The following is a 58548-nucleotide window of genomic DNA, read 5'->3' as shown; positions in this document are numbered from 1 at the left end:
TTAAGTTATTTTGTGCCAAGTTTTTGAACTATTATATTAAACTTATATGAATTTTTTGTAAAAAATTATAAATAAATAAAAAGTAACTGGCATAACAAAAAATACATGTATATAAATAAATAAGTATAATTATTTTCTAATCCACACGCACACAATTTTCATTTACATATTTTTATTTATTTATTGTTATTGATGACAATCATTAGTGAGTCACTCTCCCAAGAATACCAAACTCAATATCACTTGAACCAATAATTTTGTTGAAATTTAACTTTGAGGTGAAATTTCAGTGGATAAAAATGAAAAAAAATAATTAATATCATATTATAAGTGAGAAGAAAAATGAAACCACATAAACCTAACTCTTAAAATTTTTTTTGTTCAAATATAGTGTCAAATACTAAAATTTAGGTGTAGATAAAGAGGTAAAACAGTTGACAACTGCTTTATCCAGAGAGTCCAGACACATTGAATCTTAACCAGTGACCCGGTGACATAAACTAAGTGCTTTGAAAGTTGAAAGGTATGTATCATCCCATCTTTTTCATTCAGAACGCAAAGGTTACGATCCCTTTACAAATACATAGGTGTACATCTTCCGAGCATACTAAATAACCATCTTGACCCTGATACATTAACATTAAATGTCCAATGACCTAATGTAAAAATTATATGATCGGTGAACAGAATTTTAAATCTTTTTGAAGCAACCCAGTCCCCAGGTCTCTTAAGAGGGGGGAGAAAAGAACTTATACAAAGCAATCTGTCAAAAATAAAAAGCATTGGAAACTAGAATCCTGGTTAGTGGATCATCAATATGTAGTGCTTGGTGAAAGCATTAGCTAGCTAATGACTATATTTTGTGTTTCTTTTTCCCCTCTCCATGTCTTGACCTCCTAGGTGCCTCGTCCTCACTTTCACTATCATCAGGATGATCATCCTGGTTCCCTTTGTATCCTTGCTGATACTGCGGGTCATCGTCAGGTCCGCCACTTTGACTGAGCATGTCTTGACTCTTACCCTGCTCAGATCCTGAACCAAACCTATCATTCCAATCAGCAGTTCTTTGATCTCTTTTGGCAGCACGGTTTGCATTCTGAGGTAGTGGTGGAGGTGGTGGAAACATTGGAGGCATATTAACTGGCCTACCACCTCTTGGTGGATTTGCACCTCCAACCCCAATCCCACCCATGAAAGGACCGCGTCCAGGATTCAACATCATTCCAAACCCACCACCTGGAAACATCCCGGGTTGAGAGGGTCGCCCACGAAACATCATGGCTGCTGGGGGACCTCCAAAATCACCAGAGAACCTAGGACCATATGGAGCAAAACCACGGGGTCCCACACCGAAAAGATCTGGCATACCAAAGCCATCAGGGCCAACAGGCCCATACGATAACCCATCACCCATCATTACAGGGTTAAAGCCCTGCATTCCAGGCATGGGCCGGGCTCCACGCCCGAGAGGCATATGAGGCGGCCACATCATACCTCGTCCCCTACCTCTGCCTTGGCCAGCTGGCCCAACACCATGACCAAAGCTCTCCTCCTCTTCATCGCTCTCTTCCTCTTCCTCTTCTTCATTGTCTTCAAATGGTACAATATCTGGATTTTCTCCTCCATTATCTGGATTCACTCCCTTTGCTTTCTCTTCTTCACGTTTCGACTCTGCTGCAACCGAGATAGCCTGCCAATACAAGAGAGCTGGGATTAATCCAATTCTTAAAACTTTAATACTGCAGTTTATGTTTCGCACATCCATCCACTAAAATAGCTAACTATTGATAGATAAGTAATTGCTTAGTAAATAACAAAATATTAAGCAGTTGATTTTAGCATGTTTGAACCAGGCTTAATGAGCCTGCTAGAGAGAATTAAGTGATGGTGTTATCACGAGTCTTCTCAGGGACTTTTAACTCAAGTTTGTTGACACCAACCAATAATCATGTCTAAAAATTTCTTAGCAAGAAAGTTCCATTTTATATCAAGTAAAAATATCATACCAATCCAGATTCCAGAGTCACTCAATTTCTAACTAATAACAAAGCATTTTGCTTTTCTCCCATTTGTACATCATGATTATTGCCTATCAGTTTCTATTCACAAAAACAAGACGATGACTCAGGAGAATATACCATAAGTTCACTATCCGGCTCAAGATAAAGCAAGGATGCCAGCTGCTCTCCAATAGAGGGTTCCAGCTCCTGACAATCTCTACTTATCTGCAATTTCATACACAAGCAGAATATTTAGTACTTGTCACAAACAAACTCTCAACAAACTTAAGCCGCTAGGTGAAAGCTCATAAAGTGAATTAGAGGTACAATTTGGTGAATAAACATAACAAAGAACAAGAAAAATAACCAATACATCTATAGTGCTAAAATATTTGGGCACACATGTCTCAATGATTTAAAAATATATCTCATTTTCACAATACATAACATGCGACATCTACACATAAATAAAACTTCAAATAGCCTTGAGCAGCCATAAGACCTGTCAAAAATGGTTTTTCTTGGTCTTGTTACATATCATTACCACTTTCTGTAATACAGCACCATAAAAATCTAACCTAAAGATTAATACCTAATTTTAGTTTCCACAATCAGCATGCATCCAGTGTAGCAAGAAATAGACATTGTGTCTCATCATTAGGAAGCTGATTGATGTTGCTGACGGACAGCTGTGGTCAGATATAAATCAACCCTCATTTGTTAAGTGCCAAGCAGTTAATAATGATATCCTAAAATGGTCAAAAGTGACATAAGACTGCACCTATTTATATATTGGGGCAATTTGTTTAAACTTATTTGTTAAATAAGCGCTTATTTTAATAAAATAAGCAGCTTCTTTTTTTAGTGTGTTTGCCTAAAATGTTTCTGCTTATTTTAAGAAGCAAATCCTATCTGCTTATTTAAAAAAACCTTTTTTTTAAAAAAAGAACTTATTTTGAAGTTGCTTTTTTTAAGTTTAAACAAACTCACCCATTATGTTTGGTAGATCTAGGATTCCCTAGTAAGTGTTGATGTAGAATGGCTAATAAAAAGAACCAAGGTAGCAAATAAAAAAATTAATCAAGAAAATAAGGTAAAATTCAAAGTATAGCTAAGGGAGAGGTGGACCAACTAACATTTTCATAAAGGATCACATCAACAGCCAGATGGATTCAATCCTTGACATATTCAAGAAAGAAGTGATTTCAAAACACAACTTTTTTTATATAAGAACCACTCGAAAAATAATTGAGCAGAAAATCAAGAGCAAAGAAAGAAAACAACTATCATTGAGCTTTAATACCTTCACTGGTAAGTTCTCATTGTATGGATTCCTTAAATGGCGAGTTTTGTGGAATGACAGTTCACATAACTGCAAATAAGAAATGTAATTAGACAGATTATTTAATGTTCAGAAGATTTCCTTATATCATTATGCAGTTTTAAATGCTATTTCATGTATACAAATTTCTACCAGTAGCTGAAGCTAGGACACAAAACCATTAACAAAGGAAACTCTAGCAAACAATGAAAAAGAAAATTAGTCTTGCAAATGTTAGTCCTGCATAATCAAGCCACCCATTATTAGGTTGTTATCAGACCACCCGCATATGTCAAGTCTTGCAAACTTCATGCTAAAATGTTCAATCCTAGTCTAAAGGGGTGTGTTGGAAATCCCACTACTAATGATATGCCCAAAATAGTGTAAATAAGTGGGGGGCAACACCTCTTGAACAAACGTTTGGGTTTAAGTTAGGCCCTAAGCCCAAATTCTAAAAGTAATATTGTTTAAATCTTTTATTAATTTCCTTAGTTGACTCCAATCCCTATAAGTTTAGGGATAATTCAAAATTCAAATAGTGTAAATATGAAACATTCATTTATTCTTTGCTAGGTTCCTACGTTCTAGTTTCCTTAATTTGTTGATTCAAATCCAATTAGGAATTGATTCTGTTATTGATCCCATTCTCGTGTGTATGTGTATTCATATTATTCATCTTGCATCAATAAAAATATTCAGGTTCAAGTAAGTTCTTGAATTCCATTCCAACATAGATGCCATTGCTCCACACAATCTAACATCTTGCACCCTTAACTTCAAAGAGTCATCAGAAGTCTCTCCAAACTATACGGGCAACTGCTCACCATAAAGGACAAACGGACCGCCCCAAATATTATAAAGTGTATTGTAACTAAAAACACAAAAAGGTAATAAGTTTCACCAACATTTTTAATTTTAGTTTCCCTTTAGCTATGGTCCTATTTAAGTATGCTTCCAGGGTGTTTGGTTTCACCTCTGACACTACTGCTATCCCTCAGATCATGGAAGTTGTTGGAAGAGATTTTATACCTTCAACCATTTAACAGAGAAATTCCGTCCATAATGTGCAGTTCCATGAGCATATTTCCAATTCCCCCCAGCAACAGAACCACCAATTTTGGATGTCATCTTTGCACAACCCTGCCAAAACATAGATAGCTTCAAGTTGAGGGGCTTGGCCATAGCCACAGAAAAGCCATTTAAGGGTTCTTTTTCATTTTATAATAAATAAAAAAAGTTAAGTTCTGCCAGGCAGCATTTGATTATGTTACTGAATTCAAGTAACCTATTGGGTAAACATAATGCAAATTTGAAAATTATATGAATATCCCTCTTGTAGAATTAAATTATCAACAGGAAAACCAGTTAACAAGCAATCGACAATATAAAATGAGTTGGGCTAATGCATTTCTTCATGCCTAAAATATCAAATTTAAACATCACAACAAAATCAAAAGAAGCATCAATTATCTCTCCATTTCTCCCACTAATCTAGTACGATTAACTTATCCCAGGGATTTAAAGACAACTTTAGCAAGATACTTTGGATTCTTATACAGATTACAGAACTGTTATGGGAAGTTTCCATTAAAAAATAAACAAATACATAAATAAACAAGAAAAACTTTCTACACAAACATTGTGGTTGATTAAATGTCAAAAGAAACTACTAAAAACAAAATTGTTAGATAGAGCAAGAGCTGTAATTTTTATTGTTGGTTTGTAGGCTAAATAAAATACTCGTGATTTATATAGAAAATATTATAAGTGATCGCAGCTTCTAAAATCAATCATTGATTTACTTCTAGAAGTCTCCAAATCAAAAAGGCAATACTTTTTTATACATTGCATGTGATAGCAGCAGAGAACTTGATGTGCCATTGAAAATTTAGAGATAAAAAGGCCAAAAGCAGTGTACAATATCCAATATTAAACTACCTGTGATTAACATCAAAGTTTTTAAGTTTCTAATCATTAAAAGCAGTACCAACAACACTTTCATGGAAGTATCTTACATTAAGAGGCTGGGTTGAAGATTTAAAACATGGGTGCCAGAAAGGTAGCACAGTTCAATCACCATATTAAATATGAAATCTTCTCAGATTATTTTTTAGTTACTAACATTGACAAGGGATTCCTCAGCCAAAAATTAAGCCAGTAGTAAGCTTGTAAAGCTGAATATTTTCATTTCCACAGTCGATTGGATAATGAAGAGATCTAGGCCTAAATCCATAAAATTTAAAATCTAGCCAAGTGGGGGGCTTGATACAAAACATACCTGGAAATGTCTAGTACGGTTGACTGAGAAAATTAATATTACATTTTCCACAGAGTCAAATGCTTCATTTAGTTTGGATTCATTGCTCCTTTGAGTTGCCCAAACTCCTTGTTGTACAGATAACTCCAAATTTTCACGATTGCAACTTTTAACAATAAAATACCTAATGTTTTTGGTGGAGAAGTATATTAGAGCAATTCATACAGGTGAGAAAATAGAGATTCAACTGAAGCAATACTTTATAGATTATAGGTTTGTTTAAATACTCAAAATTTGAACGCAAACCCCTCGTGAAGACTTATCGATCTTTTAACTTATGGACCAGTACATATGTATTAATCTCGTTTTTAGTAATGGGCACTTGATTAAAATCATGCAGCAGGTAATACTAGTTTACACTAAAAAAAACAGAGGATCAATACCATAACTATTTATGTCAGAAATAGACACGACTCAATAACAAGTAAAAAAACAGAGAGCTCTGACAAATTTTCCTTTTTATATATAAAAAAAACTTCCTTCTCACCTTCAAGTTGTCACAACTAAAAATCTGGACAGTATTAAACTAAAATGAATGAAGTTAAGCTCCTTAGAACAGAAAATTTCTCTGCAAACACAAAATCAACGGTAGAAAAAGCAACCTATCCCAAACTTTGCTGAAACCAGTCTGAGTTTTGAATGTCCAGTCCTTGACATGAGCAGAGATGTTGGAGATCCCGCATTCACTAGTAATATAGCCAAAATAGTGTATATTAAGCCCAAACCCAAACCTAAACCTGTTTGTTTCCCTGTACAATCCCTTTACCTCCTCGTGTCTTTGGGTGAACATGTTTTGTCCATAATTTTAGTCCTAGTCCTGGTAAACTTTCTATTCGTTCTCACAAGTATGTCTTCCTTGGTTACTTAGTCTCAAAAGGGTTATAAATGTTATTCTCCTTCACTTGGTTGTCACCTAGTCTCAACGAAAGCTACCTTACTTGAGTCTATTCCTTTTCTTGGTTGCACCTTGGAGTCTGAGTATATTTCTGTCTTCCTTCCTCCTTCTCTTGTTTCAGTAACCTATACACAATGTTGTAAAAATCGTGAGTAAACTCACTAACTCATACAATACTACGAGTTTTGGAGGTTTGTCATGCTAACTCACATGAGGGATCGTTCCTTGTGCAGATCGTTTGTGGATCGCAAGTTTACACGAAAAATTGTTTGATTGACGATGAGTTTTGAGTCTGGCAAAGTGGACGGCTTCTCTTGTCTAGTTAATGTAGACCCAGTGTTATCAATGGTGGAACATGGCGGAAGGCTGAAATTCCGCCATATCAACACGCCATTGCACCAATCTGAGAAATATCTAATTTCATTCATTCAGTCAACTCTCTAAAGAGAGTGGTTACAGATATTTAAAGCTAACTGCCTTAGGGACAGTTGTGACAGCTAATGCTTAGTTGTCCTTATTACGGGATAAGACTAACTACCTAATTGAATACATCAGTTGAATAATATACTCACACAACCTAGCTTGAAAAAGAAAAAAACACACATCAAGTTCGATGAAATCGCGAAATAAACACTTGTGCTTTCCTCTCCGGCCTCCGCTGTGACAAATCCATCCTCTCTATTGTTTGCCCTCGACACTACCATTGCCATTGGTCACCACTGATGCCGTCATTAGTTGCTGTCCATGCTCACACCAACAGACTTGGACTTTATTTTGTTTCACATTGAGGTGCTTGGAGCTATTTGGACTTTAGTGTGTGGTGGGTGTTGGCTGGGGTGTGGCAGGTGTTTGGTGTGTGTTGTCCTATTGGCTCTTCTTCTATTTGGGCCTATTTTCTATGTTGTGCTCTTAATCTTTAGGACTTATATTACAAGTTGAGTTATTTTTTTATTTGTTACTTTTTATGTGTGTATATGTATATAAATATAATTTTTCATTTTAGAGAGGATCTTACGATCTAAGTTACAATCCTAGAGAGTTGTGATCTTTTTACGCCCCCCGCCCCTCCTTCCAATCTCAAGTTTGACAACATTGCCTATACCCCACCAGATATGTTTATTGGGCCACCTAACCTGCAAGAGAATCCACCTCCATTACAGGTGTATTACCATCAGCTCCGCCCTCCTTTGGTGGCACCACTATTGGAAACACTTCTAACTCACCTTTAATCCCAACTTATTTGTCTCCTTCGGCCCTCTCATCACATGCATGGATTCAGTCATGTCTCTTGCTTTCTCTTCTCAACATAGAACCAAAGAGAAAGGTGCAAAAAAGAAAGAAAGATAGGAATACTAGGGCACATTCATCCAATTAAGTTTAAATGGTTCAAAGTCAATTAGTGGTAAAAGAAAATAGAAAATGAAAGAAATAAACTAAAACATGTGTGTAACCAGCCAACATTGTACAGCATGAAATGCATGTGTTAACTGCCAAGTAGCAGTAATACTGAAAGAAACTAGCAACATAAGGCAAATAATGGTATAATGTCCCAAACAAAAGATACATAAATATGTACCTTGCTTATAGTATTTATGTAACTGTAAGCATACTTAACAGATTTTACATAGCTCAATTGAAAAACACAGGACCCTGAACACACCTAGATATTCCTTGAGGTAAAGGGGTTGCAGTTCTATTTGCTTGATTAGGCTGGCCATTAGCAACATTTTGCATTTGGCTCTGGTTGACCTGCTGCTGAGACTGCTGAACTTGTTGCTGTGGCTGGGCATTTCCTAACTCTGCTGGTAATGGGTTTCCAGTCACCCCTTGGTTTGTAGAATTATTTCCTTGAGGAAGCAGGGGTTTTTCAGCTTGTTGATTATAACTAGCACCTCTTTGTTGGAAAAACTTGTTGGATGAGTTATAATTGTAGGAATATAAATGTTGGATCTTTTGAAGGACCTCCTCAACAGGAGGTGGAGGTCCAGGAGATTTTGCATGCCTATATCGACAATCAGGCCCATTAGGACAAAACCCCAACTTGTACCTGCAGATGCAAAAGTTTTAAAAAATAAGCATACAATTTGACAATCTTATCATGAGTAAATAAGTTAAAGTCAGACACAATAGAAATAATCAGAATTAAAACATTTTCTTTGATAAAAGAGGGGGGTTAATAACACAAATGAAACAACCAAAGAATAGCAAATCCTCCCAGACAACACTGAAAGCCAAAATAGAGAGGACTGCCCACATAATCCAAGCACAACAAACAAATAAATCCTTCCATGTAAAACTTATCAGAACATCACAATGATGCCAAGAAGTAATTAGTAATGCATAACAAATAAGGTGGAAACTTCTTTGAAAAAACTCATTTCCCTCCAGTGAAATACACCAAAGTCCAAATTATCACAAACACTTACACAACTCCACGGAATCTCACCCATCTTTCTTCCCTCACAGCCCCTGAAACGAAATCACAAAGCCCCTTCAACAATTATGGGCCAGTCAACCCACCGCTCAGAAGACAAGCCAAAGTCATCATGCCAAACGGTCCAGCAGTTAGAATGCAATGCATAATTGAAGTACAAACTAAAAGTTAAAATGTTCAATCAAAGAAAGAAGAACAAAAGTACATAACATTTTATCTCTTAGCACATTCACCACTTTCCAATACTCCATCAAATCAGTCTAAAAACATATATCAACATATCATTCAACTCAACTCAGCTAATCAAACTTTCCTAGTGTATAGTACACACAAAAGAAGTTTTTAAACCAAACAACTTAAGAGTAAAAAACCATTTACACCAAAACTCACCACCAAACAAGAAACAACTCAAACACACAGTATTCAATCACACACAATCAAAATTCAAAAACCGAAAAAACTTGAGTATCAATTATCACAACCTAAATAAGAACGAACACACACATATATATAGACAGATACACTTACATGTTACACTCCTTGATGTCTTCATTGGTGTGTTTATAGACGCAATCCTGTTCCCGGCATTCTCCGTAGAGCCTGAAGAAGCGGCACACCGGCATCCTTGCCTTGTCGTACTGATGCAGGAACCCGCACGCGTCACCCTTCATGCACAGGCTGCGCAGCCAGTGCCGGCACACCGTCTGCCGGAAGCTCCGCCGCCCGGGGACGTTGCCGCCGCCCACGGGGTCCACCGCGGACGGGGCGGGAGCGGCGGGGCCTCCGTTAGACACCGCGGAGGAGGCCGCGGAGGAGTCGTGCGGGATGAGGGGGCCGGAGGGGGCGGCGGCGGCGGAGGAGGGGGCGGCGTCGAGGCCGCCCTCGAAATCGAAGCTGAGGACTCCCTCGGAATCCTCCATTGGAATTGGAGTGTGGATTTGAAGCGGATTAGGGATTTGAAGGGGAAATATGAATATGATGCATTCGAAGTGTAGGGGAAGAATCAAGAAACGCAACTTGCAAACATGGACTCGCTTGCTTGTTCCTGCTTTTGTAGGAGACACTTGGGTTTTTCTTTCTTTTGTCTTTAGGTTTAAATATACAAGACTTTAATTTATTTTTTTATCGGTTAAAATTAAACACAGAAAAATCAATCTCTTTTAGTAAATATAAGAGTTTAAGTTTAATTTACAGACGCAGTGAGTCAGTAAATATTTTTTTACACGATCAAATCACACATTTTATTTAATTACTTATTTATTTTTTATAATTTATAAATTTATCTCTTTTAATCTTTATAATTAATAAGTAAATTTTATAATTCTAAAAAGTTATATTTTAATTTTTAAAAGATTTGTATCGTTAAAATTTTATAACTAATGGAATTAAAAAAAAATTAATGACAATTTTTTTATTTTAAATTTAAAATATAAACTTTATTGATTAAAAAATCTAACTAAAAAATTTACTTATAATTATAAGCACCATATGATACTTAAACCTTTTAAATTTTACACTTTAAATCATGAGACTAGTCTTCTTTTCACTCTTTTGACGTAAACACCATTAGAATATTAAATTCTTATTATAATGTCCAAAGAATCCTGTCATATAATAGCATATATTTTAGCACGCTTTTTAGCATATATTTTTGGGTATAATGTGAAAAGTGTTTGTACCTTATATTTTAGCACACTTTTTGTTATTATTAGTAGCATATATTTTAGCACACCTTTTGTTATTAGTAAAAGAAATATTACAATAAAAAATTTGAAATTATGAATTCACCTTGTGGTATAAGAAATGAAACTTATAAAAGTTTGTGAACAAGGTGTGAATATAAGTTTAAGATTTTAATTTATGTTTATTCTCATTACATCAATTAAGGTGAATATAAGTTTGGGTAAATAGTCATTTTTATCCTTTAATATGTAATTTACTGACAAATACATACATTAAATATAAAAATACAAAAGTTAGTCCCAAAAGTATAAAAAATATGACAAATATATATAAATGTTAATAATGAATTATATATAAGAGAAATTAGAAAAAAATGGATTAAAAAAACAGTCAAATACAGCTTAAGATTTGAACTCTTATACTTTGATTATTTATCTATTTATCCATCTATCAAATTGTTAATTAGTTTTTTAATTAATCAATATAACTATTTATTTTCCAAAATAAAATAAATTTCTTTAGTTTTATGATAAAAAAATTGAGTTACCATTTAAAAAAATGAAAGTCTTTTATTTCTTGAAATTTTTTGTTTCTTCAATTAATTATTAATCTTTATTAATCAGCGAGAGATACAACTTTACGTCCCAAAAACAAAGAATAAACTTTGTATTATTTTTTTTTTGAAGTTAATCTCTATATTAGTTTGAACATTATTATATTTTTTATTTACATTTATTTGGGTTGTTTATTTGTTAATAAATGTTTTCATTTCATTCATATTATGTATAATAAGTGTTGTCCCGAGTGGAAACAATTAAGATTTATCCAAGGGATTCTTTCATATTCGAGGTATATATATACATTTTATTGATTAAGAAAAAAAAACTTATAATTCCACTTTAGCTTTATCTAGTTTAAATTTTGAGAGACTTTTTTTTTTCAAAAAAAATAGTTGGTTAAATTCTTTTTAAAATAAATAAATAAATAAATTTAATTTTGTGGCTGGTTGTGTTTTTTCTACTCAAAACTCTCGACATATTATTTTCAATCTAAATATAAGAGTACTTAAGTTGGAATTGGGATATTGAATAATTTTAAAGGTTAAAAGTGAAAATTTTGATAGAATTATAAGATATAAGATAAAGTTTTTTTAAACAACAAATATTAAGGTTTGAGAAGGAAATCAAAATAATAAAAATACATATATTAAAAGGTAATTTAAAAAATATATTACATAAGTACTAAACAAATAGGAGCAGTAAATTACAAACACATAATAATAATAATAGTAATAATAATAATAACAATTAGTCACAATTATTATTAATGTCTGAATATATTTATTGCACTTTTTATACTAAATTTTGCATTTTTATCTTTCAGGGACGCATTTATCAGCGGAGTGAGGAGACGAAAAGTAAAAAAAAAATTATGACAAATATGTCCCTATGCTGACAATTAGAGATGACCACATTGATAATCATTTGAGTGACAAATGTGTTCATCCGTGCCACATAGGCTATTTTATTAATGGTAACAGATGAAAGTTAATAGCCGAATATATTTGTCACTTTTTATATTTTCAAGTATTAAAATTTGTATTTTCATCTTTCAATGATATATTTATGAGTGAATTATTCATTAAGAGACAAAGTTATTATTTAGCCTATAAATTTTTATAAGGGGGTAACTTTCTAACAAGACACAATTAAAGTGATAGAAGGGGAGGATGGAACATTGGAACTTTCTAAAAGAAATTATTATCCCATCATCATTCATCATTGCAATTGCAATTAGTACTTTTTTTCTTCTATTGTGCATTGAAGTAGGCTTGTCAAATGGTTTATAGTCATACTATAAGTTGTTGACCTTAATCAAGAATAAACATAATCTTATTATCCTTAGGAATAGATGTCTGAGATGTTGAGTTTCAACCACCAAAGAGGCCCATTTCGAAACAAATCCATTTTTTTAACACAAACCTGAAGTATTTAACAACTCTATTATATTCTTTTAAAGACACTCGGTAAGATTGATTGAAATTTATTAAAATCACATTTTTGTGATTTCACTTCTCATTTAATGCGTCTTTTGTTAATTTTGTAATTTTTAATAAATTATAACTGATAATGGAGTGTATTAAAAAAGTATGTTGATAGCACTCTTAATATTTTTATTTACTTTAATTAAAGAAAACGTCATATTATCAATTGAACCCGTCAAGGCTTCCCGCATAGAATGCACCAAATTGATATGGACGCCCAAAATTGTATTTCAGGTCTGTAATATGTAATCCTCCAAAGACTGCAAGAAAATCTTACTCTTAAGTCTTAACCCATCATTACCATTCAGTAACACATTGCACGTAGCATCTCAATAGCCTGTAAATTAGCACTGACATCTATTGCAATATAAACAAATGAATACTTAGTAATCATAAATACATTAATTATGTCATATAATTTAATAATAGCAAATTATATTGTACAATCTGAAATACTCCACAATCCAAGGTTCACCAATCTATTCCCAAGTCCCTAGAAACAAAGAGTTTGTCAATGTATTGGATTAGAGGCGCGGAAGCAGTGACATAACTTTGCATGTGGCCTTTTGCGGACGCCTCTGAAGCAAAGATGCCAACAACAAATAAAAAAGATAAGAAAAATGAACATCATAATCACATGAACTTCAATTTACGATACAAGTTTGAATAAAATAATCTCTTACAATAACTTTCCCTTTTCCTATTCTTCTACACTGTCTTGGTTTACCTTTGAGAAAAATGGTAAAAAGAATAATAGCAAGAAACAATATGATTAAACATAATAGATTTGATTTTCTCTCTCTATTTGAACAGTGTGCAAAGGACACACAGACAAGGAATTTCATATCATGTGGGTTTTAGTGTTTTATGCTTCTACGAGCTGTTAAGGACATAGATTCAAATATGGGTAGCAGATTAAGATTACTATGCCCCAAACTTCAAGGTTAAACCAGAGATGCAACTGCTAACTTAGAAAAGTAAGGAAAAAATGATAAAGTATTAACCATTCCACATTCATCATAAATAGGTTTCACATATATCATCTCTCTCCCTGTCTGCCACCCCTGCTCAAGCTCTAGAACCAACTAGACTTTCAAGTAATCTTTTTTCAGGACTTAAAGTTCAATAAAAAGTTCAAGCAAACTTAATCCTGCACTTACCATCCTCATTAAGTTTCTTCAGAAGCTGTTCCTTTGTAGGAAGGACATACATTCCCACGGAAACAGCCTTCCTGATTGCCCAACCATGGTGAGGTGCAAACACCTGTTCGTAAGCTTTGGAAGCTGGATTCCTAAGGGAATTGCCCCTGCCAAAAAGACGTACGGTAACTCAGCTTATTTACTATCAGATCTAACACCATGTGTTTCTTACACAGATGTATTTGCTGTGATGATCACTTAATATAACAAACAAACCATTGTTGATTTAAATATTTATCAATAATGCAACCCACCTCAGCACAATAAGGCTGTGGACATAAACAAAAATTAAAGGGGGAATATTCTCCAATTATCAATTCCAACTATTTTTTCTGTTTCATGAAACTGATCAGAAGATTGAACCTGAACCAATTGGTTGATGAGAGTACTGGAGTATGCTACTATGCTTACAGTTACTGGTCACTAGTTGCTAGTTATAAAGGTAACAAAGAAGGAAAGATAATTGGAGCAGTTACCAACCATAACAGATTGTTGATTGTTCATATTTTTTATGGAATGAACATCAACAATGACACGGTATGAAGAACAACCACAAATGAACATATTGTTAAACTATATTATTTTTAAAGCGAAAAACACATTCTACAATAACAATAAAGCAGTATGCCAACAAGCTTGTAGCTCAATTGGCACCAACACCAGCCTTTAAGATTGTGACAAAGTTGAAGGTTTGGCTCACCACTAGGCATACACCCTACTTTCCTCCCTTATCCCATTGTTCGTGAACACAAACTAAATAAACAAAAATAAGTAGTAAAGGTGGAATTCTTATTCCCTATGGCTTCATTCATATAAATCAAACGGGGAAGACCTCAATTGTCACTCTTCGTTTTTCCCATGGACAAAAGGCAGAAGCTCTCCCATCGGTTTCACGCTGTCATTGCACTTTATTTCCATTTTCCACTCTTTGGCAGGGTTTCAAAAAATGGTCCACGACTGCAATTGTGAGGGTAACACCAAGGTTTTAGAGGTCTGAGCAACCGCATAACAACTGCAATTGCAGCCACAATTTTCGATAATATCGGCAACCTGGCTCTTTGGCATCTTAGTTAAATTGCTCAAATCATAAAGTAGCAACATTTGGATAAAAAGAACTTACTTAGCACAAAAAAGCAAAACATAAATCAGTGAGTGATACACATACTCTGTAACAAGAATCTGCTCAAAGAGCACTCTGACCATGTCAAGTCCGCGCTTCACTCTGAGCAGATTCCGCGTATGGCTACCTCCCTTCCTAACAGTGTTAGCTTGCACATCCAGTTCAATCAGAGACTGCAAATTCTGAACACACTTAGACGCCTCTACCAGATCATTAACCTAGAATTTTCCAAATCATCAAAACAAGTTTAAAACAAGGAAGGATTCTCACTTTCTCAGTATTTCTATCACTGAATTATAACGGAATAAATAAAAGCTCCAAAGATTAGAGTTTTTTGTTTTTATTTGATCGGCAAATGTAAAATGTTAGTTTGTCAGTGGAATACCTTTGCGACGTAATCCATTTCGGCGAACTTGAAGGCAACGCCCAAGCAACCAAAGAGAGGGGAAACGAGAGAGCAGGCATGTGAGAAGGGGGAAACCTTAACCTCTGCGCTCTGAGAATCGGTGACAACGTTTGCAAGGTCCTTGAATGCTTCTGCGATCTTTCGCAGAGTTTTGTCACCGTTCCCTTCTGCCATCGAGAACGAGCTTTCTTGAGCACTCTTCCTCTACGCTGCGGCTGCGTTTGCTTCTTCGGGTTGTCTTATTAAGTCTTAACGACAACCTTGAAGCATCTTTGCTTGCGCTTCCAAGGGAATAATAATAACAAGGGGTCGGTGAAAATTTATTTTAGTTCTAAGAGAGGGGATGTATTTTATTAGAATTTCAAAGAAATGACTTTTTTTATATAAAAAAAAAAGTGTTAGTGATATTTCATCTTAAATCTTTTAATAGAATAAGTCGTGTGATATTTAATTAAGATTCTTTAAGAAATATAACAAAATTTATTATTTTAATTAAGATTTTCTATAACTTAAAACAAATATTTAAATATATAAAAATATAAATTTTGATGGATTATTTTTTAATATGAATTTCATTTGATTTTAGAATATGAATTAAGCCCAAATTCACATTTTAAGATGATAGTATATTCAAGATCAATCCAAAGGATTACCCACTATTGTTATCTACATATAAGGTCCAGGAAATGCGGGGTATGGGGAGGTATATTGGAAAAAATCTAAATCTTACATATCAGCTAAAAATAAAGTCAAGTTAAAGTATATAACTATTTTTTGAAGTTGAGTTAGGTCTAAACTCACTTTCTAATAATTAACTTCTTAGCATAAAATATTTATCAAACAATTTAACCCAAACTCTTGAGATTTTGCTAAACTATTTTCTTTATTTTTCTATTAGTTATCATATTTTCTTTTATTTCATCACACATACTCTCTTTTCTCTCTAATATTCAACACAAACATAAGATCTACTCAATAAAAAAGAGGTATCGATGCCAAAAAATAATATTATTCAAGATGTGTCATATATGTTTCTCTTATTCTTTTGAAAAAAATGTCAAATATATTCTTTCCATTAGTACTTTTTTATTTGTTTTCTAAATTAAATTAATATTTGTCTTATGTGTCAAGACTAACCATGTTTTCATTATATTTACTATATTCATCACTTGCCCAATGAAATGTTTCATGACTGTCCTCTTTAAGTTTGTTCATAACTCAATAACTCTTTTACAATTTTTTTACCATCATCACTCTATTCTAGTATATGTTTATTATTGCACATTATTTAACACATGTCATTCAATTTATCATTAAATAATTGTAGTAATTGAAAAAAAAAATGTATGATTTTAAATCTATTGTTCAAATCTAAAAAACAAGAATGAGAAGATGTTATTGCAAGACAGGTTAGTATAAGAGGATCTAAAACTATAATCAATTTAACTATTAAAAGATTAAAAAAATTATATTGGTTGTACTTTTTTTATCCAAGCCACAACATTTCTTATCACTTTTTTCACCAACTCTTGTAATTTTGAATGTATTTTTAAAAATTCACATAATTCTTTTAAATCTTAAAAATTTATAAAGTCATTTGAAATCCTTTAAAATTTTATGATATAAATTCATTAAAATCCAAATAATCATAAAAGTCTTGTAAAGAAATTTCTTAAATCATAACATTCGTAAGTAATCTTTAAAAATTACATGACTTTTTTATGTTAAAATAATATTTTTAAATCATACTTCAATACATCCCTCTTTAGTTTTGGGTTCTTGATTACTTTTTGTGGGTTTCATGATACCACATAAGATGCAATAACTTCTTTTTTTGTTCTATTGGTAGAATCCAATTTAGGTTGTTGGATTTTACTTGCAGAAAAAAGCTTTTCTTTTTTTCTCAAATCACATTAAAAATTAATATTTCTTTTGAAAAAATGGAATTTTAAGGGTTCTTCACTTGGAACCCAACTTCTAACATGGAAAACTCTTGAACAATAATAGTAATAGATTAGGTGAATATGAGTTTTTGAGATCAATAACTCCTATTAAAGATGCTCTTATATATTACTCCATGCGTCTCAAAATAATAGCAGTTTTATGTTGTTTTACACAAATAAAAAAACAATGAATAGATTAAAAAGAATAGTAATTTTACAAAATTAACCTTATATTATTATTAATTAATTTATAAGTTTTGTTGTCCACCATTAATATTATAAGAGATATAAGTAAAAAAAATAAATTAATGTCACATTAAAAAACTTAATAACAATTATTTTGAGATAATTTTTCTTCTCTTACACGATAATTATAATAGAACAGAATGAATAATATAAAAAATAAAAATAAAATTTTAGTTTTTGTATTTTTAAGGCTAAAATATCATTTTAACTCATTATGTTTTAGTAATTTTTATTTTTATATTTAGTGTTTTTAAGTTTAAAAAATGAGTCAAATTTATCCTTCCTAGTTAGTTTCACACTAAAATCATTAATATCTTACATTTCCAACAATTCATTTCAACAATGATAGTTAAACATCGTCACAATGTGATCTAGAACAAATGATATATTGGAAACATTTCAATAAACATAAATGTAGGTATTCATGTTTTGACGAATATTTCGCATCAGTGAAAAAAAAAACACAAACATAAGAATTTGTATTTGGTAATGATATTTTAAATATGTTATGAAAGTGGTATTATAGACACCAAACACCTATTTCGTAAACAAGATATAAAAAATAGTTACATAATTGATATTCTAGCACACCTTACATATACCTGTCTTTTTGAATACCTATTGAGTAACCAAAATATGATACTTTCATAATGCTTAACCTGTAATACATTAAAAAAATAATTACACAAGATATATTCTGCACACCTTGTGACATATGTTTTCTGTTTTCATAACACCTATCTTGTAAGCAAGATATCATACTTCTGAAATACTCATTCTATAATATATTCAAAAGCAATTATGGAACATATAATCCAGAACAAACTATGAGAGAGGTATCTTGGGAGTCGCACATAAATATTAAGTAGAAGAGGATATAGGTTAATTGCTACAAGGGTGTAAGAAGAAAAGGCCTATTTGTATTCATTGGCCCAAAGGGTGATTCCCACGTTGGGCTAACATCCACACAATTTGCAGATCCAACTCCCTGCCTTAGTATACTATGTCACGTTCATGAGGAAAGTAAAATATGGATTGAATACGTGACTTGGGCCATGGAATGGAAAAACAACTCCAATTCAATCTTGGGAGATATTTTTTTATTAGGAATCTAGGAGATTGAGAATAAGTCAATTTATCATGTACAATAACATCTAAAGAATAAATAGCAAGTTTAAAAAAAGGCTTTTGTTCCTTATAATTTTAACATTTTTTTTTATTTTTGTCCTTGTAAAAAATAATTTTATTCTTTACAATGTTTCTTTTATTTTTCGTCCTTAAAATATTTTAGATAACTTTAAATATTAAAAAAATGATTTGAACAGAAAAAAATATCATCTAAAATACTTTAAAGACAACAATAAAACAAACACATTTGGTAAGGATTAAGCTGAAAAAAATACAAGAATAAAAATTAAAAAAATATTAAATTACAAAGGACAAAAAATATATTTAAGTCTGAAAAAAAAAACTCAATAACATAACAACATTTAAGATAGAGATGTAATTAAGATTACAATTACTTTAAAAAATAAATGGGCTTACAATTTCAATATAAAATCAAATTGGATTATTTTTTATACATGATATTAGTATGAATTATCTTTTTCACTGGTTAATCTCCTCAACATAATTTGGATGACCATCTCACCCATTTTTTTTCATTAACTATTCATTAAACATATCTTATAATGGAAAATTTAAATTCCTAGAATTAAAGTTTCAAAATGGATTAAATTAACACTAACTTAATTTTAAATGATTAAATTTAAAAATTTTCACTCTCTAAACATAACTTTATTCATTTATTTATCTTTCTTCCACACTAAAGTTGTTACTAAAGAAAATTTATAATATTTAGAGAATATAATTTTGGTTTCTTGCTGGAAATAAAAATATATTAATAATTATGAGAGAAAACAATTATAATCAGTGCCGTGACAATGGTAAGGCCAATTAGGCCATTGCCTTAGGCCTCCCACCAAGACCTTAATTTTATATGTATTTATAAAAAATTAATTTAAATTTAAATTATTAGGTAATATATTTTATTTTATTATTTATTACTATTCTGTTAATAAAATTATAAAATTTTAATATATGTACATAGATAGATATATTATAAATCACTTGAGAAGTTTATAATTCATTTGAAAATTATAGAAAAATTAGTTTCCATTTACTTTAAATTAAAAAAAATCATATTAAAATTAATATAGTGATTAAATTTTATGAAAAGAATATGATGTATATTTTGATGGAAATGAGAGTGATGAGAATACACATTTTTCTTATTGTAAAATATAAAATTACTTTGTACTTTTTATTTGAATCATAATAATTGAGAATTGTAAAAGAAAATAAATTGAAAAAAAAATATTTATCTTCAACTAAATTTAAGTTTTAATGAGATATTATTAATCTTAACTTTTCTCCCTAATTTGATGATATTAAAAGAAATACTAACACAAAATTAATGTCTTATTAAAGTATATTAAAAAAATAATCCTTTTTATATGCATCTAATGTTTATAAAATATAATTAATAATAGTTGTTATTGTTGTCATTGTCAAAAAAATATTTAAAATTAATTTTTTCTAGATTTAAGTTGAGATCATTTATATTGTAAAATATAGTAGAATAAATTACTATTGAATCAAATGTGAAAATATTGCTTGAACATTAAATTTTAATTAACAATTTTTACACAAAAAGTGAAAAAATAAAATAAAAATAGATAATTAAGATTCACAGTACAAAATTTGCCTTTTGCCTAAGGCAAAAAACATATAGACACGGCCCCTGATTATAATTATACTAAAAAGTATAAAAGAAATATGTTAATTAATATTATATTTAAGATTATCTTCTATTTTTTGCTCTAAAATGATATCATACTTAATAACAGTTTAATCATTTGATCACATAGATTCTTTAATATTAACTTGATACTTGACTCATTTTCTTAAGTTTGACCACCTTATTTAACATTACATAGCATTTAATTTCTGAAATCACATGACCTACATTAACACAAACATGCATTATGTACACTTAATGTAATTCATAATTGATCTCCTCACTAGACATGAGAAGAGGATGATGTTAAACCACCAAACACCTATCCCATTCCTATAAATATCTCCATCGTTACCTTTACTAGGCATGCTTGATTATACTCATAATATCGTTATTATGCCAAACTAACTTGAGCGACAAAACTTGTGCAAATGCATCCCCACAACACCCACAATGAATCAATGACCCTTTCAACATTGATAGACTCCACCGACCAAAAGAGTTCTAGTGGCACTTGCAAACCCACCATGTACTATAATGCATTCAAATTGTGCAAAGAAGGGTTGATTTATTTAATTAGTTAAGTTAAATGTAAATAATTTTAATAAAATTATTTTTGAATTATTGAATATAATTAGATGTATGTTGAAATTAATTTCAGTCGTAATTTTACATTAAAACGCATATTTTTTTATTAAAAAGATATGAATATTGGTTTTTGTCCCGTACCAATGGTGGTCCTGTACGAAAAATCTAGGGAAAAATCTTTTCGTAAATTTCAAGCATTCATTTTTTTTTCTTTGTATAACAGCATACTCAACTTTGGTGCTTAGTGACCACTTGTTTTCAAAATACTAGAGCCTTCTTTGGAATACATTCCCTACACAAAACGTCAATACATTGCCATGCGCACTTATTAATCGTGCTATGATATTCATGCCTGCAAGTCTGCAACTAAAATAGTTTCGAATGAGTTAATAATTTATATCTTTAAATTGGTATAATAAACAGCTTCGTTTCATTTCAACTCTGATTTCAATTCTACTTCTAATTCTTTGTTCCCATTGCAAAGAATTTAAACGTGCAAACGATCCAAAACAGCTATGAAGTGTATCAATTTCCAGAATTAGTGTTCTGCATTCAGTCACAACACTATTTAACTATGATGTTCTTACCGAACAGTACAATTCTCTCTCACAAATCAAGCACAGCTCTAACCTTAATAAAAAATCATGCCGTGACAATAACCTTATACACAAATCACTATCATTACATACATGTAATATATACCAAAAAAAACTAAAGAAAAATAAAAAAATAAAAAAATATAATGTAAGTAGTAATAGTAGTAGTAGTACTTAAGGATTCGGCTCTGCACAGCTCAGTCTCAATTTGGTCCCAAGCGGCAGCTACCCCAACACCACAAACTTAAAAAAAAAAAACTCGCATAAAAATTCAAACCCCACAATGAAAAATCTAACTTTGGATCTCCCTTGTTTGCTTCTTGTTTTAACTAGTCGAAGACAAAGTGGACAAGGTAGTGGCAGAGGAAGTTCTGCTGGGGGAAGGTGAGGCATTGTTGTTCTTCAACACCACCGTTGGTAAAATGCTGGTTTTTCTTCTCTCTTGTTCCTTAATTAACTCTCCCCCAAACAACTCCAACTTGTCCATGTTGGTGTTCTCCGCCACCTTCTTCCCCTTGAACAAAAGGGACTCAACGTTCTTCTGTGCCAACATCTCCTCCGAAATAGATAACAAATCCGACGCCGTTTTGCAGGACTTGGCTTGTGTGCCCTTGTTTGCCATGATTCCGTTTGACTGAATTCTCACATAATTGCTCATCCGACACTCACCAAATGCCATCGATACGGCTTGATCAACCTGCATTATTTTATTTTCATTCCCATTAGAATCAATATCTAAACCAATAATTAAAGTAAACCAACTCATACAATTTCTTTTTTATTGTGAAACATGTCGCATGTGTTTGTTAGGTAGTTAACACATTTATTACTCTCACCCTACCTACCATTGTAGCATATAATGTTATCTTTAATCATAAATAAAAACATTGAAATTTAACTTAAAAACAAATTATAAATTGTAATGTGTCATGTATAATATAATTAAAAATGCACAAACCTCAAATTATGCATTTTAATTTATAAAATAAGAATGCACATAAAAAGAGGAGAATAACTGAATTTGGTAATTCTTTTTGGTTTCTTACCATATCGGAAGCTCCTTCGCCAGCGATCCTTACGAAGCCAGAGGGTGACTTAACGGCGTTAAAGTCTGACTCTCCGTTACCGAGGGAGAGTACGAGGAGGTCGGAAACGCCGTTACAGAACGGGAACTCGTGTTTGTTATTGAGCACGTGCGTGATGGCGGCAGCCGTTGGATTGTTCATGGCGACGCCTCCATCGACGGCGACGATCCTGGTCCTGCCGTCGACGGACAGCATCTCGGTGGGGCCCGCAGAGGAGGGGTCCGCTGACGTGGCGGCGCACACGTCGCGCATCTTGAAATCGAAGCCGTCCACTTCCAGCGCGTCGGCGCGCGAGAAAACGAACGGTGCGCGCGTGACGAGGTCGTAGCACGGGATCAGCACGGGCTTCACCGTGTCCTTCAGCGTGCACTCTCCAAACGTCTTGCGGAAGAGCTTCTCCGCCGGCCGGAGAACACGACGGAGAATCCCCGACCGCCGCGAGATCCTGCGGCGGTTGTCGGTGAGGAACCGCAGCGCCTCCTCGGCGGTGCACAGCGGCCGGCCGTCCTTGCCGCGCGTGAAGAGCAGTGCGGCGAGGACGCCGCCAATGCCGGAGCCAGCAGCGGCGTCGAAGAAGTCGGCGACACGAGCGTTCGCTTCGCCGGACTTGCGGCGGAGGCAAGCCTCGAGGTGCGCGAGGGACTTCGCGGCGAGGATGCCGTCGGTGGCGCCGGCGCCGTCAATGCAGAGGATGCGGACCTTGCCGGCGGCGTGTTTCACCGGTTTCGCGTCTTTCAGCGGAAAATTAACCAAATTGGTGCGATTTTCGGTGTGGCCGTAGCCGAAAAGGAAATTGTTCTCCAAAATGGAAAAGATTTCGTAGGTGAGCTTGTCGACTTCGAAGTTAGAGTCAATCATGTTAAGGTTCATTGAAGATGCGGACATTGTTGCCATTTCCTGCAATTCGAGTGAAGAAGCTTTTTGTTTTTGCTTTTGAAGGGGATTTTGTGTTTGTGTTTGTGTTGTTGACGAAGAAAGGAGTGGAAGGGTGGGTTTATATAGTGAGGAAAGAGAGTGAGTGAATGAAGAACATTCCTATGGTGGGCGATTAATTGCCACGCGATTTGTTTTTTTTTTTTTTTGAGTTTAATATTGGGAAGGAGTGAGGGAGGGAATTGTTTTTGAGATGGATGAAACTGATGGTACTTTAATAAGAGATTAAAAAAGTAAACTAACAATTTCATGTTTGTTTTAAAGATTTTAATAATTAAATTTGTGGTTGAATGACATTTACTCATTGTTCAGTTACTTGTGATATTACTTTCAAATAAGAATCAAAGTATTACTTCCATAGTATAGGATTTTTTGCACAGTTCATTTTTGAAGTGGATGAATCTACATCATTAAGAATAGATTTTATACATTAAACTATAAAATAAAATGTAAGTTGAAAAAAATTAAACCGTTTGACTTAAAACTGCATGACTGTACAGCTTTCTTTTTAATTTGTAGGTGATCTTCATCCGACTTGGGTAAGTTATATTAATTGTTAATACAAATTTGCATTACCCAAATTACCAACACTCTAATTCTAGTTAAAGAGGACAAAAAAAATTACAAGAATTCCCAATATTGAGAGTTTTAAAAGATGGAAGGAGTGTTCCATAAAAAAAGAGATTGAAGGAGTGATGGAGGGAATTGTATTTGAGATGGGTGAAACTAATCGATGGTGAAGATCCGTTGAAAGGAAAGTAAAATTACGAGACCACAAACAAAGTTGCAATTCAACGACTTTATAGTATGAATGAATTTAAAATTTTGCTGGTGGGCACAGTCTTTCTCTTTCGTTAGTCTCTCCTTCTTTTTGTGTTGCACCCTTTTCTTCCGTGCTGTTGTTTTCAATTCAGATTATAAATTTTAAAACTTAGTGGGGGGAATGTCATGGTGTTACGGAACTCTGTTCTTCTTATTCTAATGTTTGATAACTATCATATTGTGATTACCGTTATTTAAATAAAAGTGTTTTTTTCGGGTGAGGGGGATCAGAGGGATAAGAAGATGTTGAAGTTAAAACTATTAGCTTTTAAACATCACATTTGAAACATGAAAAATCACATTCAAAATGTAAAACCAAACACACTATAAATTGTGTTTGTGGGTTTAATGTTGTAAATCTTCTACTCTAATCAAACATTCATCACCTACTAACAATCCCGTTCCTAAAAGAAGTCCTTTTAAGATTCCAAAATCTTATTTAGTGTCAAGTAAACATGAATTTGAGTAAATATTCATGAATCTAACCAATTTACACATATTTTATTCTAATGAGTTGCTTTTGCATTAAAAATGTGTATATATCAATAATTTTATGACAAAACGTCAATCATTTTTATGAAAAATAGATTAAAATGACCCATAAGCTATTTCTTTAATGACATTATTAGATTTATTAATTTAGACATATGTAGGATGGTTTATATAATTTTTCGGCGAGTACTTATAATTAAAAAAAATAATAAGAAGAAAAAATATATTGAGTTTCTTCATCGATTAAAATCAACTTGAACACTTCATTTCTTTTTAGAAGCTCTTTTCATTTAACTTTTTTAGAAGTTAAGGTGTATAAGTTGTTTTAGTTCATTACAATTATATATATTTCTCTCTTATAAGTACCTATAATAAAAGGTTATCCAAATTGACCATAAACATTACACAAAATCTCTTATGTTGTGTTTGGTGGTAAAGAGATGACAAAAAATAGAAGGAAGGGGGCACATAGATAGAATGGAGGAAAAAAACTGAGTTTGTTTAATATAATACGTATTAAGGTAGAAATTAAAAAAAACAGTAATGGTTCCACTCGAATTATTATCATGCAAAATGGCAAAAAATTGCAGAATGACTCTACTTAATCAGTTTTTACAACTTGTAATAGATTTTGCATGAATTTCCAATTCTTGAATACGCAACCAGTCCTGCTCACACGTGTGTATGTAAACATATTATGGACACTCTAGCCACCAGGTCCCTTGCGCCTACTAGCCCGAGGTCTCATAGTTTCCACGTTTTCCTTTCTTGGACTGTTTCAGGTCTCTGGCTAGTGGCTACTGCTATCATTGTCATTCACATTAAGTTTCACTTTTTTTTTATTAATTAAAAATTTTATTTAACTTGTTTAAATAATTTTTTAAAAATTCATAAAATCTCATGTAAATTAGTCAATTTTTTTCACAATTAGAAAAACTCTAGTGGGTTATTAGTTATTTCTTTTAATCAATAGTATAACACTAACATAAATATTTGTAGAGATTTAATTAGATCAATGTACTGATAATGTGCAAAACTTTTACATGTCAATTGTGAATAAGATGGTTGATTTTTGTAAAATTATTTTAAAATTCCATATATAAGATTATTTTTAATTGAACGATAGTGTTTAAAAAAATTATATTTATAATAGGAGTAAATAAAATTAAACTATATTTGTAAATGTTAAACCTGAGATAATCCTTTCATACATTTTTGGAGAAAAAAAACTTTAGGCATATGAAAGGAAAAAAAAAATAGAAGACAAGCATTAATGAGAGAACGTGCACTTACAAGTTGCAAGACAAAGAATTATGATCGTGCGCCATATATACTAGTACTAGAAATAAATTAATGGAGTGAATCTTGTAACATTAAAATCTCTTATCCACTCTACGAAATTTGTACTTTCAATTTTCAATGAATGGATACTAGGAAAGCTGTCAAGATACACATATATCTAGCTAGTGATGGCTAATAGTATTAATTTTTATTCCCGAGAGTAAGAATCCCAACATTTGATGCAAAATCCGGAGTAGTGTTACCTTACATTCCTCAATCTCTCACTCTTCGTTTGTTATCCTTGTTTTCCTACGTACGAAACTAATAATTTGGTTCGTGGCATTAAAATCCAGCTCTCAGCTAACACCAAGCAAACAGAAAGAAAAGGCGTTAACGTTAGCAGTCCTTAACCATTCAACGCTTCAATCAATTACGTGAAGTTATTTTAGATTAATGAGTGATTTTGACTTTGAATTTTAGATTTATAATTTCATTAAATACTTAGGGAAAAAAAAGTTTCAATGCTGATAATGTTGGTCCTATCCAAGGTTTTAATTATCCATGATCCCAATTTGTGATGTTTATTATATTGATCCTATCCAAGATTTAATACCATAATTTGGATTGCAATATCAAAAATTTTAAATCATCTACAATCACAATTAGAATCACATCGATTATATTGATATGTAATTCATGATGATGATATCAATAAATACGACAAAATTATAACACGAGACGGTAACAAATATTTAAAACATTAATCTTATTGAATTGAAACAAGATTCTCTTGTCTATTTGATCTTTTTGGTTGATATTTAATTTGGACATTAATGTTGAGGATGAGATTCGCTATGACACGTCTTGCTCAGCGCCATTGCCCTTGGTTGCATACACTACTGTGAGGGTCAGAGGGAAAATCTGAGTAGGGCCTCTCAGAAAGATGTGGTCTGAGCCTGAGATCTTACCAATAACTACGTAGGCTTCTCTCTCTGCCTTTCCCTATACAGCCTGTTGCTTCTCTCTCTACCAAAAAGTGCTCTTGCATGCATTGTACGGTCGTACCGACATTCAGCTGCGGCCAAATATTTTCTTTTCTTTTCTTTTATCTTCACTTTTTTCCATACTACTCCTTCTTGTCTGCTTTTCTGCAATCCCTACTTTGGTTTAATCGTTTAATCAGTTATAGACCTATGATCTAGAAAGATTCTTATACCAATTAGGTTCCTATAATGTAGATTGTGTCAGGAAATTAAATTAGTTATGCTTTTATGTGTCTGCATGTTCATTTTAGAATATTTTGTCATTTTCAAAGATAAGTCTTATTTCATTTCATCTTTCGCAAAACTAAAAAAGAATAATAATCTTTATTTTTTTTTCAAAATTATTCTCATATGCTCATAGGTCTACTTTTTGATTAAATTAAATAAAAAAAATTAATAGAATAACAAAAATTTAAGTATTTTAGCAAGTGACAATTTAGTCAAATTTCTCATTTCTTTATAATATAATATATTGTGTTTTTTTTTCTATATCTCTTCGTTACATCAAATATCATATCACAACTTTTTTCTATTTTTCTTTTTATTGTACAAGAATTTGTACATATATATGGCATAAATTCAATTACTCATTTTTTTATATCAATTACTGATTTCTTTTGTTTAAATCGGCTCGAATTTATCATATTCATGCTGAGACCTATATGATCACACCTAGATGTGGGACTATTAATTGAAGACTTCTAAACTTTCTGATGTTCTTGTCTTTATGGCAAAAAAAGAAAACAAACAATATACCAAGATTACCCTAATACAAATTAAGCCATGCCTATAAGTCCCACTGTTCATGAACCGTATATTTCCATTTGGATCTATTGGCATTGCCGTACAAACAATTGAAAGTTCATACAGCTAAATCATAAAGACGTGATTCTAACCCTCTCTTCCTCTTTCTTCCATTCATTCTCTCGATTTTTCTGTTGATATTTTCAGAAAACGATATATCTATTTCCAGTTTTAATAGTTGACCCAGGCCCCCCCTCTCTCTAAAATACAGTTTCAATGCTCAATGACAGTACTCCTCACAAACCGTACCACATGAGTCCATGAACGTGTACCAGTGTACCAACTGCCAAGTGCTTAGCTGTGGTGAACAGACTCATGCTAGCTCTTCTATGACCCCAAAATCATAGAAAAATCACATATATCATATTCATTTTTTTTTCTTTTGCATAGAATTTCTTCAAGTGATAATTAAAGATTAGTCCCTTAAAGTTTAAAAATTTATTTAAAAAATTGATCTCTCTTAACATATTTTTTTATACATAATACTAGAGATTATATTTCTGATCAAATATTTATTAGATATAGTTCTTTGTTACTCGTATCATATTCTATTGGTTATATCGTCTCAAATTACCAATACATAAGATGAGGAATGGAAAAAAAATCTGGGAAAATAAAAGAGAAAGAGGCCAAAAGAGATTGAAATCACACGGTTTTGTTGGTACATTAGCATTTACGATTTGGTTGGTGATGGAATTGATATTTGATGGGCTTCGATACTTTTGAGATGGAAATTATAGATGTGTACTTGTTAGGGAGAATGACAAGTAGTCAAATACTTACACATGGGGTCAATTGAAGGACGAAGGTCACAATTTAAGAGCTGTATGAGCCAGCCATGGTGATAAATTACCAAGAGCTATCAAAGGAATGAAAGGTGAACTGTTTTCACTCTGTCGGCGGCACATGAATTATATTGTGCATTAATTACTTTTTGGTTGCTAGTATATTTGTATGATCTGACGAATTAGACCAAATGGGACTTTCAAGCATGTTGAAAATATTTGAATGTTATGGGAAAAAATATAGTTCATTTTATTCTATACTTGTTCATTAATCCTAAGTCACTAGAGAGGGTAGCTACTTGCTTGTTCATTTTATTCTGGATCCCTTTCCTAATGCTCTGGAGCTACGTGGGCGTGTTGAAATTATTATTGGATATTTCAAAATATGTATAATGGGGGAACTAATGGCAAAAATAATTTTTATGGTTGACTTTTAAATGTCAAAGAGCCAAAAAGTAAGAGTTGACTCATGCTCTGTCTTCGAAAAGTCATACCTTCCATCATTTTCCCCTTAATTTGGTAGAGATATTATATAACCATGCTAGCTGCACATGTTTGAAGTGTGAACCAATATATCAATAGACCTTTCTATTTCCAACAAATTAACTGAATACTTTTCTTCAAGTTTTAACCATAATTTAAAATTCATCGAACGATCTAATAAAAACGAGTCACTATCTCTGGGCATGTAAGTTTTGCCCTGGTAGGAGCCCAATTCTTGCTTCAGGTCAAACATTGATCTATTGCACTTAAACGTGTTAAATCATTGTGATCACAAAATTAAGTTGAATAACTTGCAATCACATTTCGCCATCCATCGTTTTCAAGTTGTCGTCACACAATTACTGCCGGAATTAACAAGGATTCCCGGGAGTGATTGAACGAACTCAATGGGTCCTCCAATGTGACAGCAAAATCATAATCCAAAATCTCACCAATAACTTAAAAGAGAAACATGAAACCACTCGAGGGTGAAATGTTTCGCTTTTCATCGTTCCTTAGATAGCGGGGTCAAAAAAATCATAACAACATATATTTTTACGCACAGTATCGTACATACCTTGCCTTGCTTTTCACATAATTATATATATATGTTTAATACTTTAATTATACTCCCAATAATGGGTCCATATATGATATTACTTTCGTTCTAAAATAATCATCATATTTAAAAATAAGTATTATATTAACTTTTTAATGTAATATTAATTGTTTTTGTATGAATAACCCTGATAATTTTCACACTAATTTTTTAATGTAATACTAATATTATTCTTTTTCATTTATTTAATGAATTTAGTTTTTTTTTAAAAATTATACATGTATTAATTTTTTTATTATCTGTAAGACACTTGTTTTAGGACGACTAAAGTATATGTCACGTTTAATTGATAAAATAAAAATGGGTTACTTTCCTGACGATTTCCTCGTAGAGTCACCGACGGCCAAGTGCAATGGTATTGGAAAAAAGAAAAGAAAAAAAAAGTTGAAAACGTTGCTAAGGACATTGGCATGAACCAACAAGAAGGGATATGTAACAATCTTGGGCATGTATGTGGGTAGGGACACCGCCAAAGCAAGCAAAAGCGTTAGGTGAGAAATGAAATGAAAATAGAATTTTAATTTATGCATTTGCATGTCAAACTTAATTAGAAGCTAACATTGTCGCCACCAAGTGTTGTCGGGGGCCACAATCATCCATAATCTAATTAATTAAGATCAGGCTTCTTTCTCACCAGACAAAATGGGTTTGTTTAAGGGTCGCTGATTATGGGCTTAGACCTTTAATCATTCAGGTTTGTTAGACTTAAAATATGTGAGCCTGAATAAAGTGTGTTAATAGTGGGAAAAATTGGCCTTGCCCACGCGCTTGTATGTGTACACATTCCATGGGGACCTTGCTTTTTTCTTGTCTCTTGAAATATCCAAATCTTTGACTCGGGGGAACATGCACAATTGTATTAGTCATGTCTTTCTTAATTGGCTGTACTGTTTGCTTGCTGTAAGAAACCAAGGATTGAATTGGGTATATATGGGTAATAACTTATAAAATTGAACTTAATTTTTACTAAAATTTTACACTACCATTTCATATCATTAACATTTTATTCTCTCGTGTAATTTTTCTTACACTCATTTTTTTTAATAATTTGATTACATATGATGATGATGATGATAATATTCGGAAAAGCATTGAGTAGTCTGAAATATGTACTGAAAAAAATATTAGTAGATAAAATTCATTTCTATCTTATCCCAACAACTTACCATCCTTTTTAAGTTTACATCATTATGTGCAATTTAAATAATGAACACAAACTTTTAAAGAGCTTAACAAATAACAACTATATATAGTACAACCATTGGAAATCTTAAATTCATATACTAAAAAGTCCTACTTTTGGAATTTTCTTGGATGTGTTTATTTCAAACCTTTACAATGTACACGTGCAAAATGAATACTCTTTGTGCAGTTAATATCCTAACAGTTTAAAACTAGTAGGTTTATCCGTTTATATTTATTTTTATTATTCTTTCATATAATGAATTTAGTTTTAGGAGTAAAAATTACTATAAATAATAATAAAAATTGACAGAAAATTATAAATAATAATTTTAGGAACAATTGCAGACCATACCGTTTATTTATAGTACAAAACACTTAATTATAGCCAGCCCAACATAAGGGTACTAGAGTTTCTTTCTTTCTTCTTCTTCTTTTTTTTTTTTGAAAGTTGGTGATCAACCTTTTTCTAGGAAATCTCTTGAGTTCATATTTCTTTGCATGGGCCTTTCTACCTGCTGCTTCTTTAGAATCTTAGGATGTCATTTTCCCTGACAAAATTAGAGTGACATGCATTAATTAGTTACTATTTTATTTTAAAAAAAGGCACAACTACCAATTCAAGTAGTATTTCCTATTTTCATTATCGTTGTTTGCTACAATGCCGTGTGATAAGTCACACTTTAATGTCATTATCCTTGCCGTTTAAATGCTACGCAGTTGCTATCATCTTGTAACTGTCTGTATGATATTCAGCACTGTGCAACAACATTTATTTCGTGTTGCTGCTACTTTCACTAGTATTTATAGCTGTGATAGCAAAATATATATAACTATGACGACAATTGTAATTTTTTTTTTTGAATAATCCAAAGAAAATTTTAAGTATAAAGGATACTTCAACTCTCAGATAAATCAGTTTACTACTAACAAAGTAATCGATTCAAGTAATTACGTATTGGATTTTTCTCAAAGTAAATTTTCATGTTTAAACTTTGTATAAAAAAATGTTTAATTGTTTATTTGGTCCCTACATTGTACATTTTAGTTTTTATACTTCAAAATTTTTGCGTTTTAGTTTTTATATGGAGAAATTTTTTTTATGTTCTAGTTTTTGTCTTTAGGTATCAATTCAAGTAGCTCTGTTGTTGGATATAGGTTCTTTAAAATTGTCATAAAATAGAAACTAGCAATGTAAAAGTGCTGGAAATTTTCTGGCAATTAAAAAGGTTCATGGTTTTTGTGGCAGTTTTATACAAGTTTTATGGTGGGCTAAAATTGATAGAGTTACTTGAATGGTAACTAAAAACAGAGATTAAAACACACACACAAAAAAACCGTATAAGAACTAAAACATTTTTTTTTAGATACAAGAACTAAAATGCAAAGTGTGAATAAGTGTAGAGAAAAATTGAGTAATTAAACCAAAAAACATTACTGTTAGAAGAGTTAATTTTACTATATTTATAGATCTTTCCAACTCGATTAAAATGTATATATGATCTAAAAAAACAAAATTAAGCCACCATATACACTCTAGTTATATATACACCAATATGATTCTTAGTAAATATATAATTATACATCAACTTGTTATATATACCAATATGATTCTTATTAATTTATTATGCACCAACTTGTTTGTCAATTATATACTTTGAGTAATCTTCACAAATTCTTCTGATTTCTGTACGTCTATTTTTTTCTAATTATATTGCATGTTGTTCGACCATGCTTTTTTCCACCAATGTTTTGATTTGGTGATAAATCTATAACTTGCATCAGGTTCTCAGATAGATATTTTTTTGGTTGATAAGTTTATAGTGTTGAAATAAACTTTATCAATTGTAAAAAAATATATAATGACACAGTTTAACAAATTATATTACTGCAATGAATTAAAAGAAAGATAACATAAGTTAAAAACAATTTTGATATCCCAAAAAGTTATACACGTACTTAGAAATAAAGGTTAATAATAATTTATAAATACATTTTTTTCTTAACTTCATTGAAATATCTGTTATAAATAAAACTGTGAAGTTTCACATAAGTGTCAAAATAAGCAATACCTTTAAACATAATGAGCCTAACAAAGAAAAACTGATCCCTAATTAGATCTCAACTTTTCATTTAAGGACAAAACTTTGAAGGCTCACATGAGAGCCAAAGCCCATAATACATGGAATGTGATCATTCAAAAGATAGAGAAAAGAACACGACAACAAGCAAACAACTCCCAACCGTCCATAGATCAACCCCTTTATTTTTTTAGTTATTTTAATTTCACCCTGTTTGGGTCATTTTATATCTGCAATCGCTATGATATATGAATAATATTGTCTCATGTTATTATACATATGAAAATTAGGAAATAGATAGAAAATATTAATAGCCTACCAAAAAATAAAAAAATAATCTGTAAACATGTTCATTTAAAGTCAAAATAAAAAAATACTCTGGCTGTTGTTTTGCTCCTTCCAATCCTAAGCATAGCATATTGCTGAACTACTTAAATCAAGTTTTTTTTATTTATTTATTTGTGTTTAGGTCGCCCTCTATTACTGACTACTTTTCTTACTTAACGAATAAACCATGCATAATCAAGAACAGAATGAAAGCGACCAAAGCAAATACCTCCCTTTAAGTATGTTAGCATTGAATTTTAAAAATTACCAATCACAAAGTTGTTTACGTGGAAGCTGAAGAAACAAGTAATAATAATCAAATATTTTGCTTAAAAATTTTGTTCTAGAGGAACACACAACCTACGCTAAGGGAGGTGCAACAGACAAGATTCATATATAAACAAATATTTGTATGTGTTTTATGTGGGATAAAAAGCCAGGTTAAATATAGTTTAAATAGTCTCACATGTCGGATGGTTCAGCACAAGAAGCAAAAATGGGAATACTATATACATTTCATCATTACCATATACCCATGGCATTATTGCATTGCATTGATCTTATCTTGCACACATCTTATACGGAACAAAATGTGTTAAATATTAAATGACATTGTACACACACAAATACCTTCTAGATATGAATAAAAAAACTACACGTGTGAGGAGGAGAAAGGCAAAAAAGACATGATTCCGAGAAAGACCAAAATAGGGAAGGTGACATTCTTGGACTGAAGAACCTTTCTCGACCAGTGCACAACACGCATACATAAAATATGAAATAATAAGGTTAATTTATTTTATAATAACTTTGGATCACCATAATATTAATGCAGAATATCCATCAACAAATAATTTTAATAATAACTAATTTTTATAAAAAAAATTGACTAATTACTTTTAGTTTTAAAATTTTTTTGAATCACATTTTTTTTTACAAAATTCAAATTTATATGAATGTTAAAAGGAGGGGTTGGTATTTTTATAATTTTATATGAATGTTGTTGTGATTTTTGTATTGGTGTGTAGTTTGGTTGGGGCAACAAAAATGTAAGGCTGAGATGCATGTACCAGAGGTATATAGGCTATAGAATGCGGGCCAACAAGGGTCTGGTGGGAGATTCCTTACCGACACTTTCACTAATGGGATATGCTAATGCAAATATTGCTAGCTATGTGCTGAGCTGGTGAATCTTGGTGCAGATTACGTTGCATTGAAGGGGAAACTTCAACGAAAATCTCATAGTGAATTTTTAAAAAGGAAAGGACTAGGATCTGTTTCTTCTTCTTTTTCTCCCCAAGTTGACTTAATAATTTCGGACGTGTTGTCTCCTAAACAGTGGATAATGTTTTCATAACTGCATGTACATCACAAGTGTTGGCATTATATAAATTGTACCATAATTCATAATAAAAACGTATTTTGTATTTGAGCTAGCTATATAAGATAATATAATTAACCTTTGATTTTGATTCGTGCCAATAAATTGTGAGGAAACTTTTGTTTAATAGTTAAATTAATTTCAGTGTAATTGTCCCCTAAAAGGAAAGTAATTTTTTTAATCATAACAACAATATCTTACACCTCCTTATTTATTGGTTGATTTATAAAATTTTGATGAATACATAAGTTAATTTTTATGTGATAAATTTCTTGATTTTTCTAATAATTATCTTAAAAGTTATATACAATAAATTTGTTTATTGGTTAATGGAAAATGACATTGTATAAAAATTAAATTCAATTAAAATAAAGTTTTATTTGTTTATATTTTGGGGGAAGTTGGGGGAGGGTTTGATCATTGATAGCTGATAATGGACCCTTTCGTTTAAATTTTTAAAAAATAATTGTAAAAAAATTCTTTAAAATATATTTTTTTAAGAATAAGATATAATTTGCTTCTTAAAAAAATTGTATCATAAAACAAAAAAAATTATTTGATTAAAATTAACACTTTTTTTTTCACAAATAGGTTTAAACAAATAGATCCAATATCCTTCAACACAGAAAAGCCTTTGTAAGAAACATACTTGATTGTGAGAAGCAATCATACATTTGTAAGTTTCAGCCAAAACTTTTTTGTCCTCCACATTTTCCAGTGTGTGTGTTGTGATCTGTCTCCGTTTTCTAGTGGTAACTATGGTAACCATGAGTTAACCCTTGGGGGATTGCTAAAGTAGTGATTAGGCAAAGTGAAAAGTTAATATATATGTACAAATGCACTCGATACTCTAGTGGAAAAAGTAAGATAATCGGTTATTTTATTTTTTGGGATGAGAGTGTATAGCTGTATAAGAATTAGAGATTCAGTTACTGTATTTTCTAGGATGTGAGATACATTGACTTTTTCAACTTCGATTATTTAATCATATAAGTGAGCATTGAATGTTGATTTTTGCGGTGACAGCGAGCTATGCCTGCATTCAGAACTTTACATGGATCCGAGTTGTGTACTTCTGTTGTTTTTTTCGTCATATGGTGAATTAGGATTCACGATTCACGTGGGTTTCTGTACTGTGATTTGGACGTGGCCAGTTTAGGCAATTACTTAGCGTAACCCATTTTTTACTTGGTGCTACCCATATTTTTTAATTTCTCCTTATGCTTCTTCTCTCAAGCAATATCTCTCCCCTAAACCTCCACGACCACTGCACCTTACCTCCACTCAACCCATGATACAATTATGGTGGTGTGACCTGAGGTTGAGTTTGGAAAGCATCAAGGTTTATGGCTCACAATGATGCGTGTGGTGATGGTGGTGGGGGTGGGAGTGCAGTGGTGCATTTGGTCTGGTGTGGAGGTGTTTGCATGCAGTGGTGGTGAGTGGAGCCGTGGGGGTGCAATGCGTCTGCCATGGAGGTTTGGTAGAGAGGAAGCTAGGGTTTTTCTTGGGAGAAGAAGAATAAAAAGGGGATATAAAGAAGATAGAGGTGCACAAAGCAACCCATAGGGCGCGTTAAGTAATTCCCGCCAGTTTATCTTAAGATCTAAATGAGTTTGCGCCTGTTATATCCAACTCAATTGAATTGGGCTATTTAGCCCGATTTTTCTGACCTGAAAGTTTAGGGATTACTATTAGCACTAACTTTTTTCTCTTCGGATTGTCTGCCAGTTTTGTGTAAATTTGACAAGAATAACCTTCACAAAGACTAGTTTTTGTCATGTATTTAGACCAAATATACAACATAAACTAGTTAGAAATTGTTATAACAACTGTTATGTGCATTACATATCGCAGATATAAATGTTTTTATATAGCAAGCTAGACATTCGACAATAAGAATAAAGCCTAAAGGCTTGGGGTAAGCATTGAAAAAGATTATACAAGGACAAATAAAATTGGAAAAAGGTATAAAATCTTGATGCATGTTAATTTATGGAGAATTAAATAGTCTAAACACTTAATCAATTAACAAATTTTATTTTTCTTTGTCTTTCTCTTGAATCTAATCATGCTAACAGTCATATCAAATATTTATTCAACCAAACCTGCTCATAAGCAAATAATTATTCTCATCTTCTTTTTTCTTATGCTCCAAGGACTTTGTATCCTAGGAGGATGTAATCTATTTTTATTTAATTTGTTTTATTTGCTTATATTTTCCTCTTTGTGTTGTTTTTTTTATCCATTCAAATTAAACAAAATATCAAAAGATTTATAACATTCACACACTTTTCTCAACCAACTAAATTACACATCTTGATCTTCGTTGTTGTCTATGTGACATACATAAAAATATCAAATCTTTATTTCTCTTTTGATGTATACAACAAGAGAATAAATGTCCATAGATCTTTATTCAATATAGTTATTAGTCATACTCAAGCCTCAACATCATAACCCATAGACCATAGTACTAGTCTCAAAGCATATTTGGAGGTGCAAGATATAGTGAAGTAAAGAAGATTAATGTTTTACATTTAGAGTAAAACAACTTATTTTTTTGTCAAGTTACACACATGTAGGATTGTTCATGGATTGGTTCGGACTAAATTCAGGACTCAACTTAATTAAATTTGATCAGTTTGGTTTGATACAGTTTCACAATTTTTTTTAAAACTCAACCTAACTCATTCATGAACGGTTTGGTTCGGTTCAAATCAATGGTTTATCCATTTAATTTTTTTCTTCTTAAAACTATTATTTTATATCATGATTCATCGAAATATTCAATACAATTAACACAATATTATCAAATGTTTGAAAGTAGTAAAATTGATTTATTTAATACCATCAACATAATATTCTAAAACAGACTAATACAAACTAAAATAAAATATTCTTCAACGAGATTTACTATAATAATCTGAATCAATATTATTTTTCACAAACTAATTTATTGCAATAAGCTTTGTTGTAACCAAATTTGCTAAAACAAATGAACAAAGTATGATCCATTACTATTATAAACATGACGAAAAAATAAATATGAAAAAGGTTAAATAAATAACAATGTAACTAAAAGTAATATCTCACAAAGTTTTAATACTAGTAGTCCCAACACTTAGAGTCCTAATATTAGTACTATTTAAAGTCAAACCAAAAAATTTTAAATTTTTTTATTGATTCGATTTGTTTTTTATCAGATCTATAAACCTAAGCCCATGAATTAACCCGTACATAAACGAATTTGATCGATTCAATTCGATTTTGACCCAACTACATAAATGATACAATCCAAAACTATTCGAATCAGTTTGCATCAATTCAGATCCACGGACGACCTGTATTCGTGAACGCCTGCACATATGCATAATGCAAAGTGGCCTTGCCCTTTGTAACATTTTTTGTTTTAGTTTTAGTTTTTTTTAAAATATATATGATATTTAAAAATTAAGACAATTATTTTATTTAAAAGTTTGATTGTAGGAATAAAGATATTTAAGTATTTTAATTTTCATTAAATAATTAATTATCTTTTTATAGTATGGTTGTAAAGATAATGACATTATTTTTTTAGATAAATATTTCCCTTGATATAATCTTTATTGTAGAGGTATTACATTTTTCTTTCTACAATAAAATGAATGATAAAAATATGTCATGTTATATAAATTAATAATTATTTAATTGCCCCCTTGAAATTTAACTGTGCCTTTCTCCCCCACACATATGATTGCAAAAGAATATTCTTTCTTGATCAAGATTTCTAATTTCTTTCAAGAGATTTGTTAGAATTCAAATCATAGGTGAGTTGTTGTCTCTTAATCATAAGGTTTTCTCTATATAAGTATGAGTAAGAATTTAAACTCTTAATAATATGTTTAAATAATCCAACTATTCTAATGTATTAGAGTAAGAATTTATAAATTTTTAAAAAGCATTTAAATTCATAAGAGTCAATGAGAAATTAAATAATATAATTAAGATAATCAATACCATTTTTCAATCTTTTAATAATTAATTGATTGATTCTAAATTCATATCTTTCTTATTGGTTTTGAGTTTGAAAAAAAAATTAAGGCAAAAACAAATTTTATTTAAGGTATCAAATTTCATATAAGTTATTTTAATTAAATGTATATCACAAGACATATTTTTATCATTTTAAAGTTTTAATTGAATAATTCAATTTTTTTTATAGAAAAATCATAATTAAACATCTCCATTAACTAATAAGTTGTTGATTCGAGTAATATTGAACTTTATTTTCTTAAATAAAATCTAAATCCAAATTTTATAGATGAAACAAAACATCATGAGAAGGAGACAATCTCAATAAACTTGGTTAATCATCTTTTTTTTAGACTAGTACTAAGATGGTAACAACAAAAAATACAATCCGAAATATTATTGATACTTTATTTTCACATTTATTTAGTGATTTTTTATCTTCCCGCCACAGAAAGAAACAAGGGGCTTAATTTTCGGACTCTTGAAGTGGCCATGCCATGCGTCTTAAACACCACCAAAATAGGAGGGGAAGAAAACAAAATCTAGGTAACAACAACGAATATGCATAGATGATAGATGCATACACTGCATGCGTGTGAAAGTCAAATACAGATTCCTCCATAACTAAAACCCGTTCCAAATCTAGCCCAAAAAACCAGCCACACCCCCAAAACCTCTATTCTCAGCATATTCCGGTATAGAAGCCCGGTTTCCATGCACAAACCCTCTCACTTCAAATACCCCCCAAACCCTCCTCATTCCAACCAGCGCCTCTCTCTATCTCTCTTTTCCTTCTCCTAACCCTCTTTCCTATTAAGAGGAGAAGGAATAACAAAAACAATATACACAATGGCTTTCGCTTTCACTTTCACCAAAACCCTAATTCTCTTCGTCTCCCTCTCCTCCCTCCTCCTCCAAACCCACGCGGCCCGCGGCCCCCGCACCGTCCAGGCCCGCCTCTACAGCCTCTGCAAGCCCACCACCAATGTTGGGCTGTGCTACAGGACCATCCTGCCGGAGGTGCTGGGCCTGCCCCGCTTCAACTATTACAAGGCCCTCGAGGTGGAGATGCTCGTGACCCAGAAACAGGTAGGCATTATCAGTTCATCACTCACTTTTAAAAAATTACTTATAATATGTTGTTTCTAATTTTGTATATTTGAAATGCTGTGTCTCTTGATTCTAATAGTTATTAAAAAAAAAAAAAAACTGAACCTGGTGAGTTGCAGGTGGAGAAAACCTCGAAGTTGATAAGCGTGCTCCTGGCGAGGCCCGGAAACTCGAAGGATCTCGGCGACTCACTCCAGATTTGTAAGGAGCAGTACGGCAACATCATGGACTCGATGGCGGAGGCCAAAAGTCAAGTGGCTCAGCGCAACGTCATAGAGGCACGTTTCAAGTTCAGCTCCGTTGTATCCTACTATGAAAGTTGCAATGATTCCTTCACCAAAGGGACCTCGCCGATTGTCGAGGAGGCGCAGGGCGTGTACGACCTCGCCGGAAACTGCTTGGACATCATGAAAGCCATTCAAGATAGAGAGAGTCGTCGCCGTCGAGGTACGGGCCCGGTTACAAGCCCATAAGCCCAGGGACAAATTGGCCTTTGCACTTAGTTAGGCCCAATAATATATTCAAGGCCCGTGATGCTGCTTAACAAGGAGAGATTGATTATTATTATATTTTTTTTTTTATCGTTTTCTCATGTTGGTTTGTAATTGTCGTCTCGGTGCTTTTGTGTGGATTTGGAGATTCAATGTTATGTGAATAATAATGTGATACTAATCCTCATGGAGAGAAGAAACGAAGAGATTTGATTTATTTCTTTATTTATTATTCCGAGATATTTTTGTTCTTATTACGGGTTCACATAATCACGTATCTGTTCATTACAAAAAATCAGGAAAAAAGATTTTTATTTTTTACTTTACAATCAACTGACTAACTTAATTCAGTAAAAAAAATATACATTTATAACAAGGACTATTAATCGTTCAGTACAAAAAAAGGACTATTATTTCTTTCAGAAAATAAGGCACTATTTCTGAAAATAAACTTAACCAAATATATTGAGCTTTTTTCTGTCAGAAAATTTTCCTAATTAAACACAAATATTTTTGTATTATTTCTCTTTGTTGGGTGTTATTGACCTTTTTCTTCTGACATTATATCTTCCATCAAACAATTTGACGGTATCATTCTTTCTGTTTCATTGTGGCTTTGCCTTTTTGGTATTTGTACCAAATGTCTTTTCAGATTTACTTCCACTAATATTGCTAATTTCATCTTTTTTGTGACAATCTTAAAGCTTATGTTTTCAGATAATTTTTTAGGTAGTCTATAATTTGCTCTGGCTAAATGCAATTATTGCTACTACTTATATTATTCCTTAATCAAATTAATTATTGTATCCTTATGTAATATAATCATTCAGTGGTTTTTGTTCTAATATATTAATAAATATGTTATTTCTTGTTCCTGGATAACTTATTGTGATATATGTATTTGCTCTTGAGAAAAATTCCATATTTTAGGCTGTTCGTATACTTCACTTTTTTTCAACTATAAATATTCACCACTCAAAAAAAAAAAAAGTTTTCTATTTTTAGTCCTTTCTTTTTATTGTCTTCATTATTTTGAAATGTATTTTTTCCCTCTATGTTTTATGTAACAGGACCACCTCGATCTATTGACCAACAAATTTATTATCCCCCTGAGTTACGTTTTATTATGAGAAGCTACTACACACTTAACGCAAGATATTGATTTGAAAATAAAAGATTATAAACGCCGATTGTAAAAAAAATTACCAACACCAGAAATATGAACACAGAATTAACTTTAATACCAATGGAGCTAAATCCGTAAAATGATGAAAGCATTCATGATAGACCGTATATAGAGACATTCAAAAAATTTATAAAATACACACACACTTATATATATATATATAAAGAGACGAAAGGAAATCATTTCAGTTCATTTTTAGCTTTCTATACTAATTGAAAAGTGTTTGATATTATGATAAATAATTTTTAGTATTTTTTATATTGTTAATTGAAATAATATTTTTAAATATTAGATTCTAGTTTTTATATATTTTTAAAATTTTTAAAATATTTTTTTAAATATATTATTTTACATTTTTTCGTTATTTAATAACTAGTTTTATTAAACATTTATAACTTTTTAATTTGCAGCTAATTTTTTAAACTAATTTTACCAACAAAAACATAGCCAATAATCTAAAATATACTTCCAAACTATAATCCCTGGTAATTAATTATTTGAAATATAAATAAATCCTTAATTATAATAATTTAAATCCTCATAATATATATATCAATCAAATAGTAACTAGAATAAAAAATAATTCAGCAAGACAGTAACATTTTAGATGGGAGGAAGAATTAATCTCCATTCTCCCCTAACCCAAAACATTCGTTTTACTAAAAGAAAACAAAAAGAAAATGACACAATACTGCACTTGACAATTCCATCATCATTCACGTAAAAAAATGGATTCGTCACCAAAAATTTATGAGACGGTTCCGATGACGTTGCTAAATGCAGAAGGGGCACTTTGTTGCACCGGTGGCATTTTCTGAGGACCCTGAGCTTTCTCCATATCAGCGATAATATCCAAGCAATTCCCTCCCAGGTTGTAAACCGCGTCGGAGTCTTCAAAGAACGGGATTTTCCCATCTTCAAACGCGTCCTTGCACGCCGCTTGGAACGACAAAACAGCACTGAACTTGAACTTAGCCGTGATGATGTCCTTATTAGCAATCGCGGCTTTGGTTTCCTTGATGGCGTCGAGCATGCTCTTGTACTGGTCCTTGCAAATGTCGAACGAGTCCTTGGACGATTTGGTGGTGCCCGTTTTGGATTCTAGGGTTTGAATGTTGGCTAGGGTTTTTTTTGCCTTCGCCAGGGTGGCGTCCACTTCTATGTCGAGCGCCTTGAAGGGCTCGATTCTGTTCTTGAGGAAGTGGGGATGGATGGTCTCGGCACAGAGGGCGGGGTTGGTGGTTTTCTTGCAGAATTCGGTGATGTCGGATTGGAGGTCGTGGTGGACGATATTGATGTTGGTGGCGGTGGCAAGGGAGGAGAGGGATGTGATGAGGAGAAGAATAATGAGAGAGGTTTCTGAAGTGAAATGGTGATCCATTTTGTCTCTTCTCTGAGGAATAAGGTGTTGGAAGATCAGAGACAAATGGAATATGTAAGGTAACGTACGTAGCCTTGTGTTGGAATCAGGGGAGGGGGGTGGGGTTTTATAAGGAATGCATGTGCATGGAAACCGGGTTTCCATACAAAATGTGGGATAAACTTAGAAAAATGTCTAGTAGTTATACTTATAGGGTTTGATCAATATTAATATTTGATATAAAAAGCTACGTATACAAGACTTAATTTGTGTATTCCATTTTTTGAACGGTTGGTGTTCCTAAAAATTTGGTGGTATGGCAACAAGCATCCACATCAAGAAAAGAAACTTGAGAAGGAAATAGATAATGAAATGGAATGGCAACAAAGAATAACCCAGAGAGAATAATGGGTTATTAATTAATTAATTACCCCCTAAATTTGGAGAGATTATTAGATGGTTTTCAGCCATTACTTGTTTATGTTCTCAATCAATCTCTTCTCCATGTGATAAATATTTAAGTTTTTAAACTAAAATAATTAATAATATTTGATTTTGCGGCATAAACATTAGCTGATCGATCTGGTTGACATGTTGAGGTCCAAAAAAGTTTTTCTATCTTCTCAGTTAATGACTTAGTTCATGATTAATTGTAGCTCACTAGCTTGGTGTATTTTCCATTTGGTATATAATGTAGGAACTGTACGTTTTCTCAAAATACGCTTATGAGCTAGTTGTAGCAATGGAGGTTTCTCAAATGTTTATAGCTTTATTTCGCAACCCCCTATTACAATATGCAGGAAACGAATTTTCATTGTAGGGATAAGATTGGCTTGAGCTAAAGCATGGTAACATATATATGGTGTCAAGTTCTTATTGAGAGCCATTGCAAAGCCTTCTTGTCTTCATTTCTTATTTTCAGTTTTAAGTCTCTTAAAAAAATCAGTCTTGAGTTAAATAAATAAATAAAAACCACAAACTTTCCTAGTTGATTATTTTTAGTCTCCTTTGTACAATTTTGGTGCAGAAAAATTTTTGGTCCCTAATTTATCAATTTAACTAATATTATTATTTATAAATTTTAAATAATAAATATTATAAAACTAAAAAATACAAACCCGTATACGGGACTGCTGTCTGAATCTAGTTTAAATCAATGGTGTTTTTTTAGATGATAGTTTAAATCAATTGTTAAATGTCCAAGTATGTTACTGGACATAATGGCCCCAATTATTAAATGTAGGATAGTGAAGCAGAAATGTACTTACCTACTGTTTCCTGCCAATTTAAAAGGCAAATCGCAAGTAGAAAATATTCACTTTAAAAATATTTTTTTATAGAAAATTATAAAAAAATATTTAATATTTTACTTTTATGTAATTCGAAGCATTAGGGTCAGATTTTTTAAAATAAAATATTAAATTTGAGCAAAAAAAAAATATATAATTTATGGGAACGGGAGAGATTTCATTTCAAGTGACTAACTAGATTTTTCATAAACGATTAATTATCTATAAAATTAATAAATATTTCATACTAATATAATAATGATCTAAAAATTCAAAACATTTATAAGACATTATATTATTTAATTTGTATTTTTACTGGATAGCAAGACACTAAATTTTTATTTTATTTTTTACAGTCAACAACTTTGAAACAAGAATTAAGTCATTAAAATTGAATTCAAATCAGGAGTGAAATGAAAAGGAATATACCACTCAATATTTACCAAGCAACGCCAACTCTGCGAGGCTCACTAACACTCTTCATAGGAGTTATGTGGAAACGGCAACCTTTCCGGTTTTACAAATTTTTTGGTCCCCCTCAAAATACTAATGAGAGAAATGTGTTTTTTATGGGTCATCACCTCAAGGTGAGCCATATTTAAAATAATTTTTTTTTATTTTTTTTACTTTAAATATATTGGACTTTTTTAATAACATATATTACTTTTTTTTTTAATCAAAAGTCTTTTTTACTTTATAAATATTAATAATAAATATTTTCATAAGTTTTAATTGTTTCACTTTTGTGCCCTCCGGTTATCACTCATCACTCTGTTTGGTGTAAAACCAGAGACATTTAGTGATGATGAACTACTTAATCATTTCTACCGTTTAACAATTAGAAAGAGAAATGGAGAAAAGAAAGAAACTTGCAGGTATAATAAAAAATTTATAACGTAATAAAAGAGAAAAATAATATAAAAAAAGTAATATGTACAAATGGAATATATGGGAATATTATCAATTCAAATGAACACGATGTTTGCGAATGGAGATGGCACACGTCAGGCAAAATTCAGAATAGGTCGATTAGCATGACTTTGCAATAAATATGAAAACTTATATAGTTGACTTTAAGTTAAGAAGCTTGATATGACGGATAACAATAACAATAAACAAGTGCAATAATTAATTAATCTGCAAGATAAAAATAACTGACAAAGGGTACTTATGCTCAACTGACCATGAAAACACTTTGAAAGCAACTTTAATTTTGCAACCACTGTAACCAATACAGTTTCTGAACAATTGGACTCTACTAATAAAAAAAGAAAAAGAAAAAGAAAAACTCCTTTTTTCTGTAAAATTCAGATTTAGCTTAATGGTTTAGAATTGTATCTGCATGTTCCTGCACCACTTTCCAGGCCATGATGACATGTGTTTTCTCAGTTAAAGTTGCTCCTATGGCACACCTAATAACGAAAGCCCCTCCAACAATTGCATGAGTCATGTACACAAGTCCTGAACCATTTATTGAATCAAGCAATTTGCGGTTGATTTCATTTGCAGCATCCTCAGTTGTTAGATATCCATTTTGGACCCTACCATTACCAATCCTTGCAACTGCACAAGGTAAAATCCTAAAGCAAACCACAGCAAGATTTCTAGGCACAAAAATCTCAAACCTCTTGTCCATTCTTACCAACCCTTCAAAAGTCTTAGCCATTTCAACGTGGCTTCTGAGGAAGTTTCTGAGATTAGCAACACCATAGCTTCTCAGAACAAGCCAAACTTTGAGTGCACGGAATCTTCTGCTCAAGGTTATCTGCCAGTCCTTGTAGTCCACCACTTGATTTGAATCAGAAGCACTGTTTTCTAAGTACACTGAATTTGTTGATAGGGACTTAATCACAGAAGCTGGATCCTTCACCCAAAGACAGCAACAATCTAAGTTAGTGAGAAACCACTTGTGAGCATTGAGACTGAAAGAGTTTGCACCCTCAACTCCATCAATCAAGTGTCTGAACTCAGGACAAATGCATGCACTTCCAGCATAAGCAGCATCAACATGGACCCACATGCCATATTCTTTTGCCACCTTGCACAGTGGTCCTAATGGATCAATTGCAGTGGTTGAAGTTGTTCCCACAGTGGCACAAAGATAACAAGGAACCAATCCTTTTTGAACATCTGTGTGAATGGAAGATACCAGTGACTCTGGCAACAAAGTGAATGAAGTTGACTTCATAGTCTTGACAACCCTAATATTTTTGGGGAGAATTCCTATTATATGAGCTGCTTTCTGTACAGCACAATGTGTTTGATCAGAGACATAAACAACAAGCTTGCAAATATTTTCTCTACCAATTTGGCTAAGTACTTTATCCCTAGCAGCAACTAGTGTGACCAAAATGGCCTCACATGTTGTACCTAGCAGCACACCTCCACCACTACCTGAAAAGAGAAAAGCCTTTGGGAGCTTCAGAACCTGACCTAGCCACTCCATGACAATGCTTTCTAATTCTGTTGCTGCTGGTGAAGACACCCAATTGAACCCTACCAAGTTGAACCCTGTGCTCAGCATCTCACCAAGAAACCCTGCTGTGCTACCGCTGGAGGGAAAGTAAGCAAAGTAATTAGGGCTTTGCCAGTGTGTTATGCCAGGGACTATGTGCTGCTGCAAATCTCGAAGGATGGTTTCAATTGGTTCAGGGTTGAGAGGTGCAAAAGATGGCATGAGTTCTCTAAGATAACCTGGTTCTACATGGCTCAACACTGGATAGTTGGCAATGTTCTGGTAATAATCAGCAAGGAAGTCAATGATCATGTGCCCTTGCCTCCTGAATTCTTGTGGATCCAAAGGGTTCATGGCCATGAATGTTTAATTAGCTTGCAGTTTGAAGAAAATATAGAAAGAGATATAGATATAGAATATATAGAGAGAAACTGGAGTGCACTATGAAGACAATCTTTTTGTTTTTTTGGTTTCAGATTATAATACTTTTGTCCATATATACATTTTTTTTATAAAAGAATAAAATTATCTTTTATATAATTTCTACACTCGTTAATTAATATAATTTAAAATCTTTATAGCGTCATATATTAACTTTTCTGTTCATACTGATATCAATATGCAATTTGTTTTCACTGGATTTTCATGCAATTTAAGCACTAACATAACCAAATAAACATGTTCCTCATATTTTCTACTCTCAAATTAAAAGCTACTTCATACAGGTGTAGACAACAATACTTGAGTAAGTTCTTTCCTGGTATGTTGAAAATTCTTAGCAGCTGAGTTTTCCTTACGTTGTTTTGCTTTCAGTGTAACAGTCAGAGACTTACTCAAGTTACTTCACGCATTACGCGTGGCCGAAAATATGTTACACCACGTAATAATACGATTTTTCCAACCAATTCGATCAGTTTCGAGATGTCATTAAAATCGTATATATAGTTTGGTGGAAGAATTAAATCAGGCCTATGTTGAAAACTTCTGTAGCTAATATTTGTAAAGCTCTAGCTAGCTAGCTAGGAGAACAACTTTCAAAGAATGCTAGTAAATTTATGCATACCAAGATTTTTTTTATACAGATTGGTTGCGCATAAATTGACCTGGACAATACAGCACATGTACTTTATTATTTATATTTACAATTTAATTAAACTTGTAATTGTGTACTTATAATCACTCGTAAAGTAGGAAATAATAAATGAACATCCCAAGATGGGGTGGTTTAAAGTGAAAAGAATAGAGAGATAAGAAAGAAAAAGTAATATAGAAAAAAGTATTAAACATAATAAGTGATATAATGAGAAATGAAGAGAAAGATTATTTTTAAAAAAACAAAGGATAAATAAAATTAAAAAAAAATATGAATTTTTATGTTCTTGATTAAGTAATTCATAAAGTATTTATTCATCTATAAATGAAAGCATATCAAGTGAGAGGAGTGTTTCTGTGTTTATTAGGATTAAATCACAAAGTGATATGGCTTTTTTAAGTGATTGTGTGATAATTATAAACACTTCTCTTGAGTTTAAAAAAAATAAAAATAAACGCTTCTCTCACTTAATACACCCCACCGTCCGTACATAAATGTTTGTCAGTAATTTATATTTATATTAGGAACAAGCCGTTGCAAATTAAAGTATAAAATTATGTGCATGCCCACTATCACCCTCTATAAATATTCTCCCAAAATAACAGGTCCACTCTCTATATATAGAAGGCTTTATATAATACGCACTTGGTACTTTTTTGGTAGGTGGAACTTCATACCCAGTACGCATGGAATATATATAAGAATTTGAGAAATTCTTAAAAATTCAACATACGATTAAGCAGTGGTATTTAAATTCATGTAAGATTTAAAAACTTTCAAATCAAGAATTAAGAAATGGTTTGCAGCCATGCAACAAAATACTCACACGGTACACTTTTTTACAAACATATTCTCATGCAATTCATCTATTACGCACACTTAATAAAATTAAATGATCACGTTTGTAGGATTTATTTCGATTGCCGAATTAAAAAGTTTAGGTACAAACTACACAGTACTAGTACAAAGATTTTCTTAGTGCTTGTGAATTAGATTCTGCCCCTGCTGACCTTCTTGGTGTTAATTTGCTTTGAATGTCACAGTTAGAGGCCCACTAAATTTAAAACTTCAGCTAAAAACAGTACATATATATGAAATAAACGAGTATTTAAGTTGGCCGACATTTTTAATATTGGCAAGAAAGGTGATCGATAAATATCTCAATATATCATAATAATTAGAGGTCACAATTTTGCCAACAATTAATATAACTACAAACAATAAATTCGATTGCTAATTTCTAATCCTCATTAAAATCAGACAGTGCTAGTATTAGATGAAAGAATTGACGATGCTAAGCACAGGTCCAGCCACGATATATATCATTCTTGTGGCTGTGAGTAACGCTCTGGAACAACAACTTTGAAAAGAAAATAACAATGGGACATAGCTCGTGTAAAGAGCCATTAAATAGCAAGTGAATTACCAAAGAAAAGTGTTTTTTTTTTTTTTTTGTTTTTTTTACTGCACCAAAGAAAAGTGTTAAACAACATAAAGCACATTTTTTTATCCATATGCTTAGTATTTGATAACCTCACTCGCGTCAAGAATATATTATGCTATCAAAGATATTAAAACATCAGAAAATTAAGGTCAATATTAATAAAGCTAGGTGGGTTCTACAACGACAACGACAACTCATGAGTTAGGTCCAGTAAATTAAGGTGAGTTTAAAAAAGAGAGTGGGTATTTCCAAGAATTTCCTAAACCCAACAAAACTCGACAAAGATGGGATTGGGTTTAAATATTTGAAGCCTACATTTTTTTAATCATGCCTTCAAACTCACCGCACCTTTTATGGGATCAGAGGTGAACAAAGTCAAATTCACTTTGTCATCGTGCCTAAATCTCAATCCTTCTTGATGAAAGAACTACTTCACCTTCACAAAAAAAAATACAATAATTCAAACAAAAATACTTTAATGACATAAATTTATTTCATTTTATATTTAAATTGTTTCCCCTAAACTAAGAAGAAATGTAATAGGATTGTCTTTCAGACAATATTGACTCAGGGACAATTATTTTAGAATAAATATCAACTCGATAAATTGACATTGTCTCTCTAAAATAATATCAACTTAGAGGATAATTATTTTGGAATAAATATCAATTTTATACTTGATAAGCCGACATTGTTTATTTAACACAATATTGACTCATGGTTAATTGTTCCAAGATAAATATCAGTTTTATCCATCTTGAATAAGTGACACAAAACATAGACATATGAAAATCAACCTAAAGACTATAAGTTAACTACAAACTCAAGAAATTGACTCAACTAAAGAATGTTGTAGTGACAAACCAACTTTGGATAAATATGATATAACCTATTAATTAATTTTTTATTTATTGTTTAATAATATATGAAATATTTTTTTTTGGTGAATCTATTTCTGGATCAGTAGTCAAGGACTAATTCATCGAGGTATTGAGATTTTTTTAAGAGATTTATTTTATCCAATAAATAATTTCTCATATATATACCTAAAAATTAAATTTATGATCACACATGTTTAAGTGATAAAATTATCGGTCAACTATATTGGGTATATAATTTTTTTTTCTATTTCATTAAAATGCATGCTAATAAATGGTAATGTTATGATGCTTTTGTGTTTTTCATTTATACATTTTCAATTATCTATATAATCTTAGAGGTTCTAAAAGAATAAGAACTCAGAGTGAGTTTGATTGTGAACAAATAGGTGAAAAATAATTTTTAAAAAAAATATGTGTAGTCTCACATCTTTGTTACACTACGTTAATTTAAATGCTTTATCTCAATTCTTTTTCATTTTATTATCTTCCACTCTACCAAGTCAATCATCAACAAAAATGTCATAATTAGTCTATTTGTGATCACAGTGGTGGGTGTGTGTGGTGTTGGGGGCGAATCTGGGTGGGGAGGTTTGGGTATGGTGTGCTTGTGAATTGTAGGATTGAGTTTGTGGTAGTGTTTGGGTGGTGGTGGTCACACGATCTGAGTTTGTGGGATCACCACTATTTGGTACGAATTTGTTGGTACAAAAATATATAGTAACGAAAATGCAAGTCTCAAAACATGATGATCATATATACACGAACGTGTAAAAATAAATAGTGATTGGATTCATAAGTCACTTCATTCAATTCTTTTATACACACATTTGTATTCCTGTATGTGACTTAATTAACAATATACATTGTATTGAATTTGTGAGAAAAATTTTGAATTTAATTTATTGATGTCAAAGAACATCTATCGTATATAGTTATTTCTTATAATTTTATGGGTCTTGTAATTTTATATAAATTTTAATATTTTTTTAAAAAAATTCACCTCAATATTAAAATTGTCAACATGAATATTTAAATTATTTTTATGGGTTTTATGATACTTAAAAAATACGTTATTTATGAAAAAAATTTAAACAATATTATTTAAAATTAAATAAATCATATAAACACTTTGATGCTCTATAGAAAAACCCATGAGCTATAAATGTGTGACTAAGCGTGCATACCTAGGAATTATGCAGGAATCATATTTTCGGACAAGAAAAAAAATTATTTTCTACCAAACATTTTCTAAATCTAATGCTCTGATCTTTTTTTATATGGGTAAATGTTAATACTAATCTCCACTTGTAGTTATAAAACAATAAGATAAAAAATGTGGAAGCAAAAAAGCAAATTATTAACATCACAGAAGATAATAATCGTGCCACATGACAGTTCTCACTCTGATCCGGTGAAGAGTACAATCCATTTATACTTGCAACATCATCCACATTAAGTTTCCTCCGATCCTATTCACTCCAGCATGCACAGACGCATACATCACAGCACGACGATGCGAGCTATGACCAAGCCCAAGAAGGTGACCAATCTCATGCATGGCCACCCACACAAAATCATAATACTCCCTCTCTATCGGAACTTCAACACTCCACGGCTTATATGCATCAACATGCAACCTTCCATCGGGTGGTTGAAAAGCATGTGCCAAAACCGGTCCAAACTTGTCAAACGAAAACTCATCTCCCTGGTCTCCGCTGAAAAACCTAATCAAGAGATTCCAACTTGAAAAATAGTTATTATTAAATTTATGTATAAAATTAGAAATTAGAAAGAACTTAAAAGAAAATATTAAATCACTATCCTATTTTACTTATTTATTTTTTCTATAAATATATATATATATTTTTTCATTTTTCTCATACAATTGAGTACATAAAGAGTCTTGAGGGTAGGGGGCAAGACTCTTGTTTGTTCCCTCTAAATTCATCCTCAGAAAGGGGAGAGACACCGTGGATTTGAATTACTCTTACGAAGATTTTAACAAAGACTATCAATTTATATTTGTCGATCAAAAAAGAAAAAGATAAGATGCGCACGACCATTGCCGAAACGCCTCTCTGAAAACCCTCCGTAGAAACCCTAACGGTGCACCTTCCGTACCGGATTCGAACACGTACCTTAGGTGTCGCATCTTGGTAACGATATTAGTTTCATGGTCTCTGAATCCAGTTTTCCCGACACGTTTAGGTTGTAATATTCCTGGAACTTTTTTTTATTGAGGTTTCTAAATCATGCGTGTTGCTGGTGTCGGTGTTGTTGAAATTGGTTTCGTAGTCTTCTAGGTATCCAAATGCCTTGAGATATTTTCTGGCACTTGTGATTTCAACACTTTCTAGTGTCACACCCTTTTGAATGTTCTCGGGATTTTGAAGGGAGGGTGTAGCTGATATAAGTAAGGGTTCTGGAGTGAACACCGAAAAAGAGAGAAGGAAAATAATGAAGAAAGTTTTGAACATGGCTTCCAAGAAAAGTAACGCGCGGGAACTATGCGTGATTTTTAAGAATGAGTAATGTTCTAATGGTGTGAAAAAGTTATTTAAAATGATTTCTATGTTCATCTTTTTTAATTCTTTCTCTTATGCCATTTATCTCATCTTATATATATATATATATATATATATATATATATATATATATATATATATATATATATATATAATCTTTTTTCACGTAGCTAAATATGGTTAATGTAATTAGAGTATTGATATTCATTAATCCGATTTTAGGGTAGATTAAGTTGAAAATAAGAAAAGATAAAAAGTGATAAAAGTAACCGGTGATATGATAAAATAGAATAGGATAGAAGTAAGATGGAAGAAGAAATGAACATATAATAAGTATTTTTATAAAATAAAGATAATAATAGTAATGATATATAATCTACTTGTAAAAAATAGTAATGGTAATCATCAAATTAAATTTAATATTAATAAATATATTTGAAAGAGATAAAATAAAATAAAAAAATTAAGTTAAATGTTGAATACATTTGATAGGATGAATCGTAATGAGAATTAATATAACTCTTATGAAAACTCACATTTAACTATAAATATTCAGCTAATTTTTTTAAAAAAAATAATCAGAGGAGAGATATAAAAGAGAGAACATGGCCATAATAGTGCTTATAAGTTGTTATGTACTGCAATACTGAATATTCCAACAATAGAAAGAACCCTTGCCTATCAAAATCCATGTAAAAGCCTCTTGGTTCATTCTTGATGTTGCAAAAAGCCAATCATAATAATCCTAATTAACACAACAGAGTTCCCAAGCCTCCATTATTTCTTATTTGTCATAAAGAGTCCAAATATCACGCCATAAACTTGTCCTCATACAAAGTAACAACAATATATTTACACGTAACCTTCAATGAAAAACATTTCCCCAAAAACCAAAATTAAATTAATTAAGCGGGCGAACGCCTCCACCACAGCTCCTCCACCACCATGCAGTACCCCGGCCGCCGCCTGCAGTACCCCTGCCACCGCCGGGCAGCACCGCTCCAACACTCATCTAGTGGAAGTGTAGGCCAAATTGTTTTTTTTTTCTTTCTATGCTCGACTAATAGATATATACTAACTATACTATAATAATTGTATTTAGCATATAAGTCAAGAGGCAGTTGCTTCCTGCACCTCTCTTAAGCTTTCAGAACACCTAATCCAAAATACAAAATTACATTGTGAAATTATCTCTCTAGAATGTAAAAAAATATATATATATATTATGAAATAGTGCAGAGGAAGGCAAATGGGAGGTGCTGGAAATTAATAATTTCCAGGTCATGACCACATTGAACCACCATAGCTGGCCTGGTCCACCATGTCTATGTCAAAAATAGGCTTGGCATGTGAGTCCAAGGTCTTGGATGATGGAAACCCACTATGGGTTGGGCTAGTGGGCCTAAGCCCATGATTGGAAAAGCATCTGTTTTGTCTCACCCGAAGATGGGCCACCTCAGCCTGGGCCCGGGCCAATTGGGTCTGTAACACATCAATCTGTTGCTGAAGCGAAGAGATGGCCCCAACACACCCATAAACAGGGTCTCGGACTCTGGCATTGGCCTCATACACCATGCTACTCACTGCATCCCCTCGTTGATGCATCGGTAGGTCCTGAAAAATTCACGGTTATTATTATGCTTTCATCAAAATAAAAATACTAGAAAATTAGTGTTTTTATTAGGAGAAAATAAATTATACATTTATAATATAAAATAATTTTATAATATCATTTATTTATAAATCATCCAACATATAAGTTAATCGACCATGATTTCTAACTAGTTAACAATGTAAAAATTTTATTATTGACAATGAATAATCATTATTTTATGATTCACATATTACTGTTTACTTCTGATTAAAAAATACTTTTAGAAGACAGGTTCACGTGGTTCAGAAGAAGCAGAACGTTAACTTAAATATTTTTTTATTGTGCGTGGAAATTGAAGGTCCTGTGCAACGGTTTGCAATATCCTATTCTCAAGTGTGGTTTTACAAAAAGTTATATTATTTATATAATTTTTTTGTTATTTTTTTATATCATCAATCAAGTTACTAAAACGTTTTTTTTATTATATGAAAATAATATATAAATAAGTAGTAAAGCTATAATTTCTGTTTTATAAATGCGCGTTGCTTGACTTTGGGTGCCAAAATCACGTTCGCAAGCTCCAATTGGCTCCCCCCGTATAGCCAAAAAGATAATGAAAGAAAAGGTTAATTTTTGAAATAATTAAACAAGTTCATCTGCTTTAAAATTTTAAAACTAAGCAGTCACTATATATATACCTTTACACGTATGACTCTAATTCAGTTTTTAAAAAAGAAAGAAAGAAAAATGAAAGAGTACTCAAGCAAACAAAACTGTTAATCATTCACCGCAAAATAATGAATATAATAATAAATTTGTTTCAAAGATTAACTTGGATTAAATGTTAAAATATTTTATATTATTATTGTTGAAGAATTTGCAATACACATATTATATGTTCTTTATGAGTATGTTAGATTTATTTATACTTTTCAATATACTTGTAAAACATTTTACGATCGAATGATGCAATGTTCTAATTTATCATGTTTTTTTTTTTTTTGTATACTTCATTCGGAAGTTGCTAAACTTTTTTTTAAAAAAATTGCGAATGAAACATTTTTTTTTTCATTTTTTCCCCGACTATTTTTGAACAAAGAACCTCTTCTCATTTCCTGGTCGAGCAAACCAAAAAACATTAAGCTGAAGATAAGGTGAGGACTGAGGAGTAAAGAGTGACATTTACTGAAAGATCGACTAGCATTTTGTTTATTTTTAAGTTGATTAAAAATAAATTTTAACCAATTCAAATTTAATCATTCAATTTAATTTAACTATAAACTGTATTTTTTTTTATTTAAACGTATATGACATTGAGAGTAATTAATTATTAATATTAGAAAATAAAAACACTTATGCGGTGGGGTTTTTGCGTGTAGAATTTTTTGCTCAAGATGTGGTGGGGGTTTAACTTTAAACTTTAAAGCACTTATAATACTTTTATTTTTTGATTACTTAAAAATTACAATTTACACACATGTGAGCTTTGAACCATTTAAAAAATGCAATCCAGGTTAAAAAAAATTAGCTCAAAAGACCAATTAATTATGGTTGGATAGTGTTTACGTCCGAATAATTTGAAGATCTCCTTCATTTGGCGTGCCCCAAGATTTTAGTAGAGGTGCATGTCTTTCCATGATGCTCAAAAGAGTGAAAATTTTTCAACGTCCTAACGCCAAGTAGAAGGGGCAAAAGATTGAAATTAGTAGTAACTTATAAACAATTTCACATAAATCTATGTCTTAAATTGAATCAAAAGTACCCCTCAAAAAACAATTCAATCAAAAGTATAAAAAGTTAAATTAGAAAACTTTTTGCTTTATCTGGAGGAAGGAATTAATAACGTTACACCCACACTTGTTTTTAATATACCGAACAAATGTATCAGAAATTAATCAAGAGAATCCAAAACTCTCTTAATGTTTGTATATAAATCTTGAAAACTCTGTTGACAAGTGTAAAAAAATGTTACAATTCGTAAAATAAGATAAATTATGGTTGTAAAAAAATTTAGAATTCAAAAACACTAAAGATTTTAAGATATTTGTAAAGGAAAGTTCTATAATGTGAGTTGTGACAAAGCCTATATTTCGAGACACAAGGTATATAGTACTCATATATATTCTAACTCTAATATCACATTAAAAACCACTTCAATATTTGCACAAATTAACCCCCACCCCAAACGTAATGGTATATTGTTTGGCTGAATTGTTTGCAGAGGAAAAAATAATTAAAGTGAGTGTTTACTGCTGACTTTATGATGTTTGGAGATTTTAATTTTGATTGTTGAAAGTATATTACCAAAAATAGTAGTTCAATATAATTAATAAATCTTCAAAGTTACCATATATGACTATACAATTTAGTGATTTTCAAGTGTTGATTTTTTTTAATTTAGTTAGTTTTATTTTGTACATATATAAAATAAATGTAACTAAATCAAATTTGTGTGCTGAATTTTTACTTTTAGTAACAAATTAAAGTAATAGTTTGAGCGTGCTAGAGTCACTGTATATATAATCTGATTAAACTAATTAGGTAGGTTAAGACCGTTAGTTTAAATCTTTTATATGACAAGAAAAATGTTTCTATTAATAGATCGTGACATATTCATCTTAAAATCGAATAAGTTCAGATTTTACTTTAAAAAATCAAAATCCCAAATAAAAAAGCTGCCAACAAATTCTATTTTAACAAAAAATTTAAGCAATAAAGAGGACAATATAGTATGTTTTATTTTATTAAAAATTTATTCATGATGTTTATATGTAACATAAGCTATCTCATATTTTTTAAGCCTATACCTTGTAAGTTTTGTGTTTCAGATATAAATTTAGACTCTTTTAAGAAAGATAATTAGGATTTGTGTATGCATTCTGAGGAAAATGAGGAGCAAAGTCCAATGAAAAACTATTTATAAATATTGACAATCAAAAGTTGCCTAAGCTAGACATGTGGGGTAGTGATCTATATCTAGTGAAATTAGGGAAGAATAAAACAAGAGAAATAGTTGGAATAAATAATAATAAAAAAAAGGTGAACCTGAAGCATCTTGTTGACATTGCTAGCACCAAACACCTTGTGCACATTTGCAAACTTTTGTGGTTCATCTGCTGGAAAATATGGAGCAAAAACACAATCCTGAGCACACCTTCTCCTCAGAAGCTTGCATGCAGCACAAGGTGAGGCTGCACCTTGCTTTCTACCACCACCTTCCTTCATCAATTCTAAGCTTGAATAAGAGGAGTGTAGTACTACACTAATTAAGCCTTTTCTTTTTTGACCTTCTCTTTAAAACAAAATATAAAGAGAGGGAAAAGGAGTGTCGGTACAAAAGAATATGGCTAATAGGACATGACAAATTAAAGATATATACCCAGTTAGTGAGGCAATGGACAATGGTGAATGGAAGATGAAAAATGCTTTGGAAAGTTAACAAAAGTTAGAGGCATGTGGGAGAGATGAGTGGCAAGCATTATATATAATTGTTGTTGTTATTATTATTATTATTATTATTATAAGGTAAGGCCAAAACGTCAAAGGGAAAAAAAGTGGAGGGCACCACTTCGTCACAATAGGGTAATGATTTTTAACCAATGAAAGTTATATATATATATATATATATATATATATATATATATATATATATATATATATATATATATAGCTAAAATATAATTATGATCCTCATATTTATTTTTTAAATTTGTGATTTTAATTTTATTATTTTTTAATTGAGATATTTTTCTTACTTTTAAAAAATCTCTTATTTTAATCCTCTTGCTCAATTTTAGACTTGTTAATTGTGTATTTTATTAAAAAAATTTAATAAATTAAGATTGTTACTAATTAAATAATTTTAAAAAATATTTATCATATATATAATAAATAAATATTTCTTAGTTGATGTTTACGGAATACATATATCAATATTTAACATTAATCATAATGATTAAAATTATAATTTTTTTAAAAGTGAGAGATAAAATGTCTCAATTAAAAAATGAGAAACTAAAATTACAAATTTTTTCAAAATAAAAAATGAAATGTCTCAATTAAAAAAATAGAAAGATTAAAATTAAAAATTTAAGAAAATAGAAAGATGAAAGTTATATTTTAGTTATTTTTACGGTTTTTTAATTATTAAAAGTTACACGTTAACTGTGACGAATTAATCAATGATCAATTATTAC

At 31.6% G+C, this 58548-nt stretch overlaps 7 protein-coding genes across 9 annotated transcripts; 1 reads left to right on the top strand and 6 right to left on the bottom strand.

Moving 5' to 3' along the window:
- Positions 1 to 508: 508 nt before the first annotated feature.
- Positions 509 to 10049, bottom strand: LOC114367793 (30-kDa cleavage and polyadenylation specificity factor 30-like). Of its 2 annotated transcripts, none has more exons than XM_028324991.1 (7): positions 9496 to 10048; positions 8194 to 8580; positions 5600 to 5762; positions 4351 to 4461; positions 3304 to 3372; positions 2139 to 2225; positions 509 to 1690 (listed from the first exon to the last, which is right to left on the bottom strand). In XM_028324991.1, the coding sequence occupies exons 1-7, from the start codon at positions 9885 to 9887 to the stop codon at positions 854 to 856; spliced, it is 2046 nt and encodes a 681-aa protein (XP_028180792.1). In that variant the 5' UTR covers positions 9888 to 10048; the 3' UTR covers positions 509 to 853. The 2 variants fall into 2 exon arrangements, with proteins under 2 accessions (XP_028180792.1, XP_028180793.1); XM_028324992.1 differs by lacking the exon at positions 509 to 1690 and adding an exon at positions 2593 to 2689 and having other exon boundaries at positions 9496 to 10049.
- Positions 10050 to 13016: 2967 nt separating this feature from the next.
- Positions 13017 to 15727, bottom strand: LOC114425505 (accelerated cell death 11-like). 2 transcript variants are annotated; one of them, XM_028392449.1, is made up of 4 exons: positions 15399 to 15727; positions 15059 to 15186; positions 13855 to 14000; positions 13017 to 13272 (listed from the first exon to the last, which is right to left on the bottom strand). In XM_028392449.1, the coding sequence occupies exons 1-4, from the start codon at positions 15591 to 15593 to the stop codon at positions 13166 to 13168; spliced, it is 576 nt and encodes a 191-aa protein (XP_028248250.1). In that variant the 5' UTR covers positions 15594 to 15727; the 3' UTR covers positions 13017 to 13165. The 2 variants fall into 2 exon arrangements, with proteins under 2 accessions (XP_028248250.1, XP_028248249.1); XM_028392448.1 differs by having other exon boundaries at positions 15059 to 15231; positions 15399 to 15724.
- A 5772-nt stretch (positions 15728 to 21499) lies between these two features.
- Positions 21500 to 23710, bottom strand: LOC114425820 (patatin-like protein 3). Its single transcript, XM_028392785.1, has 2 exons — positions 22639 to 23710; positions 21500 to 22289 (listed from the first exon to the last, which is right to left on the bottom strand). Exons 1-2 carry the CDS (start codon positions 23569 to 23571, stop codon positions 21918 to 21920), a joined length of 1305 nt encoding a protein of 434 aa, XP_028248586.1. The 5' UTR covers positions 23572 to 23710; the 3' UTR covers positions 21500 to 21917.
- A 15969-nt stretch (positions 23711 to 39679) lies between these two features.
- On the top strand, positions 39680 to 40725 carry LOC114425574. The gene is made up of 2 exons (XM_028392518.1): positions 39680 to 40013; positions 40154 to 40725. The coding sequence occupies exons 1-2, from the start codon at positions 39774 to 39776 to the stop codon at positions 40505 to 40507; spliced, it is 594 nt and encodes a 197-aa protein (XP_028248319.1). The 5' UTR covers positions 39680 to 39773; the 3' UTR covers positions 40508 to 40725.
- Positions 40726 to 42237: 1512 nt separating this feature from the next.
- On the bottom strand, positions 42238 to 43164 carry LOC114425606. Its single transcript, XM_028392546.1, has one exon. The coding sequence runs from the start codon at positions 43090 to 43092 to the stop codon at positions 42460 to 42462; it is 633 nt and encodes a 210-aa protein (XP_028248347.1). The 5' UTR covers positions 43093 to 43164; the 3' UTR covers positions 42238 to 42459.
- A 2302-nt stretch (positions 43165 to 45466) lies between these two features.
- Positions 45467 to 47263, bottom strand: LOC114367137 (tyrosine/DOPA decarboxylase 2-like). Its single transcript, XM_028324242.1, has one exon. The coding sequence runs from the start codon at positions 47173 to 47175 to the stop codon at positions 45679 to 45681; it is 1497 nt and encodes a 498-aa protein (XP_028180043.1). The 5' UTR covers positions 47176 to 47263; the 3' UTR covers positions 45467 to 45678.
- Positions 47264 to 53419: 6156 nt separating this feature from the next.
- Positions 53420 to 57808, bottom strand: LOC114367320 (LOB domain-containing protein 4-like). The gene is made up of 2 exons (XM_028324479.1): positions 57398 to 57808; positions 53420 to 54372 (listed from the first exon to the last, which is right to left on the bottom strand). The coding sequence occupies exons 1-2, from the start codon at positions 57575 to 57577 to the stop codon at positions 54040 to 54042; spliced, it is 513 nt and encodes a 170-aa protein (XP_028180280.1). The 5' UTR covers positions 57578 to 57808; the 3' UTR covers positions 53420 to 54039.
- Positions 57809 to 58548: the final 740 nt, after the last annotated feature.

Source organism: Glycine soja, chromosome 9 (genome assembly GCF_004193775.1).
Source record: "Glycine soja cultivar W05 chromosome 9, ASM419377v2, whole genome shotgun sequence".
In the NCBI taxonomy this organism is placed as follows: domain Eukaryota; kingdom Viridiplantae; phylum Streptophyta; class Magnoliopsida; order Fabales; family Fabaceae; genus Glycine; species Glycine soja.
This window is presented reverse-complemented; position numbering and strand designations above follow the sequence as displayed.

Bases quoted from the DNA above. Each gene is read 5' to 3' on its own strand.
- LOC114425820 (XM_028392785.1), bottom strand. From the start codon at position 23,571: ATGGCAACAATGTCCGCATCTTCAATGAACCTTAACATGATTGACTCT. The intron at 22,290-22,638 runs GTAAGAAACCAA...AAAATAATGCAG, and splicing joins GCGAAGGAGCTTCCGATATG to GTTGATCAAGCCGTATCGAT.
- LOC114367137 (XM_028324242.1), bottom strand. From the start codon at position 47,175: ATGGCCATGAACCCTTTGGATCCACAAGAATTCAGGAGGCAAGGGCAC.
- LOC114425606 (XM_028392546.1), bottom strand. From the start codon at position 43,092: ATGGATCACCATTTCACTTCAGAAACCTCTCTCATTATTCTTCTCCTC.
- LOC114425505 (XM_028392448.1), bottom strand. From the start codon at position 15,593: ATGGCAGAAGGGAACGGTGACAAAACTCTGCGAAAGATCGCAGAAGCA. The intron at 15,232-15,398 runs GTATTCCACTGA...GGAAAATTCTAG, and splicing joins AAATGGATTACGTCGCAAAG to GTTAATGATCTGGTAGAGGC. The intron at 14,001-15,058 runs GTATGTGTATCA...TCTTTTTGGCAG, and splicing joins GAGCAGATTCTTGTTACAGA to GGGCAATTCCCTTAGGAATC.
- LOC114367320 (XM_028324479.1), bottom strand. From the start codon at position 57,577: ATGAAGGAAGGTGGTGGTAGAAAGCAAGGTGCAGCCTCACCTTGTGCT. The intron at 54,373-57,397 runs GTTCACCTTTTT...TGAATTTTTCAG, and splicing joins ATGTCAACAAGATGCTTCAG to GACCTACCGATGCATCAACG.
- LOC114367793 (XM_028324991.1), bottom strand. From the start codon at position 9,887: ATGGAGGATTCCGAGGGAGTCCTCAGCTTCGATTTCGAGGGCGGCCTC. The intron at 3,373-4,350 runs GTATAAAATCTC...TCTTATTTGCAG, and splicing joins TCTCTGTTAAATGGTTGAAG to TTATGTGAACTGTCATTCCA. The intron at 1,691-2,138 runs GTATATTCTCCT...TTGTATTGGCAG, and splicing joins AGCCGGATAGTGAACTTATG to GCTATCTCGGTTGCAGCAGA.
- LOC114425574 (XM_028392518.1), top strand. From the start codon at position 39,774: ATGGCTTTCGCTTTCACTTTCACCAAAACCCTAATTCTCTTCGTCTCC. The intron at 40,014-40,153 runs GTAGGCATTATC...GGTGAGTTGCAG, and splicing joins TGCTCGTGACCCAGAAACAG to GTGGAGAAAACCTCGAAGTT.